The 63,376-nt window shown below is 42.6% G+C and overlaps 1 protein-coding gene across 1 annotated transcript; it reads right to left on the reverse strand.

Moving 5' to 3' along the window:
• Positions 1–28,434: 28,434 nt before the first annotated feature.
• MTNR1A (melatonin receptor 1A) lies at positions 28,435–49,445 on the reverse strand. Its single transcript, XM_003933871.4, has 2 exons — positions 49,087–49,445; positions 28,435–36,413 (listed from the first exon to the last, which is right to left on the reverse strand). The coding sequence occupies exons 1-2, from the start codon at positions 49,274–49,276 to the stop codon at positions 35,545–35,547; spliced, it is 1,059 nt and encodes a 352-aa protein (XP_003933920.3). The 5' UTR covers positions 49,277–49,445; the 3' UTR covers positions 28,435–35,544.
• Between the last annotated feature and the right edge of the window lie 13,931 nt (positions 49,446–63,376).

Below are 63,376 nucleotides of genomic sequence, written 5' to 3' on the forward strand. Positions count from 1 at the left end.
AAGCGCTGAGAGAGATTCCCCTATGCAGCACCACACAACGGCGTACTTCGGTGGGGTTGGTGTTCTTCTCCAGGAGCATCTAACAGCACAGCGTCTTCATCAACAATATCCTAACATTCAACCCTTTAATGTTACAACACTGCCATTCCAAAGTCATGCCAGCTGGACCTAGCACACACTTCTTGGCACAGTTTCTTACCCAGCTACCAGCATTATCTTTCTGTGTTGTCTGCAAGCTATGCAACAAAAACCAGGCATCGCACGTGGCAATCACGTGGCAGTTTTGTCACGACGCTGGTCTACTGATAAGTCATCTCCAAGCATGCACCACCAGACACAGAGGGCTTGTGACTGACTTACAATAGATATTCTTGGTCATGGAAAGAAAGTAATTCTCTTTTCCTGATCTTTAAAGTGATTTTCTTTTTCCTGATTCTATCAGGAAGGATGTTAAGTCCTATTGAATAATAATTGATTGAAGATTCATGTGATTTTATTTAATTCATCTAATCAAGTGAAACATCTATTAACAGATCTCCCAATAACAAACCATAGTTTTGCCTGTGGAATTGAACCCAGAATCATGGTGTATTTTAAATTGCAGTATTCTGTGAAAGACCTGTGTATTATTTTTAATCATATTTATCTTTTATAAGCTTTGGTCTTTTATGTTATTAAAAAATTATGTTGGTTTTTGAAAGGTTTTGAGAGGATGAGGCCTTGGTGAGTCCACCTGATCCAGTCCCCACCCTAATCCTTTTCTTCCCCTTGCAGTGCGTTATACTCACGTCCTTCATTTCCAGGCTCTTGTCAGGCCCTCGCAGCTTGTGTCGTTTCTAAGGAGGATCACGTGGATGATCTGCAGTGACTTTCACTAATGGCCACTTGGCCGAGCGTGTGTTCCTGGCCCTGCCTGGTGGCTGGGGCAGGCTCAGACCTTCTCTCACCATACTCCAGATGTGCTTGTGGGGTTTGCGGGATTTACTCAGCAGGTCAAGGGCAAGGCGGTGATCGAGTCTCTTAACTCAATCTCACGGGATTGCCTTTGGTAGTAATTAATTCCCACTTTTAGTTTTCTCTGTTGGGAGGAAGGAAACCAGCCATAGTCCTTGTCTAGAAATTTCTATTTTACCACAAAACACTTCCAACGGTTTTACTTAGCTAATCTTCCAAGCGAAGAGAAATTAAACCAAAAGCTAATTTCATGTAAGTCCTCTATCATACTATATTATTATCCAGGCTCGGAGTTTTGTACCTTTTGGCATCAAGCCACCAAGACTAAGTAGTCACTGCTTTACTTAAGGTGTTGGGTATGAACAGGACAGCGATGGCTCTTGCCTGTTAGTAATCACACACACATTGACATGGTGCAGTGGCTCACGCCTGTAACTCCAGTGCTTTGGGAGGCCAGCCTAGGAGGATTGCCTGAGGCCAGGAGTTCCAGACCAGCCTGGACAACATAGCAAGACTCCATTTCTACAAAAAATAAACAAATTATCCAGACATGGTGGTGCATGCCTGTGGTCCCAGCTACTCCAGAGGCTGCAATGAGAGGATCCTTGAGGGCAGGAGTTTGAGGCTGCAGTGAGCTTCGGTCATGCCACTGCCCTCCAGCCTGGGACACTAAGCGAGACCCTGTCCCTGAAGAAAAAAAAGGACAGAGAGAAATTACCCATGTGCATACACTGGTGAAGTAATTTGGCATGCTAGTCATCTTTTTCTGAAGAAGTTTAATTTCCCCTGTGGTCTCCTGGTTATCCTTTTCAGTAATGATGATTGAATATTGTCAATGTGCTCTGAGAGCTGAGAGGCCTACTTAAAAAACAACAGAAAACAAGCAACTAATATGAACAATAATTAATGTTCTATTTAGATGTTTATATGTATGTGTGTGTGCATAAAATCTAGTTAAGCAGCCCTAAATGCCATTATAAAAAATGGCAAGAAACATTCACAGAACCCTCATGGTTATCAATGTGAGAATATTTACATCATAATTTTGTGAAATTATGAAAGCATGTATACAAGAATCTAAAATGTTCTCAACATTTTCTCACAACATTATCTCAGTCATATCTTATATAGCCATATGTGAACTTTGTATTGTCATAGTTTCTGAAGGAATAGGAAAGTATAGGTGATTAGTGTTACAGTTAATGCTTCAAAGTGTAGTTAGTTGGACAACCGCTTGCAGAATAGGAGGGCTTTTTAAAAATTCACGTTCCTGAATCCTGCCCATGCCAACTGAGCCAAAACCCCAAAAACAGCACCTTGTCATCTGCATTATATAAGCTCACTGGCTGAATTTTATGTGCATTAAAATTTGAGAACTGTTGGGTTATACATTACTGTGGAAAAAATAAAGTCAGTGTACAAGTCCATTTTCCAACTGCTAGAAAGAACTACCTGAGACTGGATAATTTATGAAGAAAAGAGTTTCAATGGACTCACAGTTCCACAGGCTTAACAGGAAGCATGGCCGGGGGCCCTCAGGAAACTTACAATCATGGTGGAAGGTGAAGGGGAAGCAAGGACCTTCTTGACATGGCAGCAGGAGAGAGAGTGCAAAAAGGGAGGTGCCACACTTCTAAACCATCAGGTCTCACGAGAACTCACTCACTACCATGAGAACAGCATGTGGGAAACTACTCCCATGATCCAATCACCTCCCACTGGGTCCCTCCCCAACATGTAGGTATTACAACTTGACATGAGATTTTGCTTGGGACACAGAGCCAAGCCATATCAATTAGCTGTCAGAACTTAAGTAGGATATCCCTTCATTTTTTTCTTTTCTCTATTCAAGAGAAAGATGTTTTCCTTGGGCTTTTGTTTTAATGCTTTAAAAAGTAAAAAGAAAAAGAAAAAAGAATCAGACAATCTGTTAGAATCCCCTGCTTCAATTCCAGGCAATTTCATAGCTGAAAATGGCCTTGGTTCTAGTAGAATTACAGTCACATAATTTAATCTAATTCTTTCCTAATGTGTTCATCTGGTCCCAATTACACTTAGTTACAGCTAAAGCCATCATAATAAAACAAGTGATTGTCTGTCCTGTGAACTCTGTAAATCCATACCCCAGATAGTCATGAGTATGCAACTAATCCTATAATATTTATGAAACACTAAAACAACTGGACTGATATGCAAAAAAAAAGGGAACTTGGTGGAAAAAATTGGATAAACTCACTTGACATTTGCAGGTAAAACACCAGAGGAAATTAATAGACCCTCTTATTAATAAAAGGGTATGATAAATCCAAGTTGGTCTCAAATTTTAAATATCCTTATTTTGTCATTGATGGTTATTAGGTTCAGGACAAGCTAGTGTGTCCTTTAAATTCTTTTGATGATGAAACACCAAGTAAGTAGGTTGATAGTAGAGCCACAAAGTCTTTCTTTGCAAGACAACTTGTTTTTAAGCATAAACATTCCAAATCTCCATTTATATGAAAGCAAGTAACACACAAATTGCACACTAAGTACTCCTATTTTTAACTGTGCAATGCAAGATGTTCCTCAAGAAGGTAACTTCAGTTCCAGTTGTTTGTTCTGTGAGAACTTGGAGATGGGGCTGCTAAATAGTTTAAAGTGTGTGGTATCTTTAGTCATTTCTCAATTTGCTAAATTACAAAGGACGAGATTTTTGATAGACTACTGGGTGGCCAATCTGATTGATCAGCTCAAAGACAAGTCTGATCCTCAATTACACATTTTTAATCCTCTAGGCCAGAGGGTTAGTCTTCTCTTTAGCTTCCTTTTTAATTAATTTTATTAATCTGTTGCAGATGTTCTTTTGCTATATCCACGTAGGTCAAGGAAGGCGGACATGAAAGCTAATGTCGGCTGAGTGCTTACGCCTGTGATCCCAGCACTTTGGGCGGCTGAGGCGGGTGGATCACGAGGTTCCAGAGATTGAGACCATCCTGGCCAACATGGTGAAACCCCATCTCTACTAAAAACACAAAAAAAAAATTAGCTGGGTATGGTGGCACTCACCTATAATCCCAGGTACTTGGGAGGCTGAGGCAAGAGAATTTATTGAACCTGGGAGTCGATTTCAGTGAGCTAAGATCATGCTACTGCACTGCAACATGGCGACAGAGTGAGACTCTGTCTCAAAAAAGAAAAAAAAAAAAAAAAAAAACAGCTAAGGGTACAAAGGTATGTCTAAAGCCCATAACTTAAAATCAGACAGACTAAACTTCACATAAACTCCATGCACTTGGTATCACACCTCCACAAAACATCTACCGTCTCACTACTTCCAGACACTCCAACTTGAGAATCCATGCCTTATACAAGGCGATTTCCACCTCTTGCTCTCTCAAGGCACTTCCTTACTTTTAGGTGTCAAAGCAGCAGTAAGGAGTTTAACCTGATAAAACTCATTTCTGCTAATATGCTAGCCCCTCAGGAAACAGTCTTAAATCATTATAAAATTTGCATGTCTTACATTTTAGGTACAATTTAGGTCAGTGGGGGAAAACCTATTCAGGTCAGCCTTTTGTTTTTGGTATCACAGATTGTTTCGCAAAGATGATAGCAGTTCCAGCCAAGAGCTCAGGGGGCTAGTTCCCCCAACACATCAGAATGCACAGGATTAAAAGAAAATCTTCCCAAAAACATTGTATCCAGTAAACTTAGATTAGGTTGACTCTTCGAACCCAAGCAAAAAGGCATTATCTTACTTCCATCCTCTTTAAAATCTTGGCGTTTGTTTTATAGTTTTAGTCTTTAAGTTCATAAAACCCAAAGGATTTTTGAATAATTCCCAGTAGTTTTATCATGTATAAAGACTGCCTTCAATTTTATAAGCTTCTTTGATCTCTGCTAGGCCAACATGCTGGGGGGATAAAGATGAAAATTTAAAAGGAAATTCTCAGCCAGTAAGAAAAGACAAAGATTAATTCACTATGTTACTGTACATTCAACAATTCCCACAGCTCTATTATCACGTTATGATACCATCTGCTGACCATCATTCTTCCTTCTAGAAAGGCTTTAGAGGTAAAAAGTTAACTAAGAGAGAAAAGGAACTTTTCAGCTTGTCCTCACAGAGATGAGTGGGAAAGAAGATGAAGAAGTTTATTATTGAAAAGTAGGGACTGCATCTGCCCTAGTCACACTCAACAGATTAATGCCTGTTTTTCCCAAGTATTTAGAGTTGCATCTCTGTTCTCTGCTAACCCTGAGCTAGGCCCAGCCTCTGGGCTTGTGGTCTGAGCAGGATCAGCACTCCACTAGCTCCCTAGTTTCTTTCAGTCTTAACCATCCTGTTTTTCCCAGGCAGCCAGAGTCTCCCTGATTTCTTTTCTGCTTTTCTTTTCTCTAATGTAGAAACAGGGTTGTACTCTATGACTCAATTGGAGCACAGTGGCGCAATCATGGCTTGTTACAGCCTGGACTTCTTGGGCTCAAGCAGTCTTGCTGCCTCAGCCTTCTGAGGAGCTGGGACCAAGACTCTTGTGGCCATTCCTTTATCATACGATGGTGGCTTCAGTTCTCAGACAGTAGCCTTTCATTAGTCTTACAAAGGCAGTTTCAGTTCCCAAATAAGGAGTGAGACAGTCTTAGAGGGGGACTATTAGAATCCTTGCTTCAAAGTTAAACCAGAAACTAAGTTCTTCCCATGGCTATTGTATTAGTCCATTTTCACACAGCTGATACAGACATACCTGAGACTGGGCAATTTACAAACGAAAGAGGTTTAGCTGGACTCTCAGTTCCACAGGTGGGGAAGCCTCACAATCGGGGCAGAAGGCAAGGAGGAGCAAGTCACATCCTTCGTGGATGGCGACAGGCAAAGAGAGATTGTGTAGGGAAACTCCCCCTTAAAATACCATGGATCGTGTGAGACTTATTTGCTATCATGAGAACAGCATGGGAAAGACCCGCCCCCATGATTCAGTTGTCTGAGCTGCAAGATGAGATTTGGATGGAGACACAGAGCCCAACCAGATCAATTATCTTGGCCCATGCCTAGGAATGAGTGAGGATGGGCAGCCTGTGAGGCTGGAAGCAGGATGGAATCAGCCATGATAGACTTACCTTGCTGTCATACTCTTTGCAAAGGTAGTTGCAATTCTGCCTACATTATTGTAAGTTGCCATTTTACTCGGTTTTCCTAAAAATTGTCCTAATTTAAACACTGCCTTTTTTCCCCCAGGACTCCGACACTACTAGCTCTCTACACTGTGGCCCTCCCAGTGAAATCCTCAAGCCCTCGAATTCAGCTCTCACTTACAGAGCATCCAATCAGCTTTTTAGTGGTTCATCTTCAACCATAAATGGCCAAGAATCAATCACCAGACACATGAAAAATCTTCCAGCATGAAAGACAGATGAAAACGAAGAGGAAAAAGATACAAGGAGATGATTGAGAAGAAAGAAAGAAGAGAGCCAGGATCTGTCCAACAGAAAATTTACAAATCAGAAAATGGAAGAAGAAATAATCAAGAAAAATGTCCAGAAAATGTCCCCAAAGTGAAGGACATCATTGTTAAAACAGTAAGAATACAGAGATGCTGCTAAAGACTTCCATAAAGAAAAACAAGTCACATCAGAAATCAGGAGGGTGGTCATCTTCTCAACAACTTTGGAGAAATTCCTTACCTTCATGAAGAAGAATGACTTGCAGCCTAGAATTTTATAATGAACCAAACAATTAATCAAATGTGAGAATGGGATTAAAACATTCATAGGCAGGTCAATGCTCAAACATTTGCTGCAGTAGGCAGCTTCTAAGATGACCCCAAAAGTCCTGACCTCCTAGTATTGATGACCTTGTAGAATCACCTCCTTTCCATTGTGAGTTGGACTTGGTGACTTACTGCTAATGAATGGAGTATTGGAGGAGTCATGGGACAATACCCTAATGTTAGGCTAGACGAAGGCCTTGGTGACCATCGCGGGCATCCTGATTGGTTTGCTTGCTGTGGGGGAGGTCAGCAACCAGGCCATGAGGCAGCTCTCTGGAGAAACTCACACTGAGGGCTCAATGCTTGCCAACACCATATGAGTAAGCTTGGAGCCGTCCTAGTATTTATTTTTAATATGACATAGTTTCTCTTTCTCAGCTCATTGTGACACTTGTAACCATCATCAGTCCACTGTCCAGTGCATGCGTCAGGCCAACACACTGAGATATGGGGTTGCAGCAGAGAAAGGCATTTCATCGTCGGGCTGCTGAACGAGGAGATGAGAGGGAACTCAAATTCACCTCACTGGGGAGTTTCAGGGTGGGGGTTTTAAGAATTTTCGAGTAGGCTGAAGTGTGAGGATTATGGATTGGTTGAAGAGTTCAAGGCAAAATACTGGGACAAGAAGAGGAAGAAGCAGTTATTCTTGTGTTGATGTGGTTCCTCTGTGGGGTCTTCAAACTGATGGTGTCAGCTGTTCCCCTGGAATTCAGAATCTGCTTAAGCACTTCTCAGACACAAGCCTTGGGCTGGGTGCGGTGGCTCACACCTGTAATCCCAGCACTTTGAGAGTCCAGTGCAGGCCGATCATGAGGTCAGGAGATCGAGATCATCCTAGCCAACATGGTGAAAACCTGTCTCTTCTAAAAATACAAAAATTAGCTGGACGTGGTGGTGTGCTTGTAATCTCAGCTACTTGGGAGGCTGAGGCAGGAGAATCACTTGAATCTGGGAGGCGGAAGTTGCAGTGAGCAGAGGTCTCACCACTGCACTGCACTCCAGCCTGGTGACAGAGCGAGACTCTGTCCCAAAAAAACAAAAGCCTTATGATTCTAAGGTCAGAAATCCTACCTATAGGAGCAGTGCTCAGTACCTGGTGCAACAGTCCTTTCAGTTACAAGGAAGTGGATCAAAGCACAGCCTGATGCATGCTTCAACAATATTTTTGTCCACAGTTCTTATTATACTGTCAGGACAGCTATTGTCTTAAGTATAATCATCACATTGGAAATTATTTAAACTTTTCTCAAAAAGACAAACCACAGATCAGCAGACCATTTGCAAAGCATATAACTAATAGAAGGGTAATGTTCAGGATTTGTCAGAATTTGAAAAATATATTAAAAAGATAACTGAACAGAAAAATCCTCAAAACAAATAGGCAAATCCCAGAGGAAAAAAAGGCCAGTGAAGAGATACCCAACTTCACTAATAATCAGGGAAATAACAATTTAAACTAAAGCTGACACCATCTCCACTCATCCATTTTGTAAACGTTATGAAATCTTTATTTTACCAACTTGATGCTAAAAAAAGAAAAAAAGTTACCAAGTCTAACATTATCAAGTATTGTGAAGATTTTGAAAAATGAAAGTACTCATCCATCACTAGTGGGAGTGTAAACTGGAAAAACCATTCTGAAAGTATTTTTATTATGTCTATCAAGTTACCCCCAAAAAGTACAAGTTCTACAAAAAACAATTTTACTTTTTATACATGTTATGTTAATACCTTACACATCCGCGCAATGAGACACGTGAAATAATATAGTAAGGACAAATAAAGATTTAAAATGATAGCCTAATTCTCCCTGACAAAAATAAGGTAAGAAAGTTCTCCCTCCCCATTTTTTTTGAACATTTACTTTGGAAAACTTGTCATTGTAAGTTCCTTTTCTGTCTCTTTGAAACCTACCTAAATCTTTTTCAAAGCCCAATAAGCCTCTTGCCATCTTTATGACCCAGGAATGGCTTTCTCAAGCACCTGGAAATCACCTCTTTGAAATGTAAACATCGAGTGAGACGGTGCCTCTGTGGCCCAATTTCTGGGGAAGGGTAAAAGCCTGCTTTTCGGGGATGCCTTGCTCCTAGTTACAAAACTACCTCTTGTCATAAAAACAAATGTTTATGTTTCCATCATTTCAAAGTGATTACCAGGTGAATTTAGGGTGAACTGTTTCTAATAAACGATGCTATCACATTCTCTCACTGGAAGACTAATTACTATGTACCTTGCGAACATATATGTAATAAATTGTATCTTCTCGGTTATACAAAAGGCTGAGCTGTCTTTCTGTCTTTGCAATCTCTTTGTGGCTTGTCTGTGATCTGTGTCATCTATGTCACATTCTGATTTAATGCCTATTCAGTTTTTAAAAACCAGTTTCTTTCTCTACTACCTTTGTGAAGAGGTTTTCTAGATTGGGAGATTCTGGTTTAAATTAAATTTCCCCAGTAATGTTCATTACAGCATTCTTTGTAATAGTGAAAAATATAAGTACTTTAAATATCCATTTGTAGAAGAATGAATAAAATATCATAAAATAATACAATGCTCTAATATACAGCAATTAAATGGCTCATTACTATAATCCCAGCACTTCAAGAGGCTGAAGTGGGAGGATTACTGGAGAGTTGGAATTTGAGGCCAGTCCATGCAACATAAGCAGATTCTGTCTCTACAAAAATAAAAACTAAAAAATTAGCCAGGCATGTTGATGCGCTCCCTGGGTCCCAGCTACTCCAGAGGCAGAGGTGGGAGGGTCACTGGAGCCCAGGAGGCCAAGGCTGCAGTAAGCTGAGATTGCATCACTGCACTCCAGACTGGGCAGCAAAGTGTGACCCTGTCTTTGAAAAAAAAAAGGAGGGGGGTCCTCTCTAGGAGGAGCTGTCTTCCAGAGCTTGGTACAGAGGCATCTTTCCCAATGGAAATCACCTTTGTAAGTGTGAATTTCCTTTATAAAAGGAAAGGTTTATTTTTAACACAAACAGGGAAGGTAAAGAGCTTTTCCTTCATCTGCTGGCTCTCAACTACCTAGTCAAAAGAATCCCCATGCCCAAGAAGCATATTTTGGGGTGGCATATTCTGTTACCCTTCTCCATCCTCTCTTTCAGAGCCTCGTATCCCGTTGGGCAATGCTCTTGACCATTAGGGTCTGCTCTTGGTTCCTTACTTGAGACCAATCAATCATTCACTATTATGAATGTTTTTTATGATGAACGTCTTCTGTAATTATGGAGTGAAAGACAAGTTGTGGAATTCTAAATGTTAACAGGCAGCCTTGTCTTGGTACCACTGAGATTCTACACGATCCAGTGTGTGGCTTACTGATACTCAATTCATTCATTTGGTAAAAATCAATCATCTTAATTAACACTCCATAACTATTGCCAGTATCTACTAAATCTAACTTAGGTTTTATTTATGAGTTTGAATGGAAATAATTCACCTCAACATGTCCTAGAATTTCAATTTTTCTGCATGACATCAGAGAGAGTATGATCGAATTTATTCTTTATTGCATTAAGTCTGGCAGAATATCATTGGAAAGTCATTCCTTCAGAAATATTTATTGAAGATTCTCGATATGCCAAAATTGTTATGCATGGAGGATAGGAGAGAGGCTGGCATGAGGGTCTACAAAATCTTTTGAAAGTTAGTTATGTCATTGGGAAATGAACCATGGGAGCAAGTTAATTAGCTCAGATGACATTCTTTAATGGTAGAGTCAGTGCTGATAAAAAGCAGAAGATTGGAAAATGTAAATACAGCGTTTAAAATCTAATTCCATGTCAGTGCTTTGGGACTCTTTTTCATTAGGCTCTATACCCGGGGGAACTCTTTAGTAAGTCTTTATCAAGTAAATTCTAAGGGGCCACATTTGCTACATTTGGGTTAGCAGACTGAAAGTAGGTTTATGACTTTTAAAAACCAAATTACTTCTACACGTTTATGTGTCCCAATTTCAAGTGTAAAGGGCACATAGAAAACTATGAAGAGGAATAGATGGCAGCTGGACTTTACATAATACTTGAAATAGACACACGGATGATCCTAAACACATTTTTAGAGATATAAAGACAAAAACCATCACTGACATAGAATTCAAGTGAAACAAAAAATTTTAAATTAAATGTATTATATATATGTTTAGCACATATATATATTTAGAATCATCTTGTTTCACTTAAATTCTATTTTTTATACATATATATGTGTGTAGGTATTTTGGTAGAAACAGGGTCTTGTTTTTTGCCCAGGCTGGTCTTGAACTCCCGGACTCAGGCGATCCTCTTGCCTCAGCCTCTGAAAGTGCTATGGATGATAGGCATGAGCCACTGTGCCTAGCCAGACAACTTTTAGAAAAGAAATTCATCTTCACATTGTGACTATCAATGTATCCTACTAATGTCTGAAAAGCTCAAATAGATTCAGAGTTAAAGTACCTCACCCCACTACACCACCTGCCCCGTTCCCCCCCCCAAAAAAAAGAATAAAGAACAGTGGTCTTTTCGGTTAAAGAAAAGAAAACTAAACCTAGGAGAAGCCAAGGCTGGAGACAACAAATGATCGCTTGACGCTGGAGACCGTATCTGTATGAGGAAAGATAGCATGCTACTGCCTTGGATGCCACTCAGGCAGGTGGCCATATCTATGAGTTACTCAGTCTACCTCCAGCCAACTGCTCCTCCCAAAACAGTGAGAAGAGTGCCTGATAATCAAACTACACCTCCCCGCTTTTTCTGCTCTCACTCTCGTTCCCATGAGAAGAGGAGATTCTGAATCTTAAACTAGATCCAGAAGACATGTACTGGCTGTGATTTTTGGTTAAGTGAAACATGAACAGAAATCTATTTTGATTTGTATTCTCGTTCTTTTTTTGGGCATATTTCCTTCCATTTCTTTTACTTTGCATATATATATATATATATATATATATATATATATATATATTTATTGCATTTTAGGTTTGGGGGTACATGTGAAGAACATGTAGGATTGTTGCACAGGTACACACATGGCAGTGTGGTTTGCTGCCTTCCTCCCCATCACCTATATCTGGCATTTCTCCCCATGTTATCCCTCCCCAACTCCCCACCCCGAGCTGTCCCTCCCCTAGTTCCCCCGCCACAGACCTCAGGGAGGGAGCATCACACACTATATTCTCGTTCTTAAATTAACTTTCTCAGATATATCAACACTTTGTTTTTTTTTTTTTTGGCCAAAATACAACATGGCAAATATAACTTACTATTTCTTATCAAATTAAAATTGTGATCTATCTCAAGGTCACAATTAAACATCACGTGTGCTTTTTAAAGAATAATTTTAGTTACAAATATATCGATAAGACCACCGGTAATCCCAGAACTTTAGGAGGCTGAGGCTGGCAGTACACTGGTCAGAAGTTTGAGACGAGCCCGGGAAACATGACAAAACCTCGACTCTACTAAAAATGCAAAAACTAGCCAGGCATGGTAGCATATGCCTGTAATCCCAGCTACTCCACAGGCTGAGGCACGAGAATCGCTTGAACGCAGGAGGGGGATGTTCTAGTGTGGTGCCACGGCACTCCAGCCTGGGTGACAGAGTGAGCCTTCGTCTAAAAAAAAAAAAAAAAAAAAAAAGAAAGAAAGAAAGAAAAAAAAGAAATCACAAAAATATAAATAAAAGAAACAAAAGTAGTGAAGCTCAGCTAGTTTTCTAAAAGGTAACAGTGCAACTCATCCCAGATGCACCCCAAGCACTAGTTCCCACAGCTGCTGTGGGGGTCACCGGGGTCGATCCTGCTTCCTCCAGTCACTCTCAGGTGCAGGAGAAGAAAACTGTCTTTCCCTCTACCCTTCTCAGTTCTCAGCTGGGAACCCCTTCACAAAAGACAGATTAATAAGAGGAAAAGCATAGAAATTTAATTAATATAAGTTTTACGTGGCATTTACGTGAGATGTCCATGAGGAAATAAAGACCCAAAGAAGGGGTGAAACTGGAGTGGGTTTCTGCTGCTTGATGAAGAATGGAAAGTCATGGGGAAAGAGCGTGAGCTAAGAATGGTAAACGGGGGATACTCAGCAGGACCCCTGCGCTCCAGTCCCTCCCAGTACCCCTCTGTCTTTGGAGATAAGAATGCTGTCCTCCAGGTATAGGAAGGAACCTCTCATGTGAGGGTTTTATCACCTGCTTCAGGAAGGAAGGACAGAGACAGGTCGGAGAGACCTTCTTGCCGTTTCTCAGATTCCTTCAGCTCAACATGTTCGCTGTGCCAAGGGGGGTTGTCTGTTCTGAACCCCATCAAAGGCATTAATTTCGAGGACACTCCCCAATAAACTTCCTGGACCCAAATCTCAGTCTCCAAGACTGCTTCTAAGGAAACTGCTTTGTGTCTGTGTGTATGTAGGTAAGTGACTCTAACAATCAGTGAAGAGCAACGCATCACAACACTGGAACATCTTTGAAAGAAAGAAGATTAAGGCGAGGAACTTGAAAATAATTTCGTAATTATCTTACAAAATGCACACACATGTTATCCTTGCAATTTTCTTTTCCATATAGAACATGGAACAGGACTGAAAAGGTCCTCATTTTAGGAACTAAAACCCAACACTGAGGTCAGCCAGGTGTTCTCATTCCCACGGCCGGACACGACTTCCTCTCCCTCACCTCTCTCCTTCCCAGCCGTCTCCAGACGCCCAGTTCACTATGGCATGCGCTCTTTTCCTCAAGGTCACGCATTCCTAAGTTTCGCTTTATATGATGTCTTGTATAAATAAATGTCTAAAGCGTATCAATAGAAAATTGAGATAATGGAAATATTTACTGTTCCTATCATTTAATCTTTTCAAAGCCAACTTTAACAGCAAACACCATTGGCCTCGCAAGGCAGGAGATCTGAAGAAATATATATTAAATAAATAATTTTGATATGTACCATGAGCCAAGGTAATAATATAAGACTGTGAACACTTGCTGGGAAAAGTAGGGATCTGATGTAGAAAATAACAGGATATTTGAGAAAACACAGGTATTTTTCTGGACAAAAGTAAACATTAATGTATTTATTAGATGTTTCCAACTGAGAACTAAACTCTGACCATTTCTCTCTCTTGCCCAAATTCCCATCAAAGGGTCCTGAGGAATCACTCCCACAAAGCATAACATCTCATTAGATGAGCTTCATCTCACCCTACATAATGTGGCTCACTTTCCAACCTGTCACTGGCATAATATCACATGACAGATAAAGAAGGAAATCAAAATATTTTACCCAAGAATACGTGGCATCTTTTTGCCACATTTTGAAATGATCCTGCAAAGTCTTTTGTGGGGGAAATTTTGCATTTGTGAAGAATCTCTGTTAACATAACTAAATCTTTCCCTCTGGGCCCTCCCAATTCTGAAGAAATAGAGAGTCTAGCACTGTTTACTTTTTATTTTATGTTTGTGTTTTTTGAGATAGAATCTCACTCTGCCACCCAGGCTGGAGTCCAGTGGAGTGATCTCAGCTTACTGCAAACTCCGTATCCTGAGCTCAAGCAATGGACAGTCTAGCACCTCTTAAAATTTTGAATAGGAGACATTCACCATCTATTGTTATCTAAGGGCAGCCATCTATAAGATTTCGTAAGGACCTCAGTGTCCACAACCCCCTATATGAACCCAGACACTCCCTTCTATTGACTCTATCATTCTATTATGTCAATTTTAACCAACTGACAATCAGGAAATCTTTGACTCCATCTACAGCCTGGGAGCTCCTGCTTCAAGTTGTCCTACCTTTTCGAACTAAACCTCGTGTGTAATGTATACATCTCCTCAAAACATATAAAACCAAGCTGCAACCCAAACACCCTGGGCACATGTTCTCAGGATCTCTTGAGGCTGTGCATCGAGACATGGTCACTCATATTTGGCTGAAAATAAACCTCTTTAAATACAGAGTTCGGCTCTTTTTGTTGACACTGTAGGGATAAAAAACTAAGATGTAATATTTGACTAAGTTATAATTTACAAAGGACAGAATCAGATAAATAAGGAGGAAGTTCTCGAGAGGCAGCCTTGTTGACTGACCATCTTGTATCTGAAATGTTCGACTGTGGGAAGTGGAAATGAACTCCACCTAATGGTGAGCACCAGCTGGCCATGTACAGCAGAGACGTGCAGAGACAGCCGGGACTTAGACAACCTTGGTACCCTAGAAAGAGACACCACCACCCGTGAAGTATATGTACCCAAAAGAAAAAAAAAATTAACTGACTCAAATCAAGGACTCAGACCTAATAACTGGTTTCAGAAATGCCAGTGAGAGTTGGGTGCCATAGCCCACGTCTGTAGTCTCTGCTCCTCAGGAAGCGGAGGTGGGAAGATGGCTATGATCATGCCCGTGGACAGTCACTGCACTCCAGCCTGGGCAACAGTGAGAGTTCGTCTGGTAAAAAATACACATGTAGGTGATAAGGAAAAATGATGCCTTGGGGACATAATCAGCAAAATCTAGATCTGTAAATTTCTAGATTTAAATTATTAAGTTTCTCCAACAAATCGCAAAGAAAAAAGAAGATGGAGGGAAATCGCAGATTAAAGCAAGTTGATACATATGAAGCAAATGTGATATGTGGTCCTTGTTCAGATCCCAGTGCAAACAAACCAAATATACAACAGACATTTTTGAGAATTGAGAAAATTTGCACACCACCAGATATTTGCTTATATCAACATTATTGTTGATTTTAAGAATATTAATAATATTGTGTTGACATGAAACAAATAATCCTTATGGTTTAGGAATATATGTTAGAGTGTTTCTTGATGAAATGATATGATGTCTGGAATTTCCTTTAAATAATTCAGGAGGTGGGATGATGGGTGGAGAGAGACACAGATGAAACCAGAGTGGACAAATGGTGGTGATTTTTGAAGGTGGGTGATGGCTGTGAAGGGAGGGTGAACTGAAGAAAATGACGCAGGGGATTTTAATCCATTTAGAGGTTTATTTTGCCAAGGTTGAGGAAGCACGTGGCTAAGAGACACAAGCCCCTGTAGCATCTGTGGGCCACCCTTTTCCAAAGAGGATTTTGAGGGCTTTCATATTAAAAGGGGAAGAGCAGGCAGGAGGGGAAAAGAGGAAAAGGCGAGGGAGGGTTGGTCACATTCTTTTGACTCCACAGGAAAAGAAGCCGGTAGATGAACAGTCAATGATGCATTCCTCTCCTGCTCAGTACACCTGCACATTACATAAGATAAGGTAAACGCTGAGTAGAGGAAGCAATTAAATACACATTCATCTCAGGGTTGACAGGGGGACAATTCCCAGTCTCCTCTTTTCCCATACTCTGGAAGATAAACTGTTAATTTACAGAGGGTGAAGGAGTTCCCCATGGAAACATGTGGCCTTCTAGCTGTAGCTATTAGCTTAGGAATGAAAGAAAAGGCAGGTTTTTTTGTTTTTTACATGACTCAGTTTTCAAGCTTAAGTTTTCCACTTTGGCATAGCAAATTAGGGATCCCGAGATTTTATCTTCCTTTCATAGGAGAAAAAATAATTTCTTTTATCAATCCTTTTATGTTCGTAACTGGGACAGGTTCCTGTTAGCAGAAGACAGATTAACAAGAGAAAAACAAGCATTTTTGTTTTCATGTGTGTGCCTATCCCAGGGAGAGAAAGCTGAGTTCAAAAGCACCTCTCAGAAAGGTGGTGGTAAAAATAAATTTTCAGCTGGGCGTGGTGGCTCATGCCTGTAATCCCAGCACTTTGGGAGGCTGGGGCAGGTGGATCATGAAGTCAAGAGATCAAGACCATCCTGGCCAACATGGTGAAACCCCATCTCTACCAAAAATACAAAAAAAATTAGCCAGGTGTGGTGGTACATGCCTGTAGTCTCGGCTACTTGGGAGGCTAGGGCAGGATAATTGCTTGAAACCAGAAAATGGAAGTTGCAGTGAGCTGAGATCGTGCCACTGCACTCCAGCCTGGTGATAGAGAGAGACTGCATCTCAAAATAAATAAATAAATAAATAAATAAATAAATAAATAAATAAATAAATAAATTTTGGTGCCACTAAAGAAATAGCACTTGAACATGAACTTTCTCAGCAAGGCAATTTTACTTCTATAGAAGGGTGTGTCTCGTGGATAGAGCAATGGCAAGAGCACACCTGAATAAGGGAGGGGAAGGGGTTCTTATCCCTGACACAGGTAGCCCTGACTGCTGTGTCATTCCCTTGTTGGCTAGGCTTGGACTGAACAGTCTAAGCTAATTTTGACTGTCTGTTTTAAAGAGAGCAGGGGTACGAGCCAGAGTGGCCCAGTGAGCAGTTTCAGCAGAAAAGACAGTTATGGAACAGTTGACTAAAGGTGACTTGGTTCAGAGCAGGTGACTGGGGGTGACTCAGGATGGAGCAGGTGACTAGGATGAGTCAGGACTCTAAATGTGAGGGTTAGGAGGGGGATGCATGAGAGGGACATGTGGTTTTGCCAACAGGGATAGGTGTGGGTGACCTGGGGAACAGATGTGAACTACTGATTGGAGCTGGCAGGAAGGTTGTTTACTGAAGCTGGGGCAAGTGGACAAAGAGAATGAGGAAGTTAAACTTTCAAATGGAGAACAAAGGACAAGGAAACTGAATATACTGACATACTGATTCTTTGAAGAGAAACTTGGAACTCAATGTATTGAACAGTAGCTTAGGGTCCTGGCTTACATAGCACTTCTAATGAAGAACAGGACATTTAGAAGTAACAGGCAAAAGAGCAAGCAGCTCCAGGCTCCCAAAAGTGGGACAACTGTGGAAAGGTATTAAAGCCTGCTCCCAGAGTCCTCTGGCCCTGCTGGTGGGTGCCAGCCCATGCACTGATAAGCAAGCCACTATTTCCATCTCTGTCTTCAGGCAGATAGGGGAGGCAGAAGCTTCTCCAAATCTTTTCACAGGAGTTTTTGGGGCCTGCCTTAGGTAAGAAAGGGCAGCTCAGAAAACCCTTTCCTGTAACTGCACTTTCTAATTGCCAAAGAAGCATGTTTTGAGGTGAAATATTCTGGTGTTCTTCAGATTTATGGGAGTCCATAAGATTATTTTCTCTTCTGTTGTGTCTAAAATTCCATAATGAAAAAGCTTAAAAATTTCTACTGTAATTCAAAGTAAACTGAAAAATATTACAGTTATAGTGAATTAAATAATTGAAGTTTTCATATAAAATGCAAGTTTTTAGAATCTATGCATCTGAAGAATATTTTTTTAAATCTAAAAATGGAATATAATATGTAAATTATGTTCTTTTCTAACCTAGGATGTTATCTACTAAAAACATAAATTATTGCTATAAAGAAAACTAATAGAGAAATTTTAGTTCATCTTAATTACATATTTATAGTTTTGCTTTTTGTTTTGGGCTTTTTTTTTTTTTTTTTTTGAGACAGGGTCTTGCTCTGCCTGGAGTGCAGTGGTGCAATCATGGCTCTCTGCAGCCTCAACGTCCTGGGCTCAAGTGATCCTCCCACCTTGGCCCTTGAATAGCTAGAACTACAGGTGCCCACCACTGTTAAAATGCACACTCTGAATGAAGAGACCCCCCAGCAGGCTTTGTGTGAGCCACATGGCTGTTTATTCACCTGGGTGCAAGTGGGCTGAGCCCAAAAAGAGAGTCAGCGGAGGGCGGCGGTAGGATAGGAGTTGGTTTTATAAGTTTGGGGTGGGCAGTGGAAAGTTACAGAATTACAGTTTAGGGCGGTTGTTTGCAAGCTGGGAGGGGATCACAGGGTCTAGAGTCACGAGCTTGACCAAGATCAGTCACAAAGTCCAATGGCCTTGTCAATTGGGGCGGGAATAGGGAACAACAGAGAGTGTCTCCGATTTAAGTAGGTGCTGCAGGAGTTGCTCAATTCTTCCTCTTTTCACGGTCTTCCAGTTACTTCAGATTGTCCAGGAACTCAGGAGTGTCCGTGCAGGTGACAGAGGTTAACAGGGCGTCCACAGCGCCATCAGTCAGCCTAAAAGATCTACTACCATCATGCCTGGCCTGTGTGTGTGTGTGTGTGTGTGTGTGTGTGTGTGTGTGTGTGTGTTGATAGAGATGTGGTTTTGCCATGTTGCCCAGGCTTTAATTATATATTATGCAGGGAATATCAAAGATACTATCAATGTAAACATGCTAGAAGCCAATATAAATCACTTCAAACAAGCAACGTACCTATACGACCTACGTGACAGCTTTTCAATTTAAGTTGTGAGGTTTGGTCCGAGTTGTGCCTGAAATTCTTGCATTTCATTTCATTGCTTATGTACTACTTTAGCATAAGTAATTTTATTGTGCACTATTATAGCATTATAATTATTATGAAATAAAATATACTCTGTCTGATAAAACATGCTGAGTTCTAAAGAAACTCTTCAATTTATGTCATCCCAGCAAAATATCAGCAATAATGGCTAACGAGTATGGAGTACTTTCCGTAGTATCTAAAGTATTACTGCATTACATTAGTGCAGGAGGATTATTAGCACTTCTCTTTCTTCTCAGGCTGAGGAGCCAGCAGATCAGAGGGTTCATGAGGGAATCACTGGGTTCCAGAACTGCTGGGGTGAGATTTGAACTCTGGCCCTCTCACTCCAGATCCTGCCTTGATAATCATCACTCCAAAGACTCTCCTTATGACAGGTAGCAATTAGTTGAACTCACTTTAGAGAATCCAAATAGAATCCAAAATTGCAACCGTTCTCCAAATTAATACATTGTATCATGAAGTAAATCCACCGTATTTATTACTGTTTTGCTTTCATCCACCAGCAGAGGGAGTACAAACTCACCTATAACTGAGTCCAAATCCCAAAAAGAGATTCAGGGAATGACAGGATGAGGCAGGAGTTTAAATCTTGTACGTTAAGAAATACGTTAAGAAATCTGAGACGTTAAGAAATAACATTAAGAAATCTGAGACAGCAGAGGTTAGGTGAGTTAATGCAATTGCATAGGTGGCCAATGGTGGGGCCAGATGAACAATTTGCACCCCCTGGGCTCCAGGACAGGCTGGTTTCACCACCCGCGAGGCTGGTCCTTTCAGTGGATATTAGGTTTCCTTCCTAGCCCACTGGGTGGTCATGCGGAATGTTTCAGAATGCCAAGCCCAATTTCCTTCAAGTAAAGTTAGTGATCATGAGTTTCAGATAAATTTGCATTTGGCTACGGTGAAACACCTGATGATATAATTCTGTAAAATGAACATTAATTTAGCAAATTAATGTACTGCACAAACTAAGTATACAAAAGCAAAACTGAAAGCTAAATGAAGACAAAATTCCTCTCTGGGTCTTTCAGAAACACAACATTAGTTCAGAACTAATTGACTGTTTACAATTGGAGGTGAGAAGGGTGTATTCCCAGATGTCTGCCTGAGACCACTGGACAAAGGGATGAGGTTCAGTTACATTTTGAAAAAATTACAGGCTCACACCTGTAATCCCAGTACTTTGGGAGGCTGGGGCGGGCAGATCGCCTGAGATCAGAGACCAGCCTGGCCAACATGGCAAAACTCCGTCTCTATTAAAAATACAAAAATTAGTCAGGCATAGTGGCGCACGCCTGTAATCCCAGCTACTCGGGAGGCTGAGGCAGATCCTTAGTTGAACCCGGGAGGCAGAGGTTGCAGTGAGCTGAGATCACGCACTGCACTCCAGCCTGGGCGACAGAGTGAGACTCCGTCTCAAATTTAAAAAAGCGGGGAGGAGGGTAAAAAACAAAAAGTTAACCCTGAAAGTTTCCTGACTATTCAGTTTAAGACGCAAAAATTCCAGCGTCCCTGTCGCTTGTGCTCATGCCAGGCTGTCCTTCCACTGCCTGCACACACTCTGCTGGGGCAGGGCCTGACTCTGACTCCTTGTTGGACGGGACTGTGCGATACCGTCTTAGGTTCCACCTCTTCTATGCCTGGACTCAGAGGACACACCTGTTTTGTGTTCATTTGCATTCCTAACTTGTCTTTCTTCTTTTCCTGGTGACCCCAAGAGGTGCTACATTGGTGCCAGGCTCATTTTGGGTATTCTAATCCAGGCTCTGATTGGAGAGGTCTGGTAGCTCCTAGATGTTGGCTGGGACAGGAATGAGTTAAACTGAAATTCTCATTCCGCTATTTTTGACTTAGACGTAGTTTTCTTGATAAGAAAGGCTGTGGTAAGCAGGCATAAGGTGCACAGTAAATATGCAGCCCTTCCGAGTTCCTGGACCCCAGCAGCACCATGGTCACCCATGATAGCCACTTAATGGCCACATGTAGTTCTAAGAGTGAGTCGAGTTGGAGCAAGTTGTGAAGTATCAAGGTTGCTGTTGTTTCGAGTGGAGGCCTAACCCAGGCTTGGCTGGGCACTGTTTTTAGGGTGCTGGTGCTGAGGATCCCTGGGAGCAGAGAAAGGTTTATTTGATTTGGCCAAAGCGAGAGGGTAGGAGAGACGATCTTGGAAGTCCCATCTGCCTATGGACATAATTGAGGCTTTATGAGCAAGGTGGGATGTGGAGCGGAGATCCTATGATGACGCTGCTTGCCTCCCTGGCCCCTTAGCCAGAGAAAAGCTTTGAATGCTGTCTGGAAGTTCTGTCTAATCAAATAATCTGGTTCTGTAAAAGAAAAACCAGGCCACACCTCCAATCCCAGAACTTTGGGAGGCTGAGGCGGGCGGATCACTTGAGGTTAGGAGTTCGAGACCAGCCCGGCTAACATAGTGAAACCCTATCTCTACTAAAAATACAAAAATTAGCTGGGCGTGGTGTGCACCTGTAATCCCAGCTACTCGAGAGGCTGAGGCAGGAGAATCGCTTGAACCTGGGAGGCGGAGGTTGCAGTGAGCCGGGATTGCACCACTGTACTCCAGCCTGGGCGACAGAGTGAGACTCCATCTCAAAAAAAAAAAAAAAAAAAAAAGTTCATCAATCTTTCGTTCAGCTCCTGGAGGGTTAGGATATGGAGATAATCAATTACTAGCGACTCCCCTCCACAAAAGTAACTCCATGTCAGCAAGTGTGTCCGGGGAGAGGAGACGGCAGGGAAAAACAAGCAACACAAACACTTTAGGGTTTTTATACTAGAGGCTCAGTCACACTAGCCTGTCTCCTTTCGCCTTTCAAGGCCAAAAACACAAACCTCCAGCATGCTGTGTTACACCACATACAGGCTGTGAAGATCAAAGAAAGCACTTCCCGAGGCCACTTCTGTCATGCCATCATTTCTGCAACCGACACCTCCACCCTCAGGTCTTCCAGTCTTCCAGCAGTGATCATTCTCAGGAATGGCACTGGGAGTGAAGCAAGCCCCAAACTCGTCCCGGAGAAGGAGCGACAAATATACCCACCCCCTGCAGCCCAGCGGACACCATTCACGGATCACAGCTCTCCTTCCTGCCGAACCTGGATGGAGCCTCAGAATCCTTCTCAACATAGCATTCCAGGCAGCCACCACCAAATGAGGCTTGACACTCAAGTAACACACATTTATCATTCCTGCCTGTCAAAGAGAACCAGAACTGGACACCAGTTAAAGTGGCAGAGATGGATTTTGTTGAGAAACTAACCTGCTGTAATAGGGGAGAAGAGACCAGCACAGAACTGAGCTCAATTTGAATACAAGTGGGACTGTATCGCTGAGCAGCAGGATGGCAGGCATCAGTGGATGGAAAGTCACTAAGAGGAATCATCACGGGTGGGAAGTTCTTGCTAAAGTCACTTTCCAGGGTTTTTGCTGAGAGCAGGCCAGTAGGATGGGATATCAAGAGTTGGGAATTCTTTTGTAGGGGAGGAAACAAATCTTTTCTCCTACTCTCCAGAGTTTGTGGCTGGGGACCCTGTAACAGAAGACAGATTAACAAGAGAAAAGCATACAAATGTATTTATATAAGTTTCACATGATATAGGAGCCTTCATAAAAAAACAAGATCCAAAGAAATGGTTAAATCTTAGTGTTTTTATGCTAGATTGGATGAAGAGTGGAGGGTCGTGAAAAAAATGTGAGCGGACAGAGCAGGAGGTCCATGCTGTCAACTGCGGGACACTTAGCAAAGCCATGCACTTGGATTTCTCTCAGCGTCCCTCTGCCCTAATGTCAAGGACACTCCATCTCTCCCAGTATAAAGAGGACACCCCCTCACTTAAGGGTCATATAATCCACTTCAGGGGAAGATCAGAAAGCCGTTTCGCCAATTCCTTCGGCTGAAATATTCAATATGTCAAGGTTGTAAGCCCCGAACTCCACCACTCTCTAAACTGACAGCAGGATTTGTGATAAAACTGAACTCAGTGAAGACAAACACAGAAGTCCAAGGAGGACACCTGATGGCGAAGAAGGCTCGGAGGAACATGGCCACAGTCTGATTGAGGAGACAGTCTTTGTCTCACCCCAGAGCTAGAGTACACAGCCCTCCCTAGCTACGAAACTAAATAAGCTCTCAAGCAACCCATCTGCAGCCCCAGATAGACAGTGCCTCCTGCACCATCAGCTGCTTTGAACCCAGGCAATTCTAGGCACGTGGCAAGCTGAGTGTTTTGAGCAGAAGGAGGATGAGAGGGCCACAGGAGCAAGAAGGTCTCTCCAACCTTCTCCTGCCTTCCTTTCTCCTAATCCCTAGAGGGGGTGCAGGCAGAGGGGGTTGCTGCCTGCACCCTATCTAAAGCAGGTCATAGAATCTAGAATTCCCCTCCCTGAAGCAAGCCATCAAACGCAGGAACATCACTCTCTGAACTCCTCACCACTCCAGTGAAGACCCTGACGGGACAGGTATCATGCCCTATACCTGGGGTGGGAGAAGGAAGTCATAGACACAAAAAGAATCTGAACAAGCAGGGCTAAAGGAGTTCCCACGTTCATTACCATTAGTCACACTCCCTTTTTGTCCAGTCATGCTTCTCTACGATGATCTACTTTTTTTCATCAGACTCAGCATAAATGTCCACAGTTTTCCCCGGTTCCCTGGGACATGTGAAGCTTTCATTAAATCTGTTAAGCTTTTATCTTGTTAATCTGTCCTGTGTTATGGAGGTGTCATCCATGAACTGAACAGGTGAGGAAAAGATATTACTTATTCTCCTCTGCAGGGCTCAAGGCTCAAAAAGGTATTTTTCAAAAAAGAACTTGAGTCTCATAGCTCTCATTCATTTTTTTCTCAGAGGCTATGTAGACAAAATTGAACAAGCATTTGATAACTTGTTCAAGAAGGCAAAAATATAGGTCACTGAAACCATAGTCATCTTGAATTACTTTTATTTGTCAAACTAATTTAATCCTTGTAATAGTCGCATCAAGAAAAAAGCTTTTATATCAGTTTTCCTACCAGTTGACCACCGTTTTGAAAGTGGGCTATCAGTTACACAGCTCTAGGTGTTTCAACTAATAACCTATTTTGCAGCTGACGTAGAGGAATACGAGTGCTATACAAGAAAGAAATGTTATTTTTCTTTTCTATGGAATTGAGTCCAGAAAAATACCTGTGAGAAAGGCTTTTTGCATGTTCATTTGTGTTGCAGTTTTTCCTTATTAAAAATTTAATGGCTTGGGCTATGTTTTCATATTCAGATCAACTTGGGGTACTTATCCCAGTAGCTATGATAATTAAGATTTTAAATTTAGACACTCTAGAAGAGCACAGATTTTATATTCAATATTCTGCCTCTGGACAATTATTTAGCCAGCTTTTCCCAACTTTGCTCCTCATAAGACCCACTCCAGATTCTGATTCAGAAAGACAGAACTGCCGGCTGGGGTCTTGGTATTTACAATGAACTGCTAGTGATGTTTATAATAAGAAAGCTTTGGAAAGCACCACTCCAGGCAAATACTCGGTTTTAGGGGCTTTAAAAGATTTTCAAAAGAAAACTAAAGGTTTTAGTTCATTTTTATTTTTATTTTTTAGAGACAGGGTCCAGCTCTGTCACTCAGGCTGGAGTGCAGTGGCATGATCATAGCTCACTGCAACCTCAAACTCCTGGGCTCAAGCAATCCTCTCTCCCCAGCCTCCTGAGTAGCTGGGACTACAGAGGCACACCACCATACCCAGCTAGTTTTGTTTTCAAAATTTTTGTAGAGATGGGGTCTTGCTGTGTTGCCCAGGCTGGTCTTGAACTCCTGCTCTCAAAGGATCTTCCCGCCTCAGCCGCCCAAAGTGCTGTAATTGCAGGTGTGAGCCACTGTGCCTTATCAAAACTCGAGACTTTTCAGTACAGCACACACACCAAAAAGAACTATGACAGTCTCTCTGGTGAAGAGGTCAAAGCACTCAGCCTGCCCCAATCCCACGCAGCCCTGCTCCTTCTCTCACAGAAGAGGCAGGGAAAGGGGCAGCAGGGGAGAGACTAAGGACTCTGCAGGCACCCCCAGAAGCCATCGCAGCACCTCCTGCCCAGCTGCACTCCACCAAGTCTGCAGAGGGCTCTGAGGACCAGACCAGAATACACTTCCATATGCATTTCTTCCACGATGCTTTGAGAATGAAGCATCACCCTCTGCACAGTTTCATCGTAATGATTCTTGTATCACTCTTTCGTCTCTCTACAGTGCCTTTGGTAACAGCAGGGATTCCATAGACAAGGACAAAAGCATCTGGCAGCAAGGAGGCTGCTGGAAAGACTGAGGGCGGCAGAGCTGGGAGGATGAATGTGTGAGAAGTGGACAGGTGACAAGAATAGAAGGGAGGAGAGAAGGAACAGACAGACGAGAGCCACTTCAGTGGCGAATAGTGACCTATCCTCAAACCTGTCCTCTCTGCAGACCTGTCTTTCCCAGCTCCTGGAGGCGGGGCCAACCCCCTGGGAGGTGGGGCCAATTCCTGGAGGCGGGGCCAACCCCCTGGAATGTAGGGCCAACCCCCTGGGATGTAGGGCCAATCCCTGGAGGCGGGGCCAACCCCCTGGGAGGCAGGGCCAATCTCTGGAGGTGGGGCCAATCCCCTGGAAGGTGGGGTCAATCCCTGTAGGCAGGGCCAACCCCTGGGAGGTGGGGCCAATTCCTGGAGGTGGGGCCAACCCCCTGGGAGGCGGGGCCAATCCCTGGAGGTGGGGCCAATCCCTGGAGGCAGGGCCAACCCCCCAGGAGGGGGGGCCAACCCCTGGAAGCCACAGCAAGCAGACGTCATTGTCATTGTCGCAGCCTGCTCCTCCCACCGTGGCTTCCGCAGCTTTCCTGCCAGCTCCAAATCTACCCTCAACCTCCAGAAAGCATCTGAGGAGGCTGCTTACATTTGGGATTAAACCACCCGTGATACCCCTGTCAGAAAAATTTGCATTATCCGTGTTGCAAACTAAAAATAAAATCCCTCCCCCGCACTGATCGGACCTCCCTTTTGGCCAAGGCAACTCCAGAGAAAGCCAAAAACTGAGTTCCAGGCCATGATGGAAGGGAGGTCAGGCACGTCTCGTTCTACCTACTTCTTTTGGAACCAGGGCCATGCGGGGGCTCGTGGAGAGTTGAGGAAGTTGATACTAATCTATTTCATGGTGAGGAAGACAGAGATGGAGGTGTTGGCAATGAAATGGATAGTAAGGGGTGATTATAGGAAAATGTTTGAAATTGAGGAATTGACAGGGATCCATGATTCATTAGACATTGAAAGTAAGAAAAAATGTAGTAGGCTGCTTCTCAGTGAGCTCCCAGTAACCCCTGTTTCCTGGAAGTCATGCTCTTGTGGGAGCTCCTCCCCCAGCATGGGCTAAACCTAGTGACTCACTTCTAATGAACGGAATATGGCAGAATAAAGGGTCTCTCTTGAAGACAGATTACAAAAGAACGTGGCTTTCATCTTGGGTGGGAGTAGCCTCCAGAGAGACCCATATGACAATGAAATGATGTCCCTGGACCAGCCAGAGAGGACTAGAGAACTGTCACCAGTCCCATGAGTGAGCTTGGACATGCACGTGTCTCCCAACCCCCTAAGTTCAGCTGTGAGATGACCGCAGCCCTGGTCATCTCATTGAGTGCAGCCTCGTAGGGAACCTGGGCCAGAGGACGCTGCTAAGCCACCTGAACTCCTGAGCCACAGGGACTGTGAACGGATCAAACTATGCTGGCTGAAACCACTAAATCTAGGTAGCATTCATTACACAAAAGTGGAGAAAAAGCACAAGCTTACAAGATGAAAAATAACTTTTATCTCAAATATAGGACACCAGTTTATTTATGTATTTAGAGATAGGGTTTTTCTAAAAATTAACCAATGAAAAAGATCGAAGAAGATTGAAAGAGATCAGAGTCTGCCTTGTTGGACCCCAACGGCACGGGAGCCAGCAGTGGAAGAGGGATGTTCTTTCTCATGGTTAGATCCAGAGACCCACCCGGGGAATTGGTGCTCCCCATACTGAAATCTCAGGCTTGGCTGTACTACAGCCCAAGAGAGAGATGCTCTACAGAAAGACATAGAGGTTCTGCCAGACTTAACGTTCTCTGGTCATTTGAAACTCCTCATACCAGTAGACCATTAGGCAACAGAATGACTTATGATACATGTAGGGTCTTACTGACTTTTGATTGTCATGTGGGAAAAAAGCACTGGTACAAAATTGGGCTGGAAGGAGTATATCTGGAAGTTAGGATATTCACCAGAGAACCCGTTATTGCTGCATGTTCATTAATAACCATGAATGTTCAACTGCAGTAGCCTTAGCCTCACAAGGACCTGGTAATCAGGGGTGAATATTGTTGTTTTCTGCCAAGTAAGCAAATCAGCACCAAAGCTGCCCAAAGGTGAGGGGATTTAGGGTGAGTGGTGAAAGATGGAAATGATGTGTATCACTTTTGGCTTCAAGACCAATATTTTTCATTGGTTACTTTTTAGAAAAACTCTATAAGACCAATCTTTTCATTCTTTTTCAGTTAAAATTGATTTAAACCGAGATGTTTAAACTGATACGGTACTTTCTTCCTGTCTTTTCTTTTATGCTATAGAAGAGAATGTCTACAAGCCAAGAAAATAGGAGAAATCAACTCTGCGGACACCTTAATTTCTAGCCTCCAGAACTGTGAGAGGGTTAATGTCTATTGTATAAGCCACGCAATCTGTACACTTGTGGCCACCTTAGCAAACTAATGCAACCCCAAATGCAGCACCGTTTGTATCTGAAAGTCTGAAACCAGGAAAAAGGTGAAGCAGAATGATGGGCTTGTAGGTGTTTGATGGTGATTCTTTAAGTCATTCCTTTCGTTGGAAGGTATAAAATACTACAATAAATGGGAGAGAAAGTTACAGCACATAGCAACAGTTATAACTGAAGAATACTAACAGACTATAAAAATTGCTTAGAATAAGCAACTATCGATTCTAAGAGGTTCATCTTAGTTTGGTTTTCCATGCAGGAGTTTTATTCACATGAATAGCTGTGTTTACTTTTGACCCCTGATTGAAGTTGCTGTCAGTACTGTATTTGTGGGTAGCTTTTTGTACTCAGATGAAGAAATCAGCCCCTGGGAAGATGGCTTATGTATGACCTGCAGAGAAGAGCCTTCTCAAAGATCCCTAGTTTGCCTACAAGTTGAATGACACTAGTTTGTGGTGTGAATGTGAAGTATTTTCTGATAATGCTGACTGGTATATTTTCACCTACTTCTAGAGAGGGTAAATAAAGTCTGTTAAATTTAAAGGAATTCCTATTAAGCTGGTCTTATGGGCACTGGTAAGCACATATAAATATAAATCTAGCAAGGAAATTTAAGAACTCTTTAAATGTTAGAAATAATAAAATTGAACTTCTATTTTTTAAAAAATTATTCTGGTCCTTTAAGAAAAAACCCTTCTCACAGAAACTGACAACCCAAGTTGTGATTATTTTTGAGATTAAAAAATAAAAGGCAGCCAGAAAATATAAAAATACAATAATGAATAATTAATAAATCTGAAACATTTCCACGATTGATAAATAATTGGATAATGTCATGAAATCTACATTCATTTAATATTGATAATCTTGGTATCTTCAGTTGAGATGGAACACATCAATTTTTTCATTAAAATTATTGAAAAGATTCTTTTATTAAAAAAATGTAATGGCTTTTCGAGTAACAGCAGGGTTTCGGAAGCAATTTACAAGTCATTAAGCCAGAGATATAATATACATCCAGGCACTCATTACCCCTTTACAAAATAAGCAACTCAAAGCAAATTTTGTTTCCTCTATCAACCCACCCACCTCACCTTTCCACCCTAATTATTCTGAAGTATATCCCAGACTCTGTACCATTTGTGCACAAATACTTCATTATGTATCTCCAAAGGACAGTGCAATTTGATTTTAACCAAAACACACCATTATCACATTCTTTAAAAAAAATTTAATAACTTAGTATTGTCGATATTTAGCAGTACTTGGATTTTCCTCTGTACTATATGATTTTTAAAAGCATAGCTTGTCTTAAATTCATTCATTACAAAGTAATTGACAAATCTCTTAATCTTTGGTTTCCTCCCTATATCTTTTTTCTTTCAAATATGTGTGAGAGTGGTTTCTTTGTACTAAAGATTTTGGTAGAGTTTGGATTTTGCCGATTGCCTCCTGTGATGTTGTGATGCTTTCTTGATCCCTGCATTTCCTGAAAATTTCTAGTTAAAGCAGCTTCAGGCTTGAGTTTTAGAAAGGGAAGACTACTTCCTAGATGGTGGTGTGTATTTGCATCTAGTTGTCTCTTTTGCTGATGTTAGCAGCTGCACTGCTTTCTGGTTATGTGTGTTCTACCCCCTTCCTGATACATGGTAAGCACTTGGGACAACAAACGCTGTGTTCATCACTTTCTGCCCATTACCCAGCACTGTATCTGGAAAACTGAGGGATCCAATATTATCTAAAATTTTAGTGAATACAGGAGTTCATGGTTCAGTCTTATCTCTTCTACTAACTCTAAAAGATCATTGAGAAGACAATTTTTGTGAATATTATTTTCACAGTCTGTAAAATGAAGGATTGGCATTAGCATGGCCCCTAATGTCCCTTGAATGATTCTACAACACAATCATGCAAAGGTCAAGAAGATAGCCTGTCTTTTTCCTCCAGAGGTTGCAAGAAATAAAGAATTCTCTCCCATGCATACATACTGACCAAGAAATAATGTTTTCTGGGGGGATTTTGTTTTTCTGTGGAAACAAAATTTGATTTGTGCAACAAATCTGTACTTAGAATAGCATTTGTTGGTTACATATATCAAAATGCAGCAATGTTCAATTATGTTCAGTTCTATACCATGATGGACTAGAATATAACAGTATAATATATACATATTTATTACAATGTGTTGGGGTCACTACTTTCAGGGGTCTGTCTTGCAGACCTTGACTCAGCAACAAGTGAATAAAGTACACTGACACACGGATACTATGCTTTGCTAGTTCAGCCTAGTGTCCATGGCTGCTTACAGACTCCTTGGGGAGCGTTGTAAACAGTTGCAACCACTGGCCCTCACCAGCCAATGTGACTCACATTTATTCAGTAAAGTTTAATTGACAAAGGCTTGAGTCAACATCATTACAGGTTAAGGATCAAAGGACAGGTTCTGATGCCTAAAGCAAACACCGTTAGTGGTAATATCCTTGGTTGATCTTCCCTGAGAGAGTCATGTGGCTCAAAAGTTAGTTTTAAGACCACATGAGTAAACAAGTTAGTTAGATTAACTCCTCACATTTTTTTGTATTTGTGCCTTAACCTCTCTGGTTCTTGCAAAGAGGCTCTGGCTGCCTTCAGCCAAGAACTATAGAAAAACCTTTAAGCCTTCTAAGAGTTTCAGACTATATTCTGTAACTTTCTCTACTATTTTTTGTTTAATATTTTTGCTACCACCTTAAGTGAATCCTCACAATAATGTAGGTATATACATGAATACATATGAATAACTAATTTAAATTCTGCAGAGAAAAATGCCAAAACCAAAGAGACAGGTCTATTGTCTATAAACAGATGCATAGCTTAAGTAATTATAAAACCACTCTCCATCCTTTTTGTTGTTGCTGTTGTTTTAGAAACATGGTCTCACTCTCTGTCCCAGGCTGGAGTACAGTGGTACAATCATAGCTCACTGTAACTTGAACTCCTGGGCTCAAGCAGGGAGCCTTAGCCTCCTGAGTAGCTGGGACTGCAGGTGTATCTCATCTTTACCAGCTCATTTTTAACTTTTTAGGAGACAGGGTCTCATTGTTCAGGCTAGTCTCAAATTCTGGACCTCAAGAGATCCTTCCACCTGTGCCTCTCGAGTCATTGGGATTACAGGTGTGAGCCACCACACACAGCAACCCTCCATTCTTAACCAACTTTTGTTTGCTTCCCAACAAATAACTGGAAAAACAAACTGTCCACCTTGAAAATAATGACATAAATCATAACTTCTTCTATATGTACACTTGTGTACATGCATACACATATAACTTTTATTAAAACAAATATATACAAGCAAAGATCCCATTAAAGTTCATCCTTGGCAGTAACAAGGTACAGATATGAGTAAAAAAAAGATAAAAACATGCAAGTATACTACACCATGGGCTATATTTTCAAAAATACAAAATTAAATCATCTTTTGAAAAAAACAAGCTTCATCAGCTTTTATTAAAATTTATATCCAAATGCAAGAAAATAGTTACCAATGTAAAACAATATTAGAATTCAAGTTAACATCTTATATTTAACTACTTTGAGTTTTCTAAGCATTGTCTAAGAAAACACTTATTCTCTAGCACAACAGTCAGAGAGTTAATGAAGATACAGTTTAGTTTTCTAGGCAAATATCAGTTATGTTCTACTATGCAAACCGAGCAGTTGAATTGATTCTTACTCTTGTGCCATAAGCATTGAGGCTCATCCAGTATTGATTAGGATGGTGCTTGGTGGATAATCACTAGTCCCTTTATGCACCAAAACTCAAGAGTTCTTACAGGTTTGCTGAACATCATGATAGAAAGAAAAGGTAGCATTCATTTTTTTAATTTCTCTACTTCTCCTTACTAAACTAGATACATCTGCTCCACACACTGCAACATAACAGTTCTATCAGAAATTGGAGCACCAGATTATCACAGAAAAAGACAAAGACAAGTGTCTCCTTTTAAAAGCAATGGTAATCAATTGGTTTTAAAACAGGCATGTTCATCATATTGTCCTGTAATCAGAACACAGAAATGTGTCCTCATAATAAGGTACTCTTTTCTAGGAACAATGCATTATTTCATTATTACTAACAACACACACAGCATCTAAATGATCTTTTATCTCTTCAAAGGCTGTTCATATTCCCTAAGATCAACAACATTACAGCTGAAACAAAAAGCAGCTAGCTAGCTAAAATACACAGTATGCACACAGACACACACAGGCAACACAGACACACACAGGCAACATACACAAATTTGTTCTCTCACATTAAACTCTGTTAACAATAAAAAAACAATCCTAAATAGTTGTTTCTATTAAACTGTTCTGTTCCAGAGAAGAAAAAAATATATATATGATTAGGGGTAATGATTCTAAAATCATTATTCTTTATGATTTTGTAGTTCCATTGATTTAAATTTTCCTTTACCACTTTCAAGCAAGGTTCAGCACACTTAACTTCATTGTTCTTCTGGGGGTAGATGAGTGTGAAGTGACCCCAACTAGGGATGTCCTAATAGGCAGTCAGTCGACAGACAGCACAAGAACTTCCATCACAACCCTCTAAACACTGCAACCACCACAACAGTCTCTTGGTAATCATTTAGTGTATTACTAAATGTTTACCTTGTTAATTATCGTTACCTTACATGGCTATTAAGAATTTGGTTAGCTATCTCTCCCTTTTGGTCTTTTCCTATATTTTACAAATTTAGTTGACATTCAATCTTTGGTCTTCTAAAGACCTTTGGTAAAATAAGTATGCATTTATCAGCAACATAAATATTTGACACAACTAAAATTACTTTCATTTATTCCCTAAATTTTCCCCTACACATTCTGGAGATTTCCAAAAACTTGTAATCAATATAGCAAAGCAAATGCTACCATTGTGGAGATTAGAGGACTTTTTATACTATACACAATCATAATTATAAGCATAAAAGTAGAAAAAAGTAAAAGGATAGAACAAGAAATTTTGAAAATTATGTTGTATGTTCACATAATCCCCAAATATAATAATTCAGTCTTTAAACTGACTTAAAAACATATTCCAAATTTATTTGCTTATTCACAGTGAAATATTTGGTGATGAATCAGAGGTAGTCCAAAAAATGATCAAAATTCATTACCTGACATTCATGTTGAATGTGTTTAATCACTAAGCAGTTATGGATTTAAGATCTAAGATTGATTATCCTGTCAAATTGCCTCCCAGCATATTTAAAATCAAGTTGCTCTGCTGCTTTGTCAGAAAAATATGTGATTGCTTATGCATGTCAATGATTTACACATACGCACATATTTGGTAATGAGACACCCAATAGAGCAAACTGAAGTTATTCTGTTCTCCAATCTATAATATCTATTAACTCTTTAGTTGTAAACAAAGAAAAACCATATTTTATATAACTATGAAGCTTACATAATATAGTATAGGGAGTATGTCCCCAGTTAATCTGTTCCAACAGGTATAAGAAAAACATAACAATATGTGTTTAAAAGTTACATTCACTAAAGTCAAAAAAGTTAATCCTACATGATTTAGATTTTCCATAGGAGAATACAACTGAATCAAGCTCTCCAGTGATAATATTCAAATAATCTATGTAAATCAGAATGGTCAAAGTTTTAGGTCTATGCAATCCAACTGGATGTTAATGTCCGTATTTAAATTATGGAATGCTTGTAATTGCACAGGATTCCAGTAACTGATAGAAGACAGGACAGTAAGAGATGCTGATCCTTATTCCACATCCAGTGGCCTTGTATAGACTTTGCCTAGCCAGAGACTCAGATCCCACTGAGTGCTTTCGAAAAGTAGCATTTTTTTCTCTGTTATAACACAGGTACTATTTTTGGCCTCACAAAGCCTCCAGTCTAGGCATTAAAATCCCAGCTATAGACAAGTAAAAATAATCCTAGAATTTGCAAATATGCCACGGCAAATATCACTATCTTCTTATCAAGCCTTACATCATCACTAGTATTCCCATAGGCAGAGAGGAGACTGATGAAGACACTTACACTGGAAACAAGTGACTCTGATAGACTGCAGATACTTATTACATGTCGATAGTCGATTAACGCAGCTTAGTAGATTTCATGAAAAAGTCTGCTTCCTTAAATAAGAAGCGCATCTCCAGCGATACTACACGATACCACCCAGGTACCCACTGGTACTACACAACAGTTCATTTGATAAGTTCTAATCTAATGATCTTGAAAGAGTTAATCTTCCAAACAGACTACAGAATAATTTATACACTAAAAATATCAAGCACAACGGATCATATATTTAAGTTTTTCAAAAAGAAAAAAACACAGAGCAAAGGGCGCTCTACTTACTGACATCACAGTAAGGAACAGAGAAAATACCTTGAAGGAATGATTATGTGACTCCTACATGGGGATTCTAGTAGGAGAAACCTGGGTCTTTGATCTTTATGAGTAGCTGTTTCATTGGCAGTATTTTAACTATCTGATGATAGTGAAAAATCATTTCAATATTTTAAAGTTACACACTTGATTTTCAAGTAAGATACTCCTGGCAGCTTTTTAAAGGGCACAGTTTTTTATTCACGATGTTTGCTGACATACAATTCAAATATAGTACAATCTAGAAATACGTGAATAAAATTCCATAAAAAAGCAAAGGAATCACACTGTATACCCTTAGCAACATAGCGATTCATACCGAGCATCCGGAAAAGGGTATAAAATAAACTGCAGAAAGCATTCAGTTGAGCATGGTTCATTTTCTAAGGTTTGGTTATCTGAAATTTGCAACACTGGCCTAAATATTATCTTTACTATTTAAGTTTGATTTTGATAAGAACTAGAACTTGGGTAAAGTTTTGTAGACATCTTACACACACACACACACACACACACACACACACACACACACACACACCCCAACCATAATTTGGTATTTTCCAAATATGCTTAATGAAAAGAATCATTAGCAAATATATCCAGTTAACTTTTTGTTTTTTGTTTTATGTATATAGTTGCAAGTCAGTAATTTATTCTAGTATGTGACAGCTTTGCTACATTTTATTAGAGACGGGGTTTCACCATGCTGCCCAGGGTGGTCTGGAACCCCTGAGCTCGGGTGATCTGCCGGCCTCAGCCTCCCAAAGGGCTGAGATTACAGGTGTGAGCCACCGTGCTCAGCCTATAATTTAGTTATTTATCTGGTTGCATGCACAACTTGTATGATAGAGCAGCAAACATTTATGATCATGAGTATGGCTACGCACTGCTAACTCTGCCAACTGAAAGTCTGTGGTATTGGTTGCGGTTGTGATTGTTGATGAGCCATAAACTGATTTATGTTCAGCCTTTCCTTTTGTTGTATCATTTACAAAAAAAAAATCGATCCATTTATAAATAAAGTTCTCTGTTTGTTTTTCCACTAGAAATCTTCATGAAGTGGAGAAGAATGCAGCTGCTCCCTTTGTGACACTTCCAGTGTATGCTTGCACACTCCTTCTTCACCTGAATGCATTCAGCAGCCGACTCTCCCCAAGCCCTGAATCACATTCCTCAGTCAATGTGTAACTGTCTTGACCCATAGATTGGAGATGTATTCAGAAAGCTGACAGCACTTTAACTCAGAAACTACGGCAGCACCCAGGTGAAAGTTGGAAGCCTCCTCCATCACTCTGTTTTCCTAGACTTCTGTGAACAGGAAAGCAAATGCGGAGAGGAGCCAGGCCTCGAGCAGCACATGCGTCTGGCCAGGAAGCGGGTGCTTTCTCAAACGGAGTCCACCTTTACCAGATTCTTGTGGGTCATCAGTGGAGACGGTTTGCATTTAACCCTATCTGCCACATCGTTGGAGCTATCCACAAAGAACATCTTGGCTGTACAGAGCGAGACGATGATTCTCCTGTATTCCTCCCTGAAGTTTTGGTTCAGCAGCCCGTAAATAATGGCATTGAGGCAGCTGTTGAAATATGCCATGTAGTAACTGGCCACAAACAGCCACTCTGGGATCCTGGGCACCATGCTGGCCGGGTCGGAGGCCACGGCCAGACCAATGAAGTTCAGAGGAGCCCAGCAAAAGGCAAAGAGCACGAACACCACGAACATGGTGATGAAGTTCCTCAAGTCCTGCGGTTTCAGCCTGGGCTTGTGGTCAGGCTTCACCCTGCGTCGGACCTGGAGAACCAGGATCCATATTCTCAGGTAGCAGAAGGTGACAATGACCATGGGGACGAGGAAGTGGAAAACCACCAGGGCGACGGTGTAGGCAGAGCTGACGGGCTGCGCGAAGGTGCAGGAGTAGATCCTGGGGTCGTACTGGAGGGTCCCCGCGCGGAGGTTGGGCAGGACGGCCACGAGCGTCAGGAGCCAGATGAGGAGCACGTAGCAGAGCGAGTTCTTGCTGCTGTACAGTCTGTCGTAGCGGAGGCTGTGGCAGATGTAGCAGTAGCGGTTGATGGCAATGCCGGTGATGTTGAAGATGGAGCCGATGACGCTCAGGCCCATCAGGAACCCACTGACTTGGCAGTGCAGGTGCCCCAGGTTCCACCCATTGTTAAATATCGAGGTCAGCACCAACGGGTACGGATAAACAGCCACCACCAGGTCTGCCACCGCTAAGCTCACCACGAAGATGTTTCCTGAAAGAGAAACGTTTAGGAAACGTCCATCAACGATAGGCTGAGTAAAGAAAATGTGGCACATATACACCATGGAATGCTAGGCAGCCATAAAAAATGACGAGTTCGTGTCCTTTGTAGGGACACGAATGAATGTGGAAACCATCATTCTCAGCAAATGGACACAAGAACAGAAAACCAAACACCGCATGTTCTCACTCATAGGCGGGTGTTGAACAGTGAGAACACATGGACACAGGGAGGGGAGCATCACACACTGGGGTCAGTTGGGGGGACTAGGGGAGGGACAGTTGGGGGTGGGGAGAGATAACAAGGGGAGAAATGCCAGATATAGGTGATGGGGGGATGGAGGCAGCAAACCACCTTGCCATGTATGTACCTATGCAACAGTCCTGCATGATCTGCACATGTACCCCACAACCTAAAGTACAATTAAAAAATAAATAAAAATAAAAAAGAAAATGCAGTGAACACCACTTCACACTGGATTTTCTGTTACAATTGTTAAACAAGGAGCCTCTCCTGCAACTCTGATGACCTGATATCACAGCGGCTACCGCCCTGCAGATGAAGTGGAGCCCGTTCCAGCAGGAAGCCAGCCCACTGCTACCCGTCATATCAAGTCCAAGGTTCACACGTTCCCACCTCCCCAGAACACGGCCTGTTCCATGCTCAAAACGGCTGTCGTTCAAAACGCTGGTTTCTCTTCTCTTGAATTAAAAGTCCTGAGATCAGAATACTTGCATTGCATCTGTTGTTCTGGAGCCTTCTACATCACCTGCAAAATCTCATATTACATTATTTCTCAAGCCAGCCACAACTTCCTTAAGTTCCAAGTCTTCACTCCCTCTCTAGTCCTTCAGCAGCCCTCAATGGGCCTCTAGCTTCTGTTCATCCCACAGCACAGGTATTGAGAGAAAGAGGGCTCTGTGGTCAGGCCTCTGGATGAGAATGTGGCTTCATTCCTTACTGATTGTCCAACAGGGGCAAGTTACTTGACCTCACCAAGCTTCTGTTTCCTCTCCTAGAGGATGGGATAATGAGCATCTTCCTCTCCAGGCAGTGCTGAGCATGAGATGTCACGATCTGTGACCAGCACCATGGACAGTGTCTTACACCACAGAAAAGTTCAGGTTCTGCAACTCCCTCACCTTGGACCAAAGGAAAATGCAGAAATTCTATAGATTTTTATGAAGAACTTATGTTACAAAACTTAAACCCTAGTCTAATTGATACTTTTCTAAATTAATATAACAACACATATTTAATTACAGAAAAAATAACTCTAGTCACTTCTTTTGGCGGAGGGACAGAGTCTTGCTCTGTCACCCAGGCTGGAGTGCAGTTCTGTGATGTTGGCTCACTCCAGCCTCTGCCTCCAGGGCTCAAACGATCCTCCCTCCTCAGCCTCCCAAGTAGCTAGGACCACAGGTGCACGCCACCACACCTAGCTGATTTTTGTATTTTCGTAGAGACAGGGTTTTGCCATTTTTCTCAGGCTGGTCTTGAATTCCTGAGCTCAAGCCATCCACCCACCTCGGCTTCCCAAAGTGCTGGAATTACAGCTGCGAGCCACTGCTCCCAGGTACGTTAGTCCAATTTTAAAAGATGTCCTACAAAGATGTTTTTTTCTTTTGAGGCTCTTCGGCCTTTGTTTCTTACTATTCCTTCTGCCTCCAATTGCTCCTCACAACAACTTTCTAAATGCTGCCTGTTCTCCCAAGTCTATCTCACGTAGAAATGCCAGAAGCCTTTCCTCATTTGCTCACCTAGAGGTAAGGGCTTCCTCCTTTGAAAGTTCTTTATACGCTGCTTTTTACTCAGATTAGATTATAATAAATTCAATTCAACTTACATATTAAGCGCATATATTTGGGGCAGGGGACACAGGAATTGAGACAGGAAACGCCAAAAATATCACACTAGAGTAAGCCGCAACACCAGAGTACACACACAGCCAGAAGCAGTGAGGAAAGGGGTGTGCTAGAAGGCGACGGAGGGAGCCCCAGGGGGAGGGACAGTAGCTTTTGCCCCCTGTCCTATTGACCTGCAAGCCAGGCTTCCCTGTGTCTCCAGACTGTGGACCACCTGAGTGCATTTCCTCATATTTGCATCCTAGGCTGTACCCAATACAGTGACTTTTGCTCATAAGCTTGATAAGTTAATTAAACTGTCACCTCCCAACATGTGAAATGAAACAGCCCATAGCAGTCACGATGGCACATTTGTGCCATTTATTTAGGAATTTCAGATAAAGTATTATAAAAGCAAATTCTTTAAAAATTGGCTGTATTCGTCCAAATTAAAGCACGAAGGCAAATTTATTTTTCCCACAGATCACTTTCAATTAGCATCGAAACACTTAAATTCCTAAGAGGCATATTTTAATAAATTCTCAGCTCAAAATGTTTAATGCTTTAAAAGTATCTATAATATGTGAAATTCTGTTTCAAATTAAACTGTCATTGTAACAGCACATTTTTGCCCACAGTGTCATGATGACAAACTGGCCTAATGGAGATTTATTTTTAAAAGAGCTTAAAAATAAAATCACAAATGATGTCATAAATTTCTTTCATGGCTCTAATGCTCTGCTTCATTTATTTTATAGTAATTACATTGCATTACTGTTCAAGTAATTACATTAATTAAACCATTAGTTTAATTTTCTTTGAATTAATCCCATTTTACAAATGCTTGGTGGAAATTAATGAAGCCACAGCCTCCACACAGGAGCAACTGTCAGGTAGCTCACATAAAACTTTAGCAGATGCTTCTGTGTGCACGGTGTACGTGCGGTGTCCGGGGGAGAAGGGAAAAGGGAATTTCCTTTTTTCTTTTAGGAACTTCACCAGATAAGAGTCACTAAATCATTTAATCATAATCATACACATTATAAGTTCATCTATTCCATCCTCAAATCTATCTAACTCGAGACATTTGGACAACCCACCCATTTTTACAGCTATCCAGGACTGTATCCAACACTCTAAGAAAAGCAGAAATTACTTGCTCTCCTGCTCATATCCACTAAGATGTTGGTTTTCTCAGTAGGCCAATATTCACTCCTTCATGCACTCCTATTTCAGCCTGGACTTCAACCATGTGGAAAGCAAGATCAGAGGCCCCTGACTTCCTGTTCATGAAGACTAAATGAAACGGAGGGTGCCCGAAACAAGCATCACTGGCCCCAAGACCAGTCTGGTTTAATAAAAAACTATTTACAAACTTGGCCTATAGTTTTTAAAATTCCATGTGCATACATGTTAACCGTATGACAAGGGAGAGCTGAGCACTGCAGGTGTGTAAGGAATATTCTCTGGCGGGACAAGGGAAAGGGAAGGGCCTCCCTTCGAGGCATCAAAGCACACAGTCAGTGTTTTAGATTCTTCAGTGTAAAAGGACTGTCCCTTAGAAACTTGTCTTTTCAGATTACCAGAGGCAGTGTACACCATGAGTCCAGAAACAAAACCCAGAGTCAAATCCTGGCCGTGCCACCTGCTAAGGTGACCTCAGGTAAGTCACAGCTTCTCACAGCTGCAGTTGCTTAATATGGAATAGACCAAGCTGCTTAGGGCTGTGGCAAGGATCTGAGTGCACGTGGCCCGTCTTCCTTTGCAGGATCACTCCCTCGTGTCTTATTTCTATTCCCCTGTGATGGAAACCACACGTGTGGCTTCACGGAACGTTCCTCCCTGGCACGATGTCCTGGCTAGGCGGGGTCCTCCCTGATCCCTGCAATAAACCAGGCGTCTCTCCATAGCTGACGAGCTTCCTCTCATCCCCTGCCTCTCCTGCCATCGGCCTCACTGCTCCCCTCCACCTCCTACACACACGGCTCTCCACAGCCACATGTGACAACTCATCACTCTGTAATATCCAGACTTAAACAGCTCCACAGGATTCAGTGACATTCTTGGCGACCCCTTCTCTCGGCCTTTCACTCCGTAAACCTTTGAAACTATATCCTGTTGATGTGACACGCCGTCCACATCACACCCCACTGATGAGACACATCATCCACATGACACCCCACTGATGAGACACACCATCCACATCACACCCCACTGAGACACGTCATCCACATGACACCCCACTGATGAGACACGTCGTCCACCTCACACCCCACTGATGAGACCCACCATCCACATGACACCCCACTGATGAGACACGTCATCCACATGACACCCCACTGATGAGACATGTCATCCACATGACACCCCACTGATGAGACACACCATCCACATGACACCCCACTGATGAGACACGTCGTCCACGTGACACTCCACTGATGAGACACGTCATCCACATCACACCCCACTGACGAGACACACCATCCACATGACACCCCACTGATGAGACACATCATCCACATGACACCCTATTCATGGGACACACTGCCCACCATGCACCCTGTTCATACAACACACCATCCACCTCGCTCCCTGTTCATGTGACACATAACCAGCATCATACCCAGTTTATGAGACACACCCCACACTCTGTTCACGGGACACGCCGTCCTCCCCACACCCTGTTCACGGGACACGCTGTCTCCCCACTGCTGATTGATGGGACTTGCTGTTGTTCAAACACACTATTCCATCTGGGCACCTCGGGGCTCTCCTGCCATGTGCTTCAGAGGGAACATATCCCAAAAAGCGTGACCCATAATAGCACTGATCTTCCATAGATGAGGAATGCTTCATCCATAAAGATATATATATTATATATATGTAAAACAATCTTTTTAAAAAACGTATTTGGTAAAAGACTGTATGATACCTACACAGACATAACACAAATGAGAATAGCTGAAAGTACTCCAAACCCAGAGGGAACAATTAAAGGAGCTAAAAATAAAAGTAAGTATTAAAAGGAAAAAATAGAATAAAAACTAACTGGTAGACCAAATCTTAAAAGTAAAAATTGCAATTTAAACCACGTCTTAAAATAAAAATGAATGAACCAAAATTTTCTCTTGAAACACAATCGTGTCCTAAGCTCCTTACACTATAGATGGACATAGGAGGCAACGAACAAATATTTAAATAAAGAAGAAGGGAATGCACACATGAAGGATGAAAGCACATTATCCCTTTGAAGACCATAGGTGTTTCATATTCCTAAACGTGCTCGGAGAATCAAAGAAGAAATGCTAATTACTGATCATACATTTTTATAATCCACCACTTAATGACTATGTGAGAAAACAAATAAAAATGTAAGTTAGCAGGCTCGTTCTCCAGCAGGTGTTTCTTCAAAAGACATAATGCCAGTGTGTTGCTCTCTCATAGTTCTGCTGTGTCTCTATCACTGATCAGTTTCTTTGAAATTCCCTTACTGATTCTGTCTCAGTCTGCTGCTATTTCACATGTGGACTAGTTTTCACACCTCCCCAGTTATTATGTTGTTCTCTCATCCTAAGAAAACAACTTTAAAAAATTCTTATGATTGCTTTAAGCTCCAGCTACCATCTACCAACCAACTTTTGCATTTCTCTTGAAAAGGTTTTCTGCTATATAAATATGTTCCTATTTTCATACCTTTGTACTCCATATCTTATCTTTGTTTGAAAATAAAAAGAACACAAATTTCTAAAGTGCCTTGATAGAAAGTAATTTCTTTGAAAGTAGGAGCCACTTTTGACCCAAGCTCAGCATAGGACCTTGGATTTTGATAAACCCTCAAAAATTTACCAACCATTTACATTCTGCCTTATACAGTAGGAATGCAGGAAGCATTTAACCAAAAAAATATTCAATTCAATAAGCATGAGAACTACTCGGTATCAAAGCAAGTGAGCACGCTTTTAAATCATAAGCTTAACAACTCAATTTCACCTCCATTAACCTGAATAATATTCAGCGCCATGTAGATGCATTTCATTTTTTGTCTATTCTTTTGAGACTGATTCCTTCAATGTGATTGCCAAAAGTGTACAGTTCTGTAGAAAGACAAGTATCTGAGCACTTCATCCAGAAAAATCCAGAAGTTTGTTTCTTATCTGCGCACTATTTAATACTAAAAATCACGGAGATGTCACGTACGGCCCTCAGGTCTCTGGTCAACTTGCTTATTTGAGAGGGACAGAAGTGAGGCTGCTGATTAAAGCACTGTCTTCATGAAGAGCAGAGAGGGCACCAATGAAGCAGGTGGAGTTCTGTGCATGCATAATCGCTTCTTTAACAACAATCCACTAATTGCCTGTTTGGTACTAGAAAATTCTAAAGTAGGGCCGGGCGCGGTGGCTCAAGCCTGTAATCCCAGCACTGTGGGAGGCTGAGGTGGGTGGATCACGAGGTCAAGAGATCGAGACCATCCTGGTCAACATGGTGAAACCCCATCTCTACTAAAAATACAAAAAATTAGCTGGGCATGGTGGCGCGTGCCTGTAATCCCAGCTACTCAGGAGGCTGAGGCAGGAGAATTGCCTGAACCCAGGAGGCGGAGGTTGCGGTGAGCCAAGATCGCGCTATTGCACTCCAGCCTGGATAACAAGAGCAAAACTCCGTCTCAAAAAAAAAAAAAAAAAAAAAGAAAATTCTAAAGTAGTATGTGCATTTCCTTTTTAGAAGAAATGGTATTTCTGTCAGTGAGGCAACTTACAAATACTTAGGAAGAAAGGGAAAACTCAAGGCACCTTGTAAGGATGCTACCATTCACTTCAGCTATTCTAGCTATTCCTTTTTTTTTTAAATTGCATTTTTGGTTTGGGGTTAAATGTGAAGAACATGCAAGATTGTTTCATAAGTACACACATGGCAGTGTCATTTGCTGCCTTCCTCCCCTTCACCTATATCTGGCATTTCTCCCCATGCTATCTCTCCGCAACTCCCCACTCCCTCCTGTCCGTCCCCCATTTCCCCCCAATGGACCCCAGTATGTCGTGCTCCCCTCCCTGTGTCCATGTGTTCTCATTGTTCAACACCCACCTATGAGTGAGAACATGTGGTGTTTGATTTTCTGCTCCTGTGTCAGTTTTCTATTCTTGTGTCAGTTTCCAGGTTCATCCATGTCCCTACAAAGGACACGAACTCATCGTTTTTGATGGCTGCATAGTATTCCATGGTGGATATGTGCCACATTTTCCCTGTCCAGTCTATCATCATTGGGCATTTGGGTTGGTTCCAAGTCTTTGCTATTGTAAACAGTGCTGCAGTGAACATTCGTGTGCATGTGTCTTTATAGTAGAATGATTTATAATCCTTTGGACATATACCCAGTAATGGGATTGCTGGGTCAAATGGAATTTCTATTTCCAGGTCCTTGAGGAATCGCCACACTGTCTTCCACAATCGTTGAACTAATTTACGCTCCCACCAACAGTGTAAAAGTGTTCCTATTTCTCCACATCCTCTCCAGCATCTGTTGTCTCCAGATTTTTTAATGATCGCCATTCTAACTGGCATGAGATGGTATCTCAGTGTAGTTTTGATTTGCATTTCTCTAATGACCAGTGACGATGAGCATTTTTTCAGCCCCAAATCTCCTGAAACTGATAAGCAACTTCAGCAAAGTCTCAGGATATAAAATCAATGTGCAAAAATCACAAGCATTCCTATACACCAATAACAGACTTAAAGAGAGTCAAATCAAGAACAGATTGCCATTTGCAATTGCTACAAAGAGAATAAAATACCTAGGAATACAACTAACAAGGAACGTAAAGGACCTCTTCAAGGAGAACTACAAACCACTGCTCAACGAAATAAGAGAGGACACAAACAGATGGAGAAACATTCCATGTTCATGGTTAGGAAGACTCAATATCGTGAAAATGGCCATACTGCCCAAGGTAATTTACAGATTCAATGATATCCCCATCAAGATACCAATGACCTTCTTCAAAGAACTTGAAGTTCTTTGGGACTTCAAGTTTAAGGAAAAAAACACCTTAAACTTCATATAGAACCAAAAGAGAGCCCGCATAGCCAAGTCAATTCTAAGCAAAAAGAACAAAGCAGGAGGCATCACGCTACCAGACTTCAAACTATACTACAAGGCTACAGTAATCAAAACAGCATGGTACTGGTTATTCTTTTTAAATGGTGCCAATGAAGAAGGGGCAGAATGAGCTCCAAAGACTCTATGAAGATCTAAAGTGACTGCCAAGGCATGATACTTTTCAATGCAGATATTTTTACAACAAAACCATCAAATGGCAGTAAATACTAATAGGAGGAGGTTTAATCTAGGACTATTTTAGCCTTGGTTAACTTCCAAAATTGCCAAGAGAAAAATGCTGCTGAGAGCCAGCAAAAGGAAGCTCTATCTTATCTGTGATTAATTTAACGCTGAAAATTCCTGCCAGAAACACTTTCTTATGAAATGAATAGCTGGAGGAAGCAAAGATCAGACCCAAATTCAATCATGTGTTTGAGAGTCTGAAACTACTGTCATAAGGTTTACAGGGGATTCTGGGAATTACTTTGACACATTATGGACCCCTAAGTAAAAACTTAGGGGTCCATAACAATATATTATACAAACGAGGATAAAAAGTCATAGAAATCTGAACAATAGTTAAGCATACAAGGGGGGGGGGAAATCAATAAAATGTCTCTAAAAGTAAAAAATGGCCTTGAATCAATAATTTCAAATATTGTGGAAAGCTACAGGAGGAAAGCTGCGACAGTGCCAACAAGAAATCTCAGACTGGAGATGGTGTGAAGTGTGGGCTTAGCTTATAATCATTTTCCACATCTCTACGGTACAAATTACGTCATAAGGTTTTCAATGGCAGCATACTTGCCCAAGAAAGCTACTGCAGTGTCTAGAGCTGATTCACTTAATGTTAAAGAACAGCTGAAGATTGAAATAATCAGTCTTTAAATCTCAAGCTTAGTTGCTGCAGAGAGATCATGGTTATTACAAAAGGGAAAACTCAGACAAGGAAGATTTTGTGTATTTTGCATAATGTCACAAATGGGATTCTAAACCATTTTTGGCTGATTTCACTTTCTTCCCGTTCACATTGACTACTTGTTTGTTGTTTTTTTAAACATACACTTAAAAATATATGAACATTTAAAAAATAAAAATAACCTAAAAAGAACAAATCACCAGATGCATACTAGTAATAACATAATAATGCTATTATTTGTACCTCAAAATGATGGGTAGATGGGTAGGTAGGTGGGTGGGTGGATGGATGGATAGATAGATGGGTGGGTGGGTGAATGGATGGACGGATGGATGACGGGTGAATAGATGGATGGGTAGATGGATGGGTGGATGAATGGGTGGGTAGATGGGTAGGTGGACTGATGGGCAGAATCTAAGTTTATCCTTCTAGTATCCCTGTAAGATAAGTGGGGTCTTAAAACAGCCCTGGTACATTCAAGATTTGAACCAGATCTCTGAGGCCCAAAGTCCAAATTCGCTCCATAGTCTGTGTGTCCTCTCTGAGTGGTAATGCAGAATGGATAAATATAACATTCTATAGAGACCTGAATTTTGTGCAAGAGAGGCTTAGCACAGGCCCAGTGTCAGCCACCCAGCCAGAGGACCATTCTGGGAAACAATTTTTTTTTAACATTTACTAATATTTAACCCTACTGTGCATGCAGATTAAATAATAATAAACTGCTTTTGACAGGTATCTTTCTCAAATGTATTATACCTCTGTCTTCTTAAGTAGAACACACCACACACGATGACACCTCTCCTGATGGATCAGGTGATAATTAATAAATATGTCAGCGCACTGCGTTGCTTTCAGGAGCAGTCAGTCGTGAGCAGGGTTATTTGCATCTTTACAATGTAAGCACAGAAGGTCGTGCTTGTTCTATTTTTCAAACCTGCTTTTAATGAGTCTATTTCAACCCATGCTGCCTGCTATTATGTGCCATTTCTTTAAATGTGTCAATCTTCCTCCTAATTTCCTGCTCATAATCTACAGGGACCTAGACACCAGCATGACAGTTTGGTGGCACTCTGAGTTAGAACAAATCCGCTCTGGGTGAGAGCCTGTCACTTTTGTTAATTTCCATTTATTGGCTGTATTCTACTTCTGTTAGATGGCCAGATAATTGAATTTTGAATAGACAAGATAGTATTGCACTCTTGCCTGATACTGTTTAAGTTTTATTTAAGTATAACATACATATAGAAAAGTACAAGCATCATAGGTCTTTGGTGCAATGGTTTTCAACAAACAGAGCACACCCTTGTTAGGTGTACCCAGAAAACACCCCAACACGGTATTACTTGTTTTGTCCTTTTCAAAGTATTCTTATATGTGCCATTTCACTCAAGTCATTGCAACATTCTTGTGAGGCTAAACAGGTAGGTATCATCTGTAATTCAACATATGTGGAGAATGAGGTTTGGTTTTTAGCTTCGCCGATTTCTGAAATCGGAAAGTGCACAGCCAGGATCCAGTCCTAGCATTCCATTGCAGGAATCGTCCACTATGCTATCAAATGTGCTCAGAAGATATGACATGGCAGATAAATTCAATTATCACATTTTGGACAAGAGCAGATGAATATTCTGTTGGCACCACAGATACCAGTGGTTGCCTGCAGCCTGCGTCAGCTGTGGCTGTCCAGTGTCACCAGCACATAGGTTGCTAGCCATTTTTCATTTCTTCCCTGGGAAGGCAAATGTTAACACATTTTCCTGAGGGGACGAAGGTGGCATAAATCCCTGCAATTATACCGGCTTTCCAATGGAAAGTGAGAGCTCAAAGCTTAGCTGCCTTCGCATTCTCATTTCTTCCATTCTCTTCTTCCCATCATTTCGTCCTTAAAGCCAACCAAATTAATTCAGCTGAAAAATCATCAAAACTTCTAACAAGCATACCGAAACTTATATTTGAATCACCTATCTTTATCACTGTTCCAAATCACCATCCATTCTGAAATCCTCAAATGGCTGCAGCTGCACCTATAAACAAAAAGTCCCTATCATAAAAATATGGAACTAGACAAGCTGTGTGATTAGAGCTCACTAAGGGTCTTCCAGGCAGCTACAGGAATGCAGTATTTTATGCACTGTCCTCTTAAGGGCACGCCTTAGCAAATAAAATACAAAGTGTGTGTAAGGAGCCCTTTTCTTAAGTTCTTCAGAAAACATAAGAAGTAAAACTGTTCAGGTGTGAACAGTTTTGTTTTTTATTTTATTTGACTTTATTTTTTTGAGATGGAGTTTCACTCTTGTTGCCCAGGCTGGAGTGCATAGACACAATCTCAGCTCACTGCCACCTGTGCCTCCAGGTTCAAGCAATTCTCCTGCCTCAGTCTCCCAAGTAGTTGGGATTACAGGTGTGCACCACCACACCTGCTAATTTTTTGTATTTTTAGTAGAGACGGGGGTTTCTCCATGTTGGCCAGGCTGGTCTCGAACTCCTGAATCAGGTGATTTCCCCGCTTCAGCCTCCCGAAGTGCTGGGATTACAGGCATGAGCCATGGTGCTCGGCTGTGAACAGTTTTTAAATGAAAGATTCTGCAGAATTCAAACTTCCCAAGTGCTGCAGGTGTTGCCAGCAAGGAAGCAGGATGAGCTCTGGAGACCGGCTCCGGGCACTGAACCCTGCTCACACTTCCAGTCCCTGGGAACAACGTGAAGCCTCAGTTTCTCCTCTGTAAGGTGAGTTAACAACGGCACCACACCACGGGGCGGCCCTGGGATTCAGTTATCCCAGTGCTCACAATCTGTTTGGTCCAAAGAAAGCCGGTTTTATTGCTAGGAAGGAATGAGCCTTTTCTTGAAGGCAGAATTCCTTCAGTTTAAGTCAATCACCTACCCAAGTGAGCTTATTCAGTTTACTAACTCAAACTCAATTCCTATCACTAGGTGCTTATCAACTAATTTTCAAACTGCAAACTGCAAAATCATTACAGGGGAAAAAAGCAGGCAGGGGTGAGTCTCCCCAAAAGGAGCTAAACAAAATCAGAGCTTTTCTCAATTGCCTGTTTAGAACAAAAATATCGATCTTGGCAGACATTTAAGTGCATGTTTTCTTGCCCACCCCTTGGATCCTCCAAATAAAAGACTAGTTTCTTCAGAGAACCGAGCATCTAATCATCACCTAGAGTCTGAACATCCGGTATCCCAAGAGCAAACTGTCCCCAGCTTCCCACCAGAACAAACCAGTTCAATTAATTGCTCAGAGGAAGAGGCAAGTTTAACCCAAACACAGAATTATCGGCAGCTGCGTAATCCTCGTGAGGGCAGTCCCCCGGTCACACAGAACGGGGGACAGTGCCAGTGCGCCCGCCTCCTCCGACACGGCCGCGTCCGAGTTCGCAGTGACCCGTTCACCCGGAGGAGCTGCGGGCTGCGGACACAGCCTATGCGGGGGCCTCTTTCCGCCGCAGGTTCGCGGCCGCAGACCACTTCGAGCAGCAAAACCGCGGCGGCCGCTCCAACGTGTTGCCCGCTCCCGCGTCTCCAAGTTACAGCGAAGTTAGGAAAACCAAACCACGTGTCAGACCACGCCGTGGACCCGTTCGAACGGCGCGGAGGAACTTTCCGCAGCCTGGACCCGACGCGTCTCGATCCGGTAAACCCGAGACAGGACACCAGCTCGGGGCGTCCCCGCAGGGGTCCCCCCTCGCAGGGCCGCGACTCGGGGTCACGGAAAGGCGCTTTCGCGGGCAGGCCGAGCGACTCCCAGCCCGCCGCGTCCGGAGCGCGGGTCCAGGGGCGCGGCGCGGGCCCTACCTGCGTTCCGGAGCTTCTTGTTCCGATACACAGACAGGATGACCAGGAGGTTGCCCAGGACGTCCACCACGATGGTGAAGATGAGGACGCAGGCCAGCGCGGACGCCAGCCACGAGGGCTGCGGCCGCGCTGCGTCCCCGCCGGGCCCGGGCCGCGAGGCGTTGGGCAGCGCGCTGCCGTTGCCGGGCATGGTCCCTGGGCGCGTCTGGGCCGCCGCCCGCCCGGCCACTCTTCAAGGCTCCGCCCGGCGCTCCCGACGCCCACGCCCTGTCCCGCTCCCTCCCCACGCCGCGCGCCTGGACGCCCCGCGCCACGGCCAAAGCAACACCTGCTGTCCGCAGGAGCGCACCGGGACTCCCCGCCCGCGGCCCGAACCCCGCACCACGGGCCGACAGCGCCCCGCTGCGGGAAGCCCCGCCCGGCCGCTGCATCGCGGGGACGGGGACCCAGAGGCCTCTCCTCGCGGTGGGGGCACAGCGCGGCCACGCACTGCGTTTCTTCTCTGGGGTGGGACTTTTCACCCAGCGGGGCCAGGTTGCCTGGGCTCAAATCAGACACGGGATCGGGGCGAGTTCCCCAGTCACCCGGGCCCCAGCTCCCTTATCTTCCTTATCTGCAAAATGGGAATAGATACTATCCGTGAAAAGATCAAGAACTCTCTTCAGCTGTGTGTTGCACCGTTTAACATGGTGCTAGATGTTTCCGATAATGAAATGAGATTTTAAAGGAAAAATGTAAAAAGCAATACTTGCAGCTGATAAAAATGTATGTGCTCTCTTAAGTACCAGTTAAAATGAGAAAGAATGCGCCATCAGATGGATCTGATACCTGGCAGCAACGTAAAAGTGCTAGCGAATGGCTTAACTAGCTGTGCGCAGTGGGGGAAAAAACTTGATGAAAATCATGAAAGGAAATGGAAATAAACGGAGAGACCTACAGTGTTCCTAGATTCAAAGTTGAAATTGTCATTTTCCTCATATACTTTATGCCAGCCCAAGAAAAATAGCCAATAACCTAAAGTTCCTCTGAAAGGGTAAAAAGAAAGTGTAGGAAAAGGATTTGAATATGATGAATAGCAGAGAAGTATGACCTACCAGTATAAAAATGTGCATTAAAAATTATAATAAGTAGGCCAAGCACGGTTGCTCATGCTTGTAATCCTAGCACGTTGGGAAGCCAAAGTGAGAGCATCTTCTGAGCTCAGCAGTTTGAGGTTCAATGAGCAATGAGTGCACCAGTGCACTCCAGCCTGGGTGACAGAGCAAAATCTTGTCTCAAAAAAAAAAAAAAAAAGAAAAGAAAAAGAAAAAAAAAGGCACTTTGGGAGGCTGAGACAGATGGATCAGGAGGTCAGGAGTTCGAGATCGGCCTGACCAACATGGTAAAACCCCCGTCTGTATTGAAAATACAGGCCGGGCGCGGTGGCTCACGCCTGTAATCCCAGCACTTTGGGAGGCCAAGGCGGGTGGATCACGAGGTCAAGAGATCGAGACCATCCTGGTCAACATGGTAAAACCCCGTCTCTACTAAAAATACAAAAAATCAGCTGAGCATGGTGGCGCGTGCCTGTAATCCCAGCTACTCGGCAGGCTGAGGCAGGAGAATTGCTTGAACCCAGGAGGCGGAGGTTGCGGTGAGCCGAGATCGCGCCATTGCACTCCAGCCTGGGTAACAAGAGCGAAACTCCGTCTCCAAAAAAAAAAAAAGAAAAAAGAAAATACAAAAATTAGCTGGGCGTGGGGGTACGTGCCTGTAATCAGCTACTTAGGAGGCTGAGGCAGGAGAATCAGTTGAACCCAGCAGGTGGAGGTTGCAGTGAGTGGAGAGTACACTACTGCACTCCAGCCTGGGCGACAAAGCAAGACTGTCTCAAAAAACCAAACTAACTAACTAACTAAAACAGCACTGAGTTCATAAACAATTTAAAATCCGCATAAAATAAATATTTTATAAATTTAACACTTCCGTGGGGCTGGGATAGATCTTAAGAACAAAAATGCATTAAAGAAAATGTAGGTAAATATACAAATCACTTGAGGTGGAGAAGCACTAAGCATGAAAAAAAAAAAAAAAAAAAAAGGTAGAGGGGCAGGAAATAATCCTCACCATAGAAAGGACCGGTAGCAGCTGCCATTGACAGCACCACTGACAACACTCCTCACTTCCCATCTCTGGCATCCAGACTTTACATCTATGGTTTGTACAGTGTGTTAACTCCACAAAGCTTGACCCTGCTGTGACCACTTTATGGATCAGAGGTTAAGCCGTGCACCAAAGTCACGCAGCTCATAATAGGTGGAGGCAGAATTTGAACTCTGGTCTCTCTGACTGCCAAGCAAGGAACCTCATTACTAAGTGATACTGTTTCTCAGCCGTGATAGATTTGACTACAGAAATGTTAAACGTCCTATATTCAAAAAATACCACACAAGTGAAAGCTAGATAAATTGGGAAAATAATTTGTGACATGTGTAAGAGACAAAGCATTAATTATCTTCATTATTGTTGTGGTTTCAGTGTGTCCCCAGAATTGATGTGTGCACAATTTGGTGATCAGGTCAAGAGTGTTATACCGCTCTGTCTGACTGGGTTAATTCTGCAGGCATGAGTGAGTTCTTGCTCTCCTGGGACTGGATTAGTTAAGGTGAGAGTGGGCTTGTTAAAAAATTACCACTTAGGTGTGGGCGACGGAGAGAGACCCTGCCTCAAAATAAAATAAAATAAAATAAAATAATCCAGCCCCAGGTATTGTGGTGTTCTTTAATAGCAATGGAAAACAGACTAAGACAATTATATAAGTACTTTTTCAAATAATCCAGGAAAAAAAAAAATAGAAATCTATTTAAAGGTCATAATTAGACAAAAACTAAAAATTTATACATAACCTCTTTTAGTAAAAAAATTAAAAATAAAAGAAAGTATCCATTCCAGCTATCATGTTAGAAAACATTGAACACTGGTATTACCAAGAGTGGTTTGAAACGTGGAGACAGCACTCCTGTGCACTGAGTATGAATGTTTTCACACGGCACACCTGGTGCTAGTCCTTTTACTAAAAGAAAACGACTGAACAGTGTCCACATGTGTCAGGTCACGGGGTTATTTCTCCCTTCATTGTCTGTCACAGGTAACCCTCCTGTACTTGGGGTTTTGATACACAAATTTGTGAAATCAATAGATGAAGTAGAAAGGCACAGATGGCTACTCTCCTGCAAAAGGGGTGGCATACATGATGGTGGGGTGCACCTCACAAAATCCCTGATCTTTCTTCCCTGGGGAATGAGAAAGGTGAAGCTGGGAAGCCATGAACACTGAAAATAATGGGGAAATCCCAGAAAACAAAGACCAAGAGAGGGAGTGCCCAGACTCTGACTGCCAGCGTCCCTGAACCCAGCGTTCAAGGAATAGACCCAAAAGAAAAACGAGAGGCAAAGGCCTGAACGGAGGCTGGAGCTGCCATGCAAGGAAACAGTTACAGTTCAATCCTAGCCAAGGACAGTCCCTACTGAGGAAGAAAAGAATACTCAATGGAGAAAAGTATGTGTCTAGAATACTACAGTTTAACATTCATAATGTCCACGGTAGAATTCAAAATTATTAAAAATATAAAACATTATCATCTGTCTATCAACTGTCTATCTGTCATCTGTCTACCTATTAATTGAAACACATTCTTTAAGATACAATAAAATCAATGAAATCCAGTCCCTAAATGAACGAAATGTTGTATGTAACTAACAAATCTCAACAGAGAAATGGGAACAGAAACCGTGAAAAAGAACCAAGGGGAAGTTCTAGAACTTAAAAACATACCGTTTCTGAAATTAAATCTCTCCTCAGTGGACTTCCTAGCCGAATGGAAATGACAGAGTAAATATACTGAAAGACAAACCCACAGAAATTGTCCAACATGAAAAACACAGAGAAAAGATGTATTTGAAAATGAACAAAGCTTACAGTTCTTAAAGATTATGTTAGAATACTAGCTGTAGAAATAAAATGGGGCAGAAAAAAACATTAGAAGACATTATGACTGAAATTTTCCTGAATTTTAGGAAAGACATCGATTTGCTCATGTAAAATGAATCCTAAGCAGCATAAACAAAGACAAGCATACTAAGGCACATGAGAGTCAGACTGCTAAAAGCCAAACATAAAAAGCAGTTAAAGTCGCATATTACGTGCTGCTTAGCAATTAATCCAACTAATGGCTGACTTCTCATCAGAAACTGTGCTACTGTTCTATTACTGTCATAACGAATTACCTTAATTAAATGAATTTAGAGACTTAAAACAACATCCATCTATTATGTCATAGTTAAATAGGCCAGAAGTCCAGGTACAAAGTGGCTCATCTGAGCCCTCTACTTAAGAGTCTTATGAGGACAAAACTACAAATAAGTAGAGCCGTTCCTTTCTGGAGGTTCTCGGGGTAAGTTCTCTTCTGAGCCCATTCAAGTTGCTGGCAGAATGCAGTTTCACATGGTGGTGAGGCTGAGCTCCTGACTCATGATCCCTTCTGTCATCTTCAAAGCCAACATGGTGGGCAGAGCCCCACTCACACTTCAGATTTCTCTAACTTTATCTTCTTCTTCCTCTCTCCCTGCTCTAGCTGGAGGAAGTTGTCTGTTTTAAGGGCATATGTATTTAAATTGGGCCCAACTAGATAACCCAGGCTAATTTTTCTATCTGAAGGTCCATAGCCTTAATTCTATCTGAAATTCCCTTTTGTCATTGGTCTCACTCCACACTGTGTTGCTGTAACAGAGGACCACAGACTGGGTAATTTACAAAGGAAAAAGGCATGTCTTTCCCATTGTTCTGGAGCCTGGGCAATCCAAGTCACCAATCCAATTCTCGTTTGGTGAAAGCCTTCTCGCTGTGTTATCCCATGGTGGAAGGTGGAAGGCCAGAGAGTAGATGTGAGACAGGAAGAGAGCCACACTGGCTCTTGTAACAAGCCTGCTCTCCTGTGATCAAACCCGCTCCCTCCGTAATGATGTTAATCCATAAATGAGGGCAGGGCCCTCATGGCCTAATCACCTTCCAATGTCGTTGCATTGGGGATTAAGTTTCCTACACATAAACTTTTGGAGACACTTTCAAACCATTGTACCCTGTGATGCAACCTTTTCGCAGGTTTGAGCGTTAGGGCGTGGATATATTTGCCGCGTCATAATTCTTACTAACAGAAATCATGAGCACAAAAGAAAGTTGGAACACCGTCGTTTTTTTTTTTTTTTAAGACAGAGTCTCGCTCTGTCGCCTAGGCTGGAGTGCAGTGGCATGATCTCGGATCACTGGAACCTCTGCCTCCTGGGTTCAAGCGAATCTCTTGCCTCAGTCTTCCAAGTAGCTGGAACTACAGGTGGGTCCCACCACCATGCCCAGCTACTTTTTGTATTTTTAGTAGAGATGGGTTTTCACGGTGTTAGCCAGGGTGGTCTCCATCTCCTGACCTCATAATCTGCCTGTTTCAGCCTCCCAAAGTGCTGGGATTACAGCGCCCGGCCGGAACACCATCTTTAAAGTGGTAAAAGAGGCCAGGCACAATGGCCTATGCTGTAATCCCAGCACTTCGGAAGCTAAGGCAGGAAACTGACTTGAGGCAGGAGTTCAAGACCAGCCTGGGCAACATAGCGAGACCCTGTCTCTACAAAAATAAAAAATAAATAAATAAATAAAAATTAGGTGGTAAAAGAACAAATCTGTCAAACCAGAATTCTGTATTTGGTGAAAATATGACTCAAGGACAAAAACAAAATAAAGACATCCGCAGAAAAAAGAAAGTGAAGAAAGTTGCTACCAACAGACCTGCAGTGTAAGGACCGCTAAAGGAAGTTCTTTAGGCCAAAGGAAAGGACACAAGCTGGGAACTTAGACTTTCCAAAATTAATAAAGAGTGCCAGAAATGCTAAATATCTGAGTAAATACGAAAAAGTATTTTTCTTCTTTTTACCTCTTAGAATCTTTGTAACTACACAATATTTAAAAACGAAAACGATAACATTGTCATGGGTTCCTGATGTGTATACATACATTAAATAGAACCACAATAAAGCCTGGCAAGATGGGCCTAGAAGGTTGCATAGTTTCTGTAGTTTAAGATGTATATTAATAACCAGAACGGACTGCAAGCAGGAGGATTGCTTGAGTCCAGGGGGTCAAGGCTACAGTGACCTGTAATTGTGCTGCTACACTCCAGCCTGGGTGATAGAGTGAGACCCTGTCTCGAAAATAAAAAGAAAATAAAAATCAAACAAAATTTAAAAGTCAAGAAAATAGGAGGAACAAAAGAACAAACATATGGTTAAACGACAGACCTACACTCAACTCTATCCATAATTACTTTAATCATTAATGAGCAAAACCCTCCAAAGACAACGAAACAAGACCCCAATACAGCTCATCTCCAGAGATGAACTTTAGCTATAAAGACGAAGGTAAATTGAACGTGATTATATTAGTCCATTCTCACACCGCTATGAAGAAATACCAGAGACTGGGTAATTGATGAAGAAAAGAGGTTGAATTGGCTTACGGTTTCCCAGGCTGTGCAGAAGGCATGGCTGCTTCTGCTCGACTTCTGGGGAAGTCTTGGGAGACTTAGAATCATGGCAGAAGGTGAAGGGAAGCAGGACTCTCTCGTTCGCATTGAAATGATAACAATAATAATCACGAAATAATAGTGGAAATGCCACATGTCAAAATGCGCAGGGTACAATCTCTCTCTCTCCCTCCGGCCGTCTCCGTGTTTGTGCCCACAGTGTGGGTGAAAGGCTGATGCTGGCAGAACAAGTGTTAAGATGTCATGTGGAAGTGGCCTTTAAAATCTGCTTTAGTAGGTATAAATTATGGAAAGTCTGTTGGATTTTTCTTGGTTTTTAAGATTGCAGTCCAAACTGTAAGACAATAGATCACACTTAACATTCCCAAAGAGCATGATATAGGGAGCACATTACTACCTGTAATTAATTAGAGATCATTTTATGATCTCTACAAAAAAAAAAAAAATTTGAAAATTAGCTGGGTGTGGTGGTGTGCACCTGCCATCCTCCTAGTGACTCAGGAGGCTGAGGTGGGAGGACTGGTTGAACCTGAGTTTGAGACCACTCGGGGCAACATAGCAAGACCCCACCTTTATAAAAACTTTTTTTTAAGCTCAGGGAAAGGAATAAGGTGGTCCCAGAGGGAGAGGGAGACTCATCTGTCACTGTCCACCAGTAGACAGGAATGTGTTTTTCAAGTACAGGTGGAAAATTAGCTTATTGATTTCTTTATAAATGGACTTGCTGCTCCTCAAAGACATCACTGAGCACAAGAGCTAAATACATCAAGACTTTTAATTTTACTGTAATCTAGGAGAAGGTGCTGCAATCAGCTGTGAGGGTTGTCCATTGTACCCCAATAATGAAGTGCAGCACACACAAGCGCACAAGGGAAAAGTCCCACAGCCCAGAGCCACAGGGATTTAGACTTGTCAAAAGTTACATCAGCTTCGTCCTCCTCAGAGTCACTTCGAAAATGACCCATGCGTTCATGTCCCGAGGCTCAGACCTCATCTTCAACCCCTAGTGACGGACTCCAGTCCAGAGCTGGCATCAGGCCCCAAGCTGTCTTGCGTGAGTGATTTCATATTAAATATTTACTGAGCATTTCTGGGAAATTTCAGTAAGTCTGAACGTTAGGGACCCAGGAAGTGGGGGCGTGCGGATTAGGGGTTTTCCCACACAGAGAAGCATCTGAATCGCAACGTGTGTGTCTGTGCTGGGAAAGGAGGCTCATTATCTGGAGCTCGCCACATGCAAATTCTGCACGAGCTGTAAATGCCTGAACAGCGCTACTGGTGGAGTTCCCACGGAAAATCATTTCCCTGTCCGCCTCTCTGATGAGGCATTCACATTCCAAGCCTGTCAACCTTGCCTCTGTTATCCATGTTGACTGAAGGAGGAGTGGTTTTGCTCTATGTTCATATTTCCTTTTTGTGAAGGCATGAGAGCTTCAGCAATCCATGAGAGCAGACGTTGTGTTTGCTTTACTATCCGAAACTGCAAATTACTCACAAATATTTCAGTTGCCCCCAATTCCTGTCCCGCCTGACGTTCTGCAGGAACGCCGGGCTGATGAGAATCATGCTGCTTTCATTTCCAGTTAACATAGAGGAAATTCGTAAGCCATTAGGAAAACGTTCTGGTTTCTGATTTACTCTCTGCTACTCCAAACATGCAACTGTTATTTCAGCACTTACATATGTGAGGGCTTTTTGGGAGCTGGGAGAAAAGAGGCTGTGAACACCACAGTTCAGTATGTATTAAAGTTATTCCTACATAGCACTAACTCCTTGACCGTACCAAACGATTCTCAGTTAAAGGCCACGTCTGCTACTAAGCCAGTTTTGTTCACTTTTATGTGGACAGGGCAGAACAAGGGGCAGAGCTCAACTAACCCCTCATCAGTGCAAGCCACAGAATAAACTGAACGAAAGAACGAATGGCTGAGACAAGGAGCAGAGGGAGGAAGTGTCGGAGCCTCAGCAGCACCCATGCTTTGAGCCGAGATGCAGAGGAGAGTGTGATTTTGATTTCGTTAAATGAAGCTGGTAAGAGAATGAGAGGGCACAGGCTAGTGCCATCGAGTCCAGGCTGGCACTGCTGTCTGCATGACAGCCAGCAAGTCAAAAGGCCGGGTACCAAGGCCCAGAAGGCGACTTCATTTGGAAGCGCCAGCAAACCAGGAAGATGACGGATTAGTGTCCTAAAGAACCATCTGGCCGGGCGCGGTGGCTCACGCTTGTAATCCCAGCCCTTCGGGAGGCCAAGGCAGGTGAATCACAAGGTCAGGAGTACGAGATCTGCCTGGCCAATATGGTGAAACCCCCGTCTCTAATAAAAATACAAAAAATTAGCTGGGCGTGATGGCACAGGCATGCAATCCCAGGTACTTGAGAGGCTAAGGCAGAAGGAATCACTTGAGCCCAGGAAGCGAAGGTTGCAGTGAGCCAAGATCGCAAACTCACCGCACTCCAGCCTGGGCAACAGAGCAAGACTCTATCTAAAAAAAAAAAAGCGGGGGGAGGGAGAGCATTAGGAGAAATACCTTATGTAGATGACGGGGCGATGGAAGCAGCAAACTCTCACCGCGGCACGTGTGTACCCGTGTAACAAACCCGCACGGCCTGTGTGTGCCCCAGAACTTAAAGTAGAATAAATAGATTTTTTAGAAAAAGAACCGTTTGGAGTGAAGGCGAATTTTCAGGCTCTTTTTATGTTAGGGCAAGGGAGAAGAAGGAGGGAGTTGAGAACAGGTGACCGGTGACCACAGATGCCTGGGCACGCATGAGGGTCCGAGGCGGCTGTGAAGCCTGTCCCTGGCACCTGTAAGTCCTCAACATAACATGGCTCCTTATCTCTGCAGGGCTTAGTTTGGGAAGGGCCTCCTGGCAGCCTTGCTTTAATGTTGAACGTACACTCAGTCTGTCCCGTAGTGAGCTTGGCCAATGTGCAGGGACCAGCAAAAGCAGTTAGCCTAAAAGGTGTCGCTGCAGGGCAGGCGCGGGAGGAGCAAAATGGAGCTGGTCAGGCCCGGCCTCCTTTTCACTGTTACCCTAGGAAGCGGTGAGTTTGACCCTGTACACCTTCATCTCCGTCCTCATACAGAGCAGGGACAACTTGTTCCCCCTTCACTAATGGCAAGCAGAATGCCTCACAGTAGATAGAAAACATTTTGAATCAACAGCAAGAGTCACTTGTGACCAGCACCCTGAGCCTTCACCGCACCCCACAGGGCATCTCATCTCCAGTGTGGACGCAGTGACTGGGTTGAAAATAATCAGCACTCAGTGGCCAGGCCCCTGGACTAGAGAATGATTCCTCAGGTGATCTAAACTAGCCACTTAGAAAACGCAGAAGTGCCGCGGGTTCTGAAAGGGCACTTACAAAACAAACATTCTTAGGACGCATTTAAATAATGCTTATTAAAAATGCAGGTATTAAAATGAATGTTTAATAACACATATGAAAATGCGTGTTTGAAGGCTGGGCTGGGGTTGGGGGAAAACAGTAACAAAACAGTAACAAAACAGTAAAACATTTATCGCACACCTACTTTGCGCCAAAATCCCTGGTGGGAGGGGCTCTGCCTTTGTGCTCTTTGGTTCTCTGTGCAAGGGACTGTCCGGGGTGGAGGTCCGAGGGAACTGGCTTTGAGGCCAGGGCCAGACCGTGGAGTTTCAGTGTCAACACTGACCTCTGGTGTGACCTTCTAAAAAGTCTTATCCTCTCTGTGCCTCAATTTCCTGATCTGGGAAATGGGGGATATTGAAGAGGGTTTCCGGATCGATTAAAAGAGTTAGTAATTGTAGCGTGCTTAGTATGTAATAGGCATTCGATAAGAACACTTCTCTTACGGCCATGCACAGTGGCTCACACCTGTATTCCCAACACTTTGGAAACCATAGGTGGGAGGATCACTTGAGGACAGGAGTTCGCGACCAGCCACTGGAACAGACTGAGACCTCCGTCTCTACAAAAAAACTTTAAAAATTAGCTCGGCATGTTAGTGTGTGCCTGTAGTCCCAGCTACTCTTTGGGAGGCTGAGGTGAGAGGATTGCTTGAGGCCAAAAGTTTGAGGCTGTAGTGAGCCGTGATGGCACCACTGCACGCCAGCTTGCTCGACAGAGTGAGACCCCACCTCTCTTAAAAAAGAAAGAAAAAAGAAATACAAAAAATTAGCCAGGCATGGTGAATGGGAGCCTGTAATCCCAGCTACTTGGGATGCTGAGGCAGGAGAATTGCTTGAATCCAGGAGATGGAGGTTGCAGTGAGCTGAGATCCTGCAATTGCACTCCAGTCTGGGTGACAGAGCCAGATTCTGTCTGAAAAGGGGTGGGGGAGGAATGGACAGAGTGGTTGGGGGGAGAGAGAAAGAGAGAGAACAGCTCTCAATGAGATCTTTAGTGCTGATTGCTCACAAAACTCCTGTGAGGTATCAGTCGTATTCCTTTCAGCTGCAGAAACTGAGTTCAGTAGAAGGTAAGCGGTTGGTTCAACATCTTCCCGCTAGGAAATGACTGCGGAGTTCAACAGTTCAATAGTTAATTTTGAACTTAGATTAATTATGAACTTAGTTAATTTTGAACTTAGCCAGCCGTCCCAGTCTGCCACTGGTGCCCAAAGGCCTGGGAGTTTGAAAGTGTACCTGAGGGTCCATGGTTTTAAAAAGCATCACTCTGGCCAACAGGGATAGTGGAATGACCTTTGATCCATGAAATAAACCCAGAGACTGCAGCTACCCGAACATGGGTGTGGCCACAGTCCAAGTCAGCAGTGGACCCGGGACTCCACCAGGCGCAGCAGAGAGACTTGGCGGAGAGCGTGGTCTCAGCCACCAGACCCCCAGGATGAGCTGCAGCTGAAGCTTACTGAACAGAGCACGTGCAGAGACTCAACAGAGTTTGTTGTTGAGATTTTAAGAAAAAGAACAGACCTCGCCTTGCATTCAGTGTGAGCGGTAGCTCCAAGAACATGGTATGATCTCAGTTTTCCAGGACCTCTAAGTAATTTTAAATTTTGTGAAATTCCCCACTTACTAGAAGTTAAAACTCAGCTTTTTTTTTTTTTTTTTTTTTTTTTTTTTTTTTTTTTTTTTTTTTTTTTTTGAGACGGTGTCTCACTCTGTCACCCAGCTTGGAGTGCAGTGGCAGGATCTCGGCTCACTGCAAACTCTGTCTCCCAGTTCAAACGATTCTTCTGCCTCAGCCTCCCGAGAAGCTGGGATTAGGTGTGCACCACCACGCCCAGCTAATTTTTGTATTTTTAGTGGAGATGAGGTTTCACCGTATTGGCCTGGCTGGTCTCAAACTCCTGACCTTGTGATCCACCCACCTCAACCTCCCAAAGTGCTGGGATTACAGGCGTGAGCCACCACGCCCAGCCAAAACTCAGAATTTTTAAGAAATTACTATTAAAAATAATTTCTATTTAATAAGAGCTTTTAGTTGGTGCTGGTCACAAATGACTCTTGCTGTTCATACATTCAAAATCTTCTCCCTGAGTATCTACTGTGAAGCATTCTATTCCCCATTAGTGAAGGGGGAACAGGTTCCTGTGTTTTCATCATTCAGTTTATTTAATTAGGAGAATTATTTTTCATAAGGCTTATGAATAAAATTTTCTTTTGTCCATACTCATTCTTTTGTCCATACTAAAGTATCTATTTTGAAGTATACTTAAGCAACCAAGAAGACACAATGGAAAAAAAGATAGGCTTTTCAATAAATGGGAAGGGCAAAACTGGATATCCACAGGCAGAATGAAAATGCACCTTTATGTTATACCATATAAAAAAAATCGACTGAAAATGGATTAAGGACCTAAATGTAAGACCTGAAATCATAAAACTCCTAGAAGAAAACATAAGTAGAAAGCTTCTTGAGATTGAACTTGGCAAGGATTTTTTGGATATCTCACCAAAAGCACAGGCAATAAAAGAGAAAATATTTAAATAAGTAGGGTGACATCAAACAGAAACGCTTCTGCACAGCAAAGAAAATAACCAACAAAATGAAAACCTAGCCAACACATTGGGAGAAAATATTTGTAAAACCAAATATTGGATAAGGGGTTAATATCTGAAAAATATAAGGAACTAGTACTATTCAATAGCAAAATACCAAATAACCCAATCAAAAATGGACAAAGAACCTAAATAGACATTTCTCCAAGAAGAAATGAAAACGGCCAGTGGGTATATAAAAAGGCACTCACACCATTAATCACAAAGGAAATGCAGTTTACGACCACAGTCCGCCCTTGCTGGAAGGGCTTTGTTAAAAAGACGTGATAACAAGTGTCAGTGAGGGTGTGGAGGAAACGGATCCCTAGGACGCTGTTCCTGGGACTGGAGGTTGGTGCAGCCATTAAGGAAACAGCATGGAGGCTCCTAAAGAAATGACAATCGTACAACCGTATGTATGACTTAGCCATTCCGCTCTGCAAAATGACATCATCACGTCATCAGAATATCTGTGCCCCCGTTTATCACTGCAGCATTCACAAAAGCCAAGATATGAAAACATGTGTGACCATTGAAGGAGGAATGGATAGAGCAACTCTGGTGTGTGTACACTCGAGGATATGTTTTCAGCCTTCTAAAAGGAGATCCTGTGATTCATAATATAATGTATAATGAACCTGAGGACATTATGCTAAGCAAAATAAGGCAGACCCTGCAAGGTAAATACTGCATCGTCCCTTTTATTTAAAACCTCAACAAACAAACAACCAGTCAAATACACAGAAACAGAAAGTGGAACTGTGGCTACCTGGGACCATTCGGTGGGGGGCGGAGGGGCGGGGGCCGTGGCAGGAAATGAGGAGACGGAGGCTGAAGTGTAGAGTGTCCACGACGTAGGATGAGTGAGCCTGGAGAGGTCACGCAAAGAATGAAGGCTACAGTTAAAAACATTATCACGTTGGGAGGCCGAGGCGGCGGATCACCCGCGGTCGGAAGTTTGAGACCAGCCTGGCCAACATGGTGAAACCCCATCTCTACTAAAAACACAAAAAATTAGGCATATTGGCAGGTGCCTGCAATCCCAGCTACTCAGGAGGCTGAGGCAGGAGAATCGGTTGAACCCAGGAGGTGGAGGTCGCAGTGAGCCGAGATTGTGCCATTGCACTCCAGCCTGGGCAGCAAGAACGAAACTCGGTGTCAAAAAAAAAAAAAAAAAAAAAAAAAAAAAAAAAAACATTGTCATGTGCATTATCCAGTTCTTGCATTGCTGTAAAGAAACCTCAGACTCAGTGACTTACCAAGAAACGGGGTTTGATAGGCTTACAGCTCTGCAGGCTGTGCAGGGAGCATGACAGCTTCTGCTTCTTGGGAGGCCTCAGGGAGCTTCCAGCCATGGCGGAAGGTGAGCGGGGAGCAGGCTTCTCACATGTCTGAAGCCGGAGGCAGGGAGAGAGGGGGGAGGTGCTACACACATTTAAACAAGCAGATCTTGAGAGAACTCACTCACGACACACTACCAAGGCGGCCGGTGCTAACGCCGTCATGAGAACTCCACCCTCATGGGCCAGTCACCTCCTCCAACACTGAAGTTGACTGCTGTGAGATTGGGTATGCTGAAAACTTAGCAAGAGAGTAGATTTTAGGTACTTTCACCACACACACCAAAAGGGGTAACAATGTGAAATAGTAGACATGTTAATTTGCTTGGCTGAAGTCAACATTTCACTTTGTGTGTGTATATATATGTAAATAAACATCGCAAATACCTTAAATATG

The sequence above is a fragment of the Saimiri boliviensis genome, chromosome 3 (assembly GCF_048565385.1).
Source record: "Saimiri boliviensis isolate mSaiBol1 chromosome 3, mSaiBol1.pri, whole genome shotgun sequence".
Lineage (NCBI taxonomy): Eukaryota > Metazoa > Chordata > Mammalia > Primates > Cebidae > Saimiri > Saimiri boliviensis.

Coding starts and splice junctions, on each gene's coding strand:
- MTNR1A (XM_003933871.4), bottom strand. CDS start 49,276: ATGCCCGGCAACGGCAGCGCGCTGCCCAACGCCTCGCGGCCCGGGCCC. Junction 36,414..49,086: donor CAAGAAGCTCCGGAACGCAG/GTAGGGCCCGCG, acceptor TTTCTCTTTCAG/GAAACATCTTCGTGGTGAGC.